Genomic DNA, 69,947 nt, shown 5'->3' on the forward strand with positions numbered 1-69,947 from the left:
TGATGCTTTTAAGGTAAAACCATGACCTTTCCTGGGAAAGTCACATTTCCAACCTCGCCTCAAAAGCCAGTCGCCGACTGGGAATCCTCCGTCGTGCTAAGTCCTTCCTCGGCCCTCTTGAGCTCCTGACCACTTACAAAGCTTTTGTCCGTAGCCTGATGGAGTACTGCTCTCCCCTCTGGGCTGGTGCTCCTGCCTCCCACCTTTCTCGGCTTCACGCTGTCGAAACCAGGGCATTTAAGATCATCGGCATCTCCCGCAATGAAGCTGAGTCTTTGGGCCTCTCACTCAATCACCGCAGGTTGGTCGGTGGTCTTTCTGTCTTCTACCGACTCCTCTCCAGCATTGCCCCCCCCTGCTCTCTCTGCGATTTGTCCCCACCACATTTCCACAGGGCGCTCAAGGTCCGCCAACAACCCCCTTCTGGTAAAACTACCAAAATCACGAATCACTGCTCATCTTCACTCTTTCATTCCTCTTTTTTCCCGCCTTTGAAATAAACTTCCTCACTCTATTCTTTCCCATTCTTCCCTCCAGGCTTTCAAAACAGCTGTTCACCACCACCTCTTATCTTCCCCCATCCAAATCCTCGATCTTTTCTACCCCCGATAATCCACCCAAGCCCACTTCCTTCATTTCTCCTGCTTTCCTTCCTGAAAGTCCCTGAAATGTCCATCTTCTCTTCGCCATGTTCCCCGTTCCATCCCCATCCCTCTCCCTTCCACAGTTCACCTAATGTGTCTGTTCCCCACTGTTTTGTCCCTTCCACTCCCGCCCCTCTTGTCTCATGCCTTCTTGCTGTGAGTTGTGTGTTAGCTCTCATACGAGCCTCGACCAAGGTATACAAAAAAAATAAAAATAAAACGGATTTCAGGGTCCTGGGTTTATGGTTGGTTACCTGTATCACAAGTGTTGGACCAGCCTGTGACTATCAAAGTCAAATCTCGAATGTTGAACGATGAAGGTCTGTGGAGAGGAAAGACACCACTGTCTGCCAATCTGAAAGATGAAAAATGGCAAAGGCAGAAGGTGAAATCAGCAAAGAGATAAAGAGGATTTTCCCTGAGTCAAAAAGATCATTGATGTGGATCTGGAATAGGACTGGACCTCAGAACACCATCTCAGAACACTGTAGCGTTTACAGAAAGAGATGAAAATATCCTGTTGAGAGTCAGGTGTTAAATACGAGAGTAAAAGGAAGTCAGTGACCCAAGAGGACACCTTACCTTCGATGTTATCTGCACAGCGTTTTGAGAGCAAAGCGGGATGCCAGAGTGCACCAAAAGTTTGGGATATACACTTGATAGAGACGGCCCTGATCTCATGTCTGATATCTGAAAACTCATTCAGTTTGTTTTTTTCAGGCCTCATGATGTAATGCAAAAGAAAATGGCAACTCCACAAGAAGAAGGTCAGTGCATCGAATGGTTCATCGAGTTGAGATCCGACATGCAAGTTAAAGTGTAATTTCCTCCCAAGGTATGGAAGGAATCTGCCATCGTGGACTTGTATCAGAGAGCAGTACAAGAGGTTTCAGGAGACTGGAAGTTGTCACAAACATAAAAGTACCGGTTGAACAAGCACAAGTACAGCAGACGTTGAATGAGTTTGTGGATCATTTGAACACAGTCCCAGAAAATCATTTTGACATGCATCCGGAGAACTGGGACTTCCAACCACCACTGCACACGGGATTTTGCTTCAAACACTGAAGCTTCACGGCAACAAGGTGCAGATTCTACAGGAACTGAAACCACATTTTTAAAATAAATTTATTAATTTTATTTTTTCAAACCAAAAAACTGGATGAGGTTTTCTTCAAAAATACATCAAAAATTAATAATCTTCCTCGTTTCCTTTCGATCGATACACCTCCTGCAACCACGTGAGTAGGGTGAATATACTGATTCTGGCTCACTTTTCCCCATGTAAATGAATGGGGGATTTTCAGCAATTCATATTTTTTTACCTAAAAAATAAACCCCCTTTTTATCCCAAGGTATATTTATTTGTCTCCCCTTTTAACCTGGGAACACTTTTTTTTCAAATAACCCATGCAATAAGATAAAGATTTGTTCAAGTAGCAAAGTAGTAATGTGATTTGTTAAAGGTGATTCGAAATAAATATCTGAAACGTCTAAGCCTCGGGACACTCTTTATCAAATAACCAATGCATATTGTTTAGCTCACTCATTGAACCTATAAAGATTTGTTCATTCTCAAATTCCTTCAATAGTTTAATTTTCTTTGCACAATAATCCCCATCTATAATATTGAAAAACAAAACATTTGAATCTTTATATTTTTTAAGATACCCCTTTTGTGCCATTACGAAATGATAAACTTCTCTTAATGCTCTTGTTTGACCACCTCCTGAGCCACAGGTTATTTTTTGTTAAGCCCCGCCCACTTTTCATAAGCCCCGCCCACTTTCAAATGGAATTTTTTAAAGCCCTGCCCATTTTTGAATAAGCCCCGCCCACTTCCACGAGGCATTCCGTAAGCCACGCCCACTTTCCTCTAAGCCCCGCCCACTTTTCAATGAAATTTTTAAATGCCCCGCCCAATTTTCTTTAGGCCCCGCCCACTTTTACTAAGCCCCGCCAACTTTTCACGAGGTATTTTTATAAGCCACGCCCACTTTTCCTATGCCCCGCCTACTTTTGCTAAGCCCCACCTACTCTTACATCATTTCCAGTTCATTTCTGACTCACAAAGAAATCACAAGAAAATTCCAGCATGTTATGGTTTTGAAAAATTTCCCAAAGAAGGCCTGCGTGGGTTTGCCCAGGGAATTTCCAAAGGAAACCACACCCACCAGTCTTTCCCAATAAAAGCCTCAAGCCCAGGCTCCATTTTAAACATTTTTTTGCTGGTGATGGTGTGCTGTGTGCTTGCCTGGAACTCTCCGACTTGTATGGAACTAAACCTTCAAGTTGATGAACTGGATTCAAACCTCTTATCTGTTGAGGTAAGATTTTTATTTTCCTATTTTCAAACTTAAATTGAAGCATACTCATTTAATAATTAAATCACTTGATTAATACATTATTATTTTCTCTCACAGGAAATTGTATCTGAAATACAAAATGAAAATACTGCTTTTGCTTCAACTTGGGGCGAAATTTTTGTCTTGGTTGAAGACCTTATGAGCGACCAAGACCCACAGAACGAGTTCGTCCTTGATGATCCAACCAATGAGTTATACCTTGGAGACCAGCAAAGTCCTGAAAAAGAGTTTTGCAACAATAGTACTCATTGTGAGTTATCAAGACAATACCCCCTGAACAAGTCATACCTTGATGAGCCAGAATACAAGTTTTACCTTGGAGACTCACAATTTTCAGACATTTTGAAAAATGGAGTTTTCCTTGATGATCCACAGTTATACTATGTGAGATCTATCACTGAAACCCATCAAAATTGGAAAAATGGAGATTTCCTTGATGATCCACAGTTATACTATGTGAGATCTATCACTGAAACCCATAAAAATTGGAAAAACGGAGATTTCCTTGATGATCCACAGTTATACTATGTGAGATCTATCACTGAAACCCATCAAAATTGGAAAAATGGAGATTTCCTTGATGATCCACAGTTATACTATGTGAGATCTATCACTGAAACCCATCAAAATTGGAAAAATGGAGATTTACTTGATGATCCACAGTTATACTATGTGAGATCTATCACTGAAACCCATAAAAATTGGAAAAATGGAGATTTACTTGATGATCCACAGTTATACTATGTGAGATCTATCACTGAAACCCACTATATTTCTGGAAATTGTGATTCTTCCTTGGAGTCTTGGATAGATGGTTATATTTTTGGAGACTTGAAATGTGGGTTCTGGCTTGATAACTCACAATGTGATACATATCTTGGAAACTCAACAGGAATGTGGTTATACCTTGGAGACTTGGAAAGTTGGGTTTATTTTGGAGACTTGAAATGCTACCACTCTTTGGGATCTAAACCTATCAAGAAAGTTCTTACTCCCTCTTTCTACGTCATCAAACCTGAAAGCCTTAAAAGACAGAATTGGAAGAAGAGAAAAAAACATAAAAAATATACATTGTTCGTTCTGGGAAGAAAGTGCAGGCTTACTCCCCCTTACTACGTCATCAAACCTGAAAGCCTTAAAAGACAGAATTGGAAGAAGAGAAAAAAAAAAAAAAAACGTAAAAAAAAAAAAATATATATATATATATAAATATATATATATATATATATATATATATATATATATATATATATATATATATATATATATATATATATATATATATACATATATATGTGGAAATCTCATTTTGAAAAAGACATTGTGTTGGGCGAGGATTGAGTTGGGGTTAAGATTTTGAATGTGAGGGTTGGGGTTGAGATTTTGAATGTGAGGGTTGGGACACACACACACACACACACACACACACACACACACACACACACACACACACACACACACACACACACACACACACACACACACACACACACACACACACACACACACACACACACACATACACATACACACACACACACATCAACAAACAAAGTTAAGCCTTGACTATTCAGTTGAGGATTCTGTGTTTGGGGTTTACAGATCTAAGAACGTCCACCCCTTGACACACATTATATACTGTTATACACCTCGGACTTGGCCCTCGGGTGTCCACAATGGTGTATAGTAGGAGAGAGTGAAGCGCCAACCCATTGCTCCCATTGCACACACATTATATACTGTTATACACCTCGGACTTGGCCTTCGAGTGTCCACAATGGTGTATAGTAGGAGGGAGTGAAGCGCCAACCCATTGCTCCCATTGCACACACACACACACACACACACACACACACACACACACACACACACACACACACACACACACACACACACACACACACACACACATCAACAAACAAAGTTAAGCCTTGACTATTCAGTTGAGGATTCTGTGTTTGGGGTTCACAGATCTAAGAACGTCCACCCCTTGACACACATTATATACTGTTATACACCTCGGACTTGGCCCTCGAGTGTCCACAATGGTGTATAGTAGGAGGGAGTGAAGCGCCAACCCATTGCTCCCATTGCACACACACACACACACACACACACACACACACACACACACACACACACACACACACACACACACACACACCAAACAAAAGTTAAGCCTCAACTATTCAGTTGAGGATTCTGTGTTTGGGGTTCACAGATCTAAGAACGTCCCCCTTGACACATATTATATACTGTTATACACCTCGGACTTGGCCCTCGAGTGTCCACAACGGTGTATAGTAGGAGGGAGTGAAGCGCCAACCCATTGCACACACACACACACACACACACACACACACACACACACACACACACACACACACACACACACACACACACACACCAACAAACAAAGTTAAGCCTTGACTATTCAGTTGAGGATTCTGTGTTTGGGCTTCACAGATCTAAGAACGTCCCCCTTGACACACATTATATACTGTGATACACCTCGGACTTGGTCCTCCAGTGTTCACAAAGGTGTATAGTAGGAGGGAGTGAAGGGACAACCAATTGCTCCCATGGGTATTATCTGCTTAGTTTTGTCTTTTGTAATTCCTGTGAATAAAATGAACCTAAAATCTCTTCCCTTTCCAAATCATATATCTTATAAGTCCAAGGAACCGTATCTATTACATCAACAATTTTAAAAAGTTTGTTCGTCCATCGTTTAGTATAACCCTTTTCAAAATGAGATTTCCACCTATATATTCTTACGATATCACCAACTTTGAACTTAGGTTTTCTGACATTAATCTCTTTTTCATATTTTAATTTTGTAAATGTTTCTGATGGTTTCATATTTGTTGACGTGTGAATCGTGTCATTATACTTATCCACAATATCCTGAATAAAAGATGACCATTGTGAACTGAGTTGTGTGAATTTTTTATACAGTCTCTCTTTTAAGGTACGATTAAAACGTTCAACAACAACTGCCTTCCCTTCATTAAAGGGACTGTATAATGTAATACTATTATTTTTTAGATAATTCATAAATGTCTTGTTATAAAACTCTCTACCCTCATCAGTCCACAATTTTTTAGGTTTTCTCTTACTTTTATTAAATATCTGTTGAAAGGCGAACATAAGAGTATTTCCTGTTTTGTTTTTTAAAGGGACAACCCATGCGTATCTACTTCTCAAATCAATAACCGTTAAAGCATACTTGTACCCCTTATCATTATTGAGTTCAATCAAATCAGCGGACCAGATATAATCAACTTCCTTGGAATAAACTTTCCTTCGACGAAACTTTGTGAATATTGGTTTATGTAATTCATCAGCGAATTGCTCTTCAGTCTTAATGACATCATTAGAGCCTATAAGTTTTTTGAATTTCCAAGTCCAAGTTTCAATTTAGCACTGATCATCTTCTTCACAATGAACCGATCAACTTTTTCTCTCAAGGTTGGATTTTGTATCAGAGACAAATTATACAACATTTCTCTATCGGCTTCATGCTTTTCTTCCAACGTTGTGGTATTCCCATAATCAATATCGTGTCTCATGCACACTTCATCAACTCTATTGATGGGTTTACTCCATGATTTAGGATTGTCTGCCTCATCTAATCTTTTATCCAAGTTTGTGCCTGGACCACAGAAAGAATACCCTGGAAGATGTAATTCCCCTGGTATTCCAGTAGTTGTAAATTTACTTCCTGATAAAAACTTTTGTATATCTCCTCCTAGTTTGTGTTTGGAGATAAATTGATTTTTTTTTGAACCACACACCGAACATATACCTTTTTGTATAACCCTGTTATTTTTACTTTTAATATATGAAATATTTTTAGTATTAGTTTTCTTTTTACATTTGAGACAATAACTCATTTATTTATGAGAAAAATTCCTGCAGAGTGCAAAAACCTTTTTAGTTTCCAACATGCACATTTGAATCTTAATTTTTAAAACATAAAGAATCCTTAGAAAAGCCTTCACTCTCTCCTCCATTTATTTAAGAAAAAAAAAATGAAAAAGTTGAAGTAAAATGAATATCTTGTCGATGACAATAGTCTTGTAGAAAATATTTCAAATAGACTTGTCAATTCTTTGTTTTCCTCCTCGGTGGGTTGAGTTATTTTCTGTCATACCCCCAATCTTTTTTTAATCTCATCGGTTTTCATATTTTCATATTTATTTAGTCTCGCTCTTTCCTCCCTCTCCTTCTCTCTCTTCTCCCTCTCCTCCTTCTCTCTCTTCTCTTTTTCCTCCTTCTCTTTCTTCTCTCTCTTCTCCTTTTCCTCCTTCTCTTTCTTCTCCCTCTCCTCCATCTCTCTCTTCTCCTTTTCCTCCTCTTCCCTCTCTTCTTCAACTCCTTCCTCATCCCTTATTACCCTTGAATCGCTTACACCCCATAGAATATCATACATATATTCATCAGGATTTCTTGTTATTCCTGTATCCAAAATAATTTTTTTTACAACAGGAAACCAATAAAATTTCTTTTGAATTTCTAAAAGAGCCTTACCTTTTCTTAACTTTATAATTTTTTCATTATTTAACATTCGAATTAAATCTAAAGTTGTTGGTTTATCAACATCAGCATCATGCCAATCTTTTATTGAAAATACCTCAGTCTTATGTTGTAGAACATATTTATTAAAATACCGAATACCCTTTTCTTGAAGGTATGCTTGGACACAAATGATAATTTTCTTGAAGCCTTCTTGCTGTCATTTATGTATTAGAAATATATGTTAGAATAATATTATGGCACGAAACACCTCCCCATCTTCCCATAGTTAAATCATTTTGTATTTCCTTACTTATTATATATAATCCTGTTTTTTCTGTTTTCATGATATACACAAGGGCAAAACCATTATTATATTTACCCTTATTAAATTCTTTTATTTGTTGTTTACTAATCGTGGCCCCACAAAACTCATTCTCGATACCAAGTGGATAATATACTTCCTTACAAGACTGATTTAATTGTTCCAGGTCTTCGAGGTCAATTTTAAATGACCAATTATACCCTAAATCATTCATATCATACCCCCATTGTTCTATTCTCATACAAACGATACGCCCTTCTTTATAAAAATTTATTTTAATTCGAACTGTGAATTCTGTATGACCTGGAGATAATATCAACACTTCTGTATCTTTGGAATACACGGCCGTTTTATTTAAGGATATATATTGTGATAAATCGCTTAATCTCACCAAGTCATTCGCGTCAGTCGGGCTTGGATAATTTTTTAATTTATAAGCATTTTTCATGTTAATGTTTTTGCTTATATTATATTTATGTCGTTCAGCCTGTGCCTTTGTGTAATAATTTGATAAATCAATATCCAGTTCTTGGGATACACCAAAGATAGAAACATCTTTACCAACATAAGTCATTTATATTAGATTAAAAAAATTTTCATAAAATTTTTTATTTTTGTTGAGTTGAAATAACACATATAGACATAATTGACCACAACACTTGGAATTTAATTCTTGGACTTGAAATGTTTGATAAACACCATTCTGTAAGAATTTTATGACTTCAACAGGTGGTGGAAGACCAAAACTATCAAAATAATATTTGTCTTGACTATTAAAAATACAAACCCAATGAGAACCGTTCCCATTATTATCTTCTAAGTTCATAATAATATTCTTTGTATATTTTGGCACATTTGTTAATTCATCTCTCATACAAATAACCACATTATGAATTTTTAATTTCTTACAATATTGGACAAGTTGTAAATTTGATGTTGTATTCTTTCCAAATTCTTTAAACCACTCATCAATGCTCATTTATTTATTCGAAAGATATAATCCATCACCTCTTTTCGTTAATTTTACACCTGCTTGTGCTATAGAAGAAAGCATATCTCCAACTAACAATCTTGCTTTATCAGGCAGACCTTCAAGTTTTTCAGCAAAATCTACAATTACACCACTTCCACTAATTTGTTTCTCCAACTCTTTGTTATGTCTTTCCAATTCTTTTTGAGCCTGGAGTTGAGCCTTCCTTTCGTTGGCAGTTTTCACCGCTGTTGAAATACCACCCGTCAATGCTCCAACCGCACTTAAACCAGCAAATCAGGGAATTAGAAATGGGAGAAATCCTCCACTCGTCTCTCTCATTGAATATTTTTTCAACATTGGTTTTGTCATTTTAATTTTAAGTGAGCCAGTGTCATTCAAGATTTTAACCTGTTCTCTTGTGAACAAAACATCAATTCTTACTGCTCCTTTTCTCTGAATTGTATTAACGTTTATCGTACAAGGCTTTTGATTTTGAACACAAGATGATAGTTTTTGAAGATTGATTTGATTAACATATACTCCAGTTGGTACTTTGCCACTCATTTATTTAACAAAAAATTATGTGAGACTAATCATCACACCATTATCTGTATTAATCTGTAATTCTGTTTCTTCCAAAAGCAAACAATATGTATCAACTTCTTCACTCTCTCCTCTTTCAATGTATGGGGAAGTATCCACTCGATTAGACTTTATAGTTTCCTTTTGAGCGCTCAGGTCAAACGCATAGATTGTATACAAACTTTTAAATGCTGTCATATCCAAAATAGGTTCTTTATTTCCATTACTTTCACACACCTTTTGGTAAGACTTGTATGCTTCAGCAAAATCATTTTTTTCCCAATTAATTTCCAATCTATCTCGTGGATAAAATGTTCCATCGAGAGAAACGCGAAGTTGTTTCACCTTCGCATTATCACTCAATGCATTATTCTTATCAGTCGCAGTATCACCATCTGGATTTTTAAAAATGATCCACAGATATCGTGGCTTTCCTTCCAGAACACCCAAATTCCACGTGTAAGTGGTTTGGTTGAGTTTAACGTGTTGACATCTTCTTTTTAGGTATGATACACTGAGTGGTTTCTTTGAGTTAAGTCTTCTATTCAACATCTCTTCTGTTTTAAGATTAGGAGTATATTCACTGATATACCAACTCATTTCCTCAATTACAAATTTATTCTGATCACCAAAAGCATTACCAACACCAAAAAGCAATCTATTTTCATTATCATTCCTTTGTAGTTGAAATCTAATTTTAAGACCATACAGAACTTTATCATGATCACAAAATCCAAATATACCTTTCAGAGGAACTGCCACAGTAAAACTATTTTCTGCTTTTGTATCATCATTATACGCTCCTTTCCTTTGAGTATATCCAGGGTCTGTGTTTGTTCCCGTTGACATATCAGGAATAAAACCTTCAACACACCCCTTTCCCATTCTATCACTGAATGTATAGAGTGTAAATTTCATCATTTCAGATACAGCAGAGACATAATCAACCGCTTCAACTTCTTGTGTTCCAATATACAAACGCACACTATCAAACATTTTCCAGAAGAAATTATTTACAAGTGTAGTGTTTGTGTTCTTCCCAGCTTTAGTGAATTTAAATTTACACAACAAGAAACTTTCGGATAGATTCAAATAGGTTTGTTGATTATTTATTTCAAAACTTTTTGTTCCATTCGTATTCCAGTCTGTTCCAGTTATTGCATTTACCTTGAAGTGATCTTCTTTTTTAGTGGAGTTTGAGATAATAATAGTATCATCCAAATCATAGATACTATCAATTGCTTCCATACTTGTATTTATTTAGGAAAAAAAGATGTTAAAACTTTTGAAACCCTGATCCAAGTATTCAAATTATTTTCTGTCGTTCTTGGGGCGACAACTGAGTTTTGCCTTTCTTAATTTCTTTTATTGCTTGTAATTTATGAGATTCCTTCTGGGCATCTTTTATGCTCTTTACAACACCTGCTACATTTCCCACAGCAGAAGCAGTTGAACCAATTAGATCTTTATGTTTAAGAATAGTTGAACCAATTCCCATTAGAGTATCAATTATCCCATCTCCTCTAAATTGATGTCCAACACCCCTTTGTCTCTTAGGTTTATAGTATCCTCGACCAAGATACATACCTTCACCCTTGTAGTATGGGGAAAGGAACATCCCATCCCCTGTAATTATTTTATATTTTCCCAACTCGTGTTTCCTCACAATAACCATCGTATTTATTTATTGGAAAACTTCACGTAGGTGAATTCTGATGGATATAACTTCTCCATTAAAAGAAATCATACGATTATCTTGGTCGGTTATCTTAAAATTTACTCTGTGTATGGTTTTTCCTGACACAGGGAGATAAACCAAATTTTTGGGTTCCATATTGAATTTAAAACCAATTGGGGTTGAGTATGCGCTGAATGAAAATATTGCATTTGTTTTTTTTCCATCATTATAAGCACCATCAATCAAATCACAGTGAATTAAGACCGAATTTATTCCTGAGGATATTTGAATGACATTATCACTGTAAAACGTCCCATTAGTTTCAATCTTTTTTGAGGAGAAACCCAATAACTCTCTAAATGAATTATCAATTGTGAAATCAACCTTGTCGTTATTTTTAACTTTAATCGTTGATTTTGAAGTATGTTTTTGAATGTCTATAACAATATTTTTTGGTTCATCACCCTGTTCTTTCATAAGACGAGCAATTTCGGAAGAAATTAAAAAAAAATGACCGTTTTTACAGCCATTTTTCCCTGCTGTGCAGGGGTTTGGCTTTTTTTTTGTGAGGCAATGTTTTATGGCCGGATGCCCTTCCTGATGCCAACCCTGGTCGCCTCTTACGACACACAGGGATATGGTACACCTATAATAACCGGGGCATACACCGGGACCAGTACACTGGCACTCATTTCGCCGACCTTGGAAGGATGACAGGCTGAGTCAACCCCCTGGTGTTAATTCAGCAGCCAACGGGGCTTGAACTCAGGACACTGGGATCCTAAGCTGCCACCCTAACCACCAAGCCAACACCAGGCTTGAGCAATTTCGGAAGATATTTGAGAAATCTCATATGCTCCGGGTGAGACTGTTATCGTTTTGTATCCACTTCCGGGATTATAACTAAACTTGTCATTTTTTATCAGTTATATTAAATAAGGTATTATAAGTTTCCATGGACAATAAAGATGCCTCATATTCTTTTGTTGGGTCAAGTTGTAGTGGGTATGGGAATGAAGATGTGTGGTCGCTTGTTGTGAAATTAAAACTCAGGATTGTGCTTCTCATCTTATTTAATATGAGATAAAATGTCTTTATATTGAGATTTATTCATTATTTTCATGTTCATCAACTGGCCTAAAATGGCTGATGCTTCATTAAAACAATTGTTATTTACAGCCTTCTTACTACCTAACAACAATAACAGTCGATTAACTAATTGCGATGGGTCATTTGGAAGAAACTAATACCTGAACCAAGGATACTTAAAGCCTGAATAATGTGTTTCTCCTTCTCATTTTTCCTACTTTTACTAGAAATACAAATCCTATAATTTAGAGTGTTCAGCAGATCAATATATACTCTATCATCATTATTTTTCATATCCAATGGTTTATCAATATACTTTGATTCATCCCTCACAGTTGAACCTTGTCTTCCATCTTTTGTGAGAAGAAACATTAATCTCAGAGTTAGTTTAACAGGGGGTTGAGCAGAACCCAAGAACCTTAATTCATCATTAAATATCAATACCCTTTCTTGAACAAGATGAAATATTGCTGGTTGTTCTGTTGGAATGAGTCCTGCTTTGGTTTTTGAATCCGCTGAATATTCATTGTTTTGAAGAGCATTCACAATATAATCAGGGGGTCGATTAATCTCTTCCAGTTGTTGAAATAAACCTTCATCATCATATTCTAATTCTCCTAAATGCTCTAATTCTTCCTCCGTCATTTGATCAAAATCTTTTAACATTTGAAGTTTTTTAGGAGTATATTCTACCGTGGGAACTGTGGAAACATCTTTCATTTTTTCTTGGGAAGTTTTTAAAAGTGGTTTAAAAAATTTCTCTTGTTTTCTTTCAAATGCTTCTTCGCCCGTTAGTTTCTGTCTGCGTTTCTTCTTTATGTCTTCCTGTTGTTTTACAACTTTTGAAACCAACTCTTGATGTTCCTTAAATCTTCTTGCTCTTTCTTTTGCATCCATTTATTTATTGGAAAATATCATTTAATAAATTGTAAAGATCAACAGGGAAATTTTCCTTTTCTTCATCATTAAAGTAGATGTGTTCAAATAAATCCTTTTCTTTAAATATTTCATCAAATTCTTTATTAACATTAATGTGAGTTGTAATTTCTTCTTCACTAATACTTGCATCTCTGCTGTACATACGTTTGCGTTGAGTTTCTTCATCAACATCAAAACCGGATGATAAAATCTTCACTCCACTCAGATGTTTAATAATTTGTCTCTTTCCTTCTGGATTAGTTTCTAATATCCCAAGACCACCAGATTTTAGTTTCCTTAACTCACTCTTACAATGTGAATATTTTGTTGTACCAAGAGAAACCTCCTCAAATATTTGACCTTCATTCCTCAATCGCATATGTTCCTCCACTGAAATATAGTGATAATCTTCACCTTTTACTTCTCCAGGTCTTATTGCTCGAGTTGTTGTTGATACAATGCGTATCTTGTAAAGTAATTCATTTTTGGTGTAAATCTAAAATAATTATTTTCCTTTTTATATTTTTGATTATCATTAATTCGAAGATAATCACAGAATATACATTGTTTATAGGCTTTTGACTCTGTGTTTAATCGCCGTCTTTCACACGCAGGACAATTCTCAAATTTGTCATATGGAGAATCAGGAATGTCTAGCATATTTATAAAGTAAAACTTTACTTAAACTGAAATTCATCTATACTTTTAGTTGTATATTGACTCATATTTAATAATATTACCATCGATATCGATATACTTTTTTTCATTACCAGATTCAACGACAACATTTTTTATATTAAAGGTAATTTTAAAATGATCGTTAACTACTATTGAACGAAATGTCATTTCACCTGATATATTACCATCCTTTATTTCATCAGGATTTACATCTTTCGGGTTGTTGAAAAAAATACAAATTTCTCCTTGCATATTACAGATGGTCTTATCTTTTCTTTCTAAAGCTTCATCCATAAGGGTTTTGTTTTTTGATACTTTTTCTTGTTTCATTGCTTTTTCTAGTTTTGAATATATTACCAGAAGGAGAGGAGAAACTTTTGTTCGAGATACTTTAATTGATGTTCTCCCAGGTATACTAAAAGCCCTTCCACTGAAGGAAATTGAAGAACTCATCATATCCACCATAATTGTTTTTATCCAATAGTTGTTATATTTATCTTTGTTCAATTTTACATCCTTGACATATTTCTCAGTATCTTTCACAAATGAAGAGATTGCTTGAAACTTGTCTTTTGTGTCTTGATACATTGTATTTATTAAGTGAAAAAGTTGGAGGATAAAATGGTTTTAAGTACAGATTCACCTGTAAAATAAACGAAATTTTCATCAAGAAAATTTTAGTTTCAGCAAAGATTTATTATATAAATATGGTGAATACAACATACTGTGATGTTTGTAATCACGAATATAAACATTATAGAAAACACCTCCGAACCAACAAACACACATTTAATCTATTTCATAAAATATCTCCTCTTGAGTTGGAAAGAAAACATTGTGATATCTGTTCAAAGGATGTTTTGAAGAGAAGTTATAATAGACATCTTCAATCACAAAAACACAAGAAAAATGAGTTTAAAGTAAAGGGAGACGATTATATTGAAAACACTGATGGGGCATTTAAAGGGCATATAAAAATAAGGATTTTTCAATTTGGAGAACCCGGTCCATCATCAAAAGCTGAATCAATTGAAATAGTGAAACCTGGTGTTGAAAAAGTTATTAAAATGACATTAAAAGAAATGAAAACTTTAAAGTTTTATATGGGAGTGAAAATGAATATGAAAAGACAAGATGAAGAACAAACTCCTGATATGAGAACAGATCTTCATTTTATAACATCATTTCAAGATTTTTTGAATAGTGGGGTTTATGAAGAACTATCAAAACAAGAGGAGGATGTTGATAATACAGTGGTAGGAAGAGGATTCAACATTAAAAAAATCATCTTTTTAGATATACACATTCTAAAATCAAACCCTCTTAAAGCTTCTTCTTATATTGAATTACCAAAAGAAATAAAACTAAAGAAGGCAGTTGTTAATATTAAGAACAATGATAATAAATGTTTTCTCTGGTCTGTTCTTGCTCACTTTCATCCACCAAAATGTAATTCAGAAAGAGTAAAACAATATATGAAATATGAGAATACCTTGGACGTTAAAGATTTTAAATTCCCAATGACACTAACAGATATTCCTAAATTTGAGAAAAAGAATAATCTTTCTATTAATGTATATGGATTAACGGATACAAACAAAGTTCAAATATTAAAAATTTCAAACAACAATAAAAATGAAGAAACACACATTGATCTTTTATATTTTAGTGTTGGAAATAATTCACATTACACATACATCAATAATTTATCAAGATTAATCTCTTCTCAGGTATTCAGAACAGCAAACAAAATATATCCTTGTAAGCGATGTCTTAATTCATTTCATACAAAAGAACGATTATAACAACATTCAAAATATTGTAGTAATCATAAATCAGCTGTAATTCCAATGCCTAAACCTGGTGAAAAGATTTCTTTTGAAGATAATAATAAATCTATCATGCACCCATTTGTGATATACGCTGATTTTGAGTGTATCCTTAAAAAGATAAATACTGCTTCTCCTAATCCAAAAGAATCATATACAAATAAATATCAAAAACATATTCCTTGTGGTTTCTGTTATTATATCAAATCATCTGTTGGAGAAAAGTATAACAAACTTGAACATTATAGTGGAAAAAAGCTTCACAAGCGTTTGTAAAACGATTATAAAAGGATCATATAAGACTCACTAAATTAGTGAAAGAAACAAATGAACCGATGAAATTAACCAAAGAAGAAAAATTAGAATTTAGAAAGAACAATATCTGTCATATTTGTGAGGGGGAAATTAAGGAGTCTAAAGTTAGGGATCATTGTCATCTTACTGGTAAATATAGAGGTCCCGCTCATTCCTGATGTAATCTTAATTCTAAATTACCTTCTTTTATTCCAGTCTTTCTTCACAACAGCGCCAACTATGATACACATCTATTTATAAATGAACTTTCAAAAACACCAGGGAATATTTCTGCCATAACAAACACAAGTCAAAAGTATATTTCATTTACAAAAATGATATTCACAAAACCTTTAACGCGTATTAGGTTTCTTGATTCTTACAAGTTTATGGGAACACCACGAGCCTACCTCGCATCAAATCTAAGCTCCACGGACTCTTTTCCAAATCTTAATTCATTCTTTCCAAAAGAGGAAATTCTCACTAAAGAGGAAATTCAGATTAAAGAGAGAATTCAAAGTAAAGAGGAAATTCGAATTAATGAGGAAATTAATAAAGAAATTCTAACTGAAGATGAAATTCTGATTAAAGATGAAATTCTGATTAAAGAAGAAATTCTCACGAGAGATGAAATTCAAACAAGGAATGAAATTCAAAGAAAAGAGAAAATTCTTACAAGTAAGGGAATTTATCCTTGTGATTATATGGATTCATTTATGAGATTAAAGAAACACAACTTCCTTCAAAAGAAAGTTTCTATAATAACTTTTATGAAGAAGAGATAAGTGATAAGGAATATAAACACCCACAAGAAATATGGAAAATATTTAAGATAAAGAACCTTGGAGAATATCATGATTTATATCTAAAAACAGATGTTTTATTATTAGCTGATGTGTTTGAAGCTTTTAGATCACTCTGTCATAATAAAAATTGTTATGGATTAGATCCTGCCCACTATTTCACAGCTCCTGGTTTAGCTTGGAGTGTAATGTTGAAAATGACAAAACAAGATATAGATTTAATCAGTGATCTTGATATGCTTTTGATGATTGAGAAGTCCAAGAGAGATGGAATATCACAAGTATGTTCAAAAAGATATGCTAAAGCAAATAATAAATATCTTCCAAATTATGATAGTGAAAAAGATTGTAATTATTTGATGTATTTTGATGCTCATAATTTGTATGGATGGGCAATGTCTCAATCTCTGCCTTATTGTAAATTAGAGTGGGTGGAAGAAAAGGATTATGAAAAGGCTTTGATGAATATTGTTATTTCTTCTCAAGAGGAATTGAATGACGAAGAAGAAGGTTATTATTTTGAAGTTGATTTGAGGTACCCGAGTGATCTTCATAATAAGCATAAAGACCTTCCTTTTGCATGTGAGAAAGAAACCCCAAAGAAAGAATGGTTCAGTGATTATCATAAAAGTTTTAATATTAAAGGCAAATCAACAGAAAAGTTATTAACAACATTCTATGATAAAGAGGGATATGTTTTGCATCAGAGAAGCTTAAAACAGTTTTTGAGAGAAGGATTGAGAGTAGCTAAAATTCATAGAGTTTTAAAATTTAAACAAAGTCCTTGGGTGAAAAAGTATATTCAATTCAATACAGATATGAGAGCAAATACAGAAGTAAAATTTGAAGGGGACTTTTATAAATTAATGAATAATGCTGTATTTGGAAAGACTATGGAAAATGTTAGAAACAGGCAAAACATTAGATTCGCAACATCTTGGAAAGAAGCTTCGAGATTGATAAATAAACCAAGTTTTGAGAGAGAAGAGGTTTTTTCAGAGAACTTTTCTGCAATTCATATGAAAAAGGAAAGTATTGTAATGGATAAACCAATTTATATTGGTACAGCAGTTCTTGATTTATCAAAGATATTGATGTATGATTATTTGTATAATGACTTAAAGAAAGAGTATGGTGAAAATGTTTCATTGTTGTATATGGACACTGATAGTTTTATCCTAGATATAAAAACTGATGATGTTTATAAAGATATGAAGAAAAATATTGGGGTATATGATACAAGTAATTTCAGCAAGAAGAGTGAGTTATTTTCCAAAAAGAATGAAAAGGTTATTGGAAAGTTTAAGGATGAGTTAGGTGGAAAAGTAATGAGTGAGTTTATTGGATTGAGAGCAAAGTCATATGCTTATAAGTATGGTGATCAGATTGATAAGAAGTTAAAGGGAATAAAGAAATATGTAATAAAAAAATCAATAACTTTTAGAAATTATTATAATTGTTTGATGAATAAGAAAGAAGAATATAGGAAAATGAATACAATAAGAAGTTATAAACATAACATATATAGTGAAGAAGTAAATAAAAAGGCATTAGGAGCCTTTGATGATAAGAGATTTATTTTAGATAATGGAATAGATTGTGTTCCATATGGATATTGTATGATAGAGTGTATAAAATAGATTGTGTTTTAACGATGGGAAGATGGGTTAGGATTTTTTAAGGGCTACCGCCCTTTTTTAAGGGCTACCGCCTTACCGCCCTAAAATATCAAATAAGTCTTATTGAAAAAATAACTAAAACAAAGGTAAATAAAACAAATAAGCGAATCAATTTAAAAACTAGTAAGTTAGAGGATGTAAAGAAAAAAATGAATATCCTTGAATGGACTGAAAACTTTGATGGTTATCAATTGAACAATGAAAAAACAATTTACTATAATCTCAAAATGATATGTGGCTCAGGAGGTGGTCAAACAAGAGCATTAAGAGAAGTAATAAAGAATAGAATTAAGAGAAGTAATCATTTCGTAATGGCACAAAAGGGGTATCTTAAAAAATATAAAGATTCAAATGTTTTGTTTTTCAATATTTTAGATGGGGATTATTGTGCAAAGAAAATTAAACTATTGAAGGAATTTGAGAATGAACAAATCTTTATAGGTTCAATGAGTGAGCGTGACAATATGCATTGGTTATTTGAAAAAGAGTGTCCCGAGGCTGAGACGTTTCAGATATTTCTTTCGAATCACCTTTAACAAATCACATTACCACTTTACTACTTGAACAAATCTTTATCTTATTGCATGGGTTATTTGAAAAAAAAGTGTCCTCAGGTTAAAAGGGGAGACAAATAAATATACCTTGGGATAAAAAGGGGGTTTATTTTTTAGGGAAAAAAATATGAATCGCTGAAAATCCCCCATTCATTTACATGGGGAAAAGTGAGCCAGAATCAGTATATTTACCCTACTCACGTGTCTCTCTCCACCCTCTTCCTGGCACTCTTCCTCGAGCCAGCACCTTCACTCTGTGTTTACCATTCCAAATTCACAAGACACCTCCGCCATTTTACTTCAACCTTCCCTTTTCTGAATGTGATGCAATCCTGATTTAAAATAAATAAATTCCACTGCCCACTCACCTCCATCTCATCACTCCACCTCCTCAAATCCTCAACTGCCTTCTGCCCCCTCTCTTGCCCCCCTCTCCTCCAGCACCACAAAGCCTTTTCTCCTCATCCGGCCCCCTCCTCCAGCTATTCCGCAAACCCCCACCCTCTTTCAACAACTCTCCTTTCCTCCCCCCTCCTCCCTTGTCCTTCCTCCCCCTCCCCTCCAACCCCCTGCACCCAAAACCTCTTCCCCTCCCTCTTCATGAACAGTGTGGACCTCAAATATCCAGGGCCTACGCTCAAACCTTACAGATCCTTCCATCCAGGTTGCCACTGACAAACCAGACATAATCTGCCCAACAGAAAATTTCCTCCCTCAAGACGTCTCTGACTCCCAATTATCTCTCCCTGGTTACTCTCTCATCCGGTGTGACAGACATGAGCCTTGTCCTGGTGAAGGAGATGCTCTCTTCATCAAAGACTCTATTCCTCACTCTCCATGCACAGCCCTCACTCCCCCACACCCCGAGGAATACCTCTGGTTACGGCTTCCCCTCCACTCCATCCTCATGTTTATATGTGTACTGTACAGTCCACCAAACAGTGATGACTCCATTTATACCTCACTATCCAAAAATATGGACCAACTTCTATCTTCTCATCCAAACTCTCTTCCTCATATGTGGTGACTTCAATTGTCATCATGCCAGTTGGCAAGGTGTGGGTACCTCTCTCACCTGTCATGGCACTTCAGCAAAAGCTTTCTGCAACTCATTGGGACTGACTCAAATGGTCAATTTCCCGACCCTGATCTCAACCAATGGTACTCTTTCTTTTCTGGATCTGATTTTTGACAAATTTCCCTGAAAATATTCACTGTTCTTCCCCCGCTCCAATCGGTTATTCTGACCATGTGTTTGTCAAAGTGAACATCTCTCTGGCTGCTGTGAGAGAACCACCTCAGCACCGTCGAGTTTAGCATTTCACTCAAGCCGACTGGCAGGGTCTCCAAGCAGTCATCAAAATTCGAGACTGGTCTCCCATCACCACTTTCTCCAACATCAACTCATCCTGGGAATTCTTTCAAAGAAACTTGCTCTCCCTGTGTCCCACAGATTTATCCCCTCTTGTCTTCAGTTGTCCTCCCCTCCCTCCCACCCATGGTTCACTGAAGGTTGTGGTGAGGCAGTTGCCCTGAAACAAATTGCCTTTGCCTCATGGAAAGCAAACCCAACTGAGGGTAATCTCAGTTCCTTCCATAAAGCCCGGAACAAGTGTGCATATACCGTCAGGAGAGCCAGAAAACATCTTTCTAAGCTCGTCTGAACTTTCAAAGTTCTTTATCATATAACTCTATCATACAAAGTTTCTATCATCACTATTCTCAATCACTCTATCATACAAAGCTTCAGTTCAGACTTTCCTCATGGAAAGCAAACCCAACTGAGGGGAATCTCAGTTCCTTCCATAAAGCCCGGAACAAGTGTGCATATACCGTCAGGAGAGCCAGAAAACATCTTTCTAAGCTCGTCTGAACTTTCAAATGTCTCTCCCTCCTCCAAATCCTGGTGGTGTCTCATCAAATCTGTTTCTGGTGAATGTTCCCCCTCCATCCCCTCCCTCACCTCAAATGGCCACACTGCTGGTACCACACGTGAAAAGGCTGAATGCCAAAACTCGGTGTTTGCATCTAAATCTTGTGTCCAAAACCCATCACTTTCTGTACCCACCTTACCCTGTCACACCCAACTGTCCCTGGACTCTGTGTCCTTTTCTCCTGACAAGGTGGAGAGCTTGCTGTCAAACCTCGACTCAGATTCTGCAACCGGTCCAGACGGCATCAGCTCACGTGTCCTAAAAAACATCAGCTCACATGTCCTCTCTCTGTTCTATTCACCCTCTCATTTGTTCAAGGTCATCTGCCATCTGCTTGGAAATCAGAAAACATTACTGCCCTGCATAAAAAGGTGCAAAAACAGATCCCTGCAACAGACCAATCAGCCTTCTCGCAATCATCAGCAAGGTTATAGGATCCATCATTGCTTCAGACATTAAATCCTTCCTCTTCTCCAATGGCCTGATTTCCGATCATCAATTTGGTTTCAGACGAGGTCACTCGAACCTGGATATGCTGCCTCTGCTCTCCCAACAATGGATGGAGGTCCTCAATGCTGGACATGAAATCAGAGCCATATCCCGAGACATATCGTGCTTTTGACATGGTTTGGCACCCTGTCCTGCTCACCAACCTCTCTTCCTATGGTATCCAAGGCCATGATCACTCATGGCTAGCAGACTTCCTCTTATGTCGCAGTCAACGTGTGGCCCCAAATTGAGTTATTTCATCCCCTCTTTCTGTCCAGGCTGGAGTTCCTCAATGCAACGTTCTGGGCCCTGTTCTTTTTTCTGCTTTTCATCAATGATCTCTCTGACTCGCTGGAAAATCCACTTTTTCTCTTTGCCGACAAGGCCACCCTCTGCCGTACCATCTGTCATTCCTCAGACTGGCATGCAGCAGCTTCTTCGCTCACTGCAGATCTAGGAAAAAAATCACAAACTGGTCCAACACGTGGAACATGTCTTTCAATCTGGACAAATCTCATACTCTCACTATATCACTCTGAAAGGACCGTTTAGAAAACTCCCCCATCCACTTTCTCAATAATCCTCTGGAAGAAGTCCCTTCTTTCAAGCTTCTGAGTCTCACAATCTGCCATGATCTTTACTGGGAAAGCCACATTTCCAATCTGGCCTCCAAAGCCAGTTGCCGACTGGGAATCCTCCGTCGTGCAAAGTCCTTCCTCAGACCACATTAGCTCTTGACCACATACAGCCTGATGGAATACTGCCCTCCCCTCTGGGCTGGTTCTCCTGTCTCCCACCTTTCTCGGCTTCACGTTGTGGAAACCAAGGCATTTCGGATCATTGGCATCTCCCGGGATAAGGCTGAGTCTTTCGACCTCTCACTCTCTCACTGTAGGGAGGTCCGGTGGTCTTTGTCTTCTCATGTCTCATCTCAGGTCTCGCCCCCCCCCCTGCTCTCTCTGCGATTTGTCCCCACCATATTTCCGCATTCCGCTCAAGGTCCGCCAACAACCCCATTCTGGTAAATCTACCAAAATCATGAATCACCTTCGCTCACCTTCACTATTTCATTCCTCTTTTTTCCCGCCTTGAGAATAAACTCCCTCACTGTTCAATCCCATTCTTCCCTCCAGGCCTTCAAAACAGCTGTTCACCACCACCTCTTATCGTCCCCCATCCAAATCCTCGATCTTCTCTACCCCCATTATTCCACCCCAAACCCACCTCCTTCAAATTCCCTGCTTTCCTTCTCGTGGGGCAACTGAGCATAACAATTGTGCATTTTGTGAGGAAAGCACCAAATTTGGCACACTTGTAGCCTATCATATTATGAACAGATTTCGATATTGGGTCATCTCAAAATTTTTGATGGCAGAGGAAAATGGCTGCCACAGCCATCAGCGGCTGAATTTGAGATGGCCCAATATCCAAATCTGTTCATAATATGATAGGCTAAAGTGTGCCAAATTTGGTGCTTTCCTCACAAAATGCACAATTGTTATGCTATATTTAGCTGAGTTGCCCTACTATTCCTGAAAGTCCCTGTAATGTCCATCTTGTATACCCCGTGTTCCCCGCCCCATCCCTCTCCCTTCCACAGATCTCCTAATGTCTCTGTTCCCCACTGTTTTGTTCTTCCCACTCCCACCCCTCTTGGCTCATGCCCCCCTTGCTGTGCGTTGTGTGTTGGCTCTCATGCGAGCCTCGACAAGGGATACAAAATAAACACAAAAAAAAGATGGACCCAAACGCAAGGTGTTTGCCGATGAAATAATATGAAATACTGGGATGAAATACTCATCGCACAGATGATGACGAAGGTTACCTGAAAAAGGTCATTCACAGAAGAAGTTTGCTTTCATGTATGGAATGTCATTGCTTCATTTCATAGCACAATACCAACACTCATATTACAATATTCATAACACAATACCAACACTAATATAAAGAGTCAACCAGCACAATATGAGGATCTGGGGCTCTGAAAACCCCTCACATGGTCATTGAACACGTACCCTGTACTCCACAGGTCAATGTGTGGTGTGGCCTTCTCCATGACTGCTTTGTGGGTCCGAATTTATTTGCAGAGAATACAGTGACCTCAACAATATACATTGACGTGTTGGAAGGATTTGCCTTCCCACAGATTGAAGACCTGCAACCCGATATAGTTTTTCAACAGGATGGCACTCACCCTCACTCAGCCTTTGCCGTTCGAGTCGTCCTGAATGAAAAACTTCCAGGTCACTGGATTGGCCGAGATAGACCAAAGACCTGGCCCCAATGATCACCAGACTCAACCCCGTTTCATGGACATAACCTCATTTTGGTGCTGGACACCGGGATGAGAGATGAAGCCATGACGTTCCATCACAATAAACCATGAGGATTGTGGCGTCGTTTTGTGGCATCGTAATGTGGCATCGTTTTGTGGAATCGTAATGTGGTGTCAATCTTCGTCGTTTTTCTCCTTCTTCTTCTTCATTGTTTTTCTTCATCCATCACAATCCCACAACAAAAGTAAAATGTCAAAAGATGTTGTGCTGGTAATCCAAAAGAGGATTCTGATGTTTTATTGTGGCATCATAATGTGGTGTCATTCCTCCCTTGGTTGGTTGTTTTTTTCATCCCTCCATGTTTAGGTCATCTCATCGATCATGACCTAATTATATGGGTGTCGATGTCCTTCGATCCTTCCGTCCGTCCGTTCACAATGAAGTTGAAGCGGGAGATCTGGTCATCAGTGATCCTGATAGAGATCGATGAGACGTACACGATGGTATGACTTTCAAGGTCACCGAAGGTCAAGGTCAAGGTCACGAGGCCTTTGAATTTGCGAAAATGACGATTTTTAAATTCTATCTCCTCCGCCATTTCTCAAGCGATCTTGAATTTGATTGTAGCATATGAATCTATGGGACAATATCTAAATTTTGATCAGGCCGGATTTTCGATATTCACTTTCGTTTTCGTGTCACATGACTTCAAATTTGGCAAAAAATGCGAAAATGACGATTTTCAAAATCTATCTCCTCCTACATTTCTCAAGCAATCTTGAATTTGATTGTGGCATATGAATCTATGGGACAATATCTAAATTTGGATGGGACAGATTTTCGAATTTCGCTTTCGTTTTTGCGTCACGTGACTTCAAAGTTTGCAAAAACTGCCCGACCTTCAGGAGGCGATATATTTTCTTGCAGAGATGACCGTCACTCCTGCATGGGTGTATTTTTTTCTACTGTTTTTAATGTTTTGTTTTTCTTGTTACATTTGGAAGCATCATCCTTTGAAGAATAGTATTTATGCGCATTCGCCTTTGCTCGCAATCCCACAAATTCACTCATAATTGAACAACCCAACTAATCTTTAAATTTTCCAAGAACCTTTCATTTTTTTTGTGGAGAGGAAACGATGACTCGGTTTGTAATTGATTGTGTCATTAATATCGACGTCTTTTGTCATATTCTCATAAACATCTTAAATATTGATTTTCAAAGTGAAGCTGTCTGTATCCAAAGAAAGTAGATCAACTCCATCATCACATTTCTTCATGGGGTTGTTGTAGAAGTTGTCAAACATAAACAGCTTTGACAATTCCTATATAAATGTTCCGATATAAATGGGTTCCTTAGGATTGATGTTCCTCTATAAATGGGTTGATCCATTTCAATGCTCTATTCATATGAACAGCAGAAAAGTTTTCAGTAAACACCTCCACTCTTTGAAAGCTTGGTTTATTAATTAATTTAGATGCCCGTTTCTAAGATGTGGTGAGTTTCATGTTTTTCCGATTTCTTACATTTTCCATCGTCTTTACAAACACAGCCTTATTCATTAATATTGTTGCGGCCACAGGTACCGAGTGTATTATGAGGGGATTAATCCTCGTTTTTCTTCGTAAGAGCCAGACCTGGGACCACCGCTCACAATTAACTTTGTGGGAAAGTGGGTTGCTTAACAACCACGAACGCCAATCAGTCAACCACAAGTTGCAGTGTCCACCGTCTAATTCGTCGTTTAACTGGAGGTCAAATGGCCTCGTGAACAGGAGACGCTCCCTCGGCGATGCACCAATCTTATCTTGATTAGATATTAAGTTGGGTGGCCGAGCATTTACCGCTGGTGCATGCCGACTATTCCAGGTTTATTTGATTGCGAATTACCTCCCAGTCTATCTGGGTTCGGACAATGCTGCATCAATGGAAGGAAAGGACAAGCACAGACAGGTTGAAACGTCAATAAGAAATTTATTCATGAGAAAAAATAAATAAACTGAAGAACTTTTCATTTCTTTGTGGTGAAAACAGGTGAATTCAAATGAATCAAAATTATCTCAAAAAAAGGAATTAAATAGGCATTGACAGAAAAACAGACAAAGAGCAGATACTTATCACGATGCCTCACTTAACGATTAAACATGAGACAAGGGTACCCACCAGATCATTCGGGGGGTGGGGGGTGGAGGGGGGAAGAAATCCGGTGTGGCTTACCAAGGAAGAAGTCGTCTTCCATCCAATAAAATGTCCCAAAATATGTGAGCGTGCCTTGATACGCTGCCAGTGCCCTGCTTCGCCATGCACCCACCCACAAACAGGCTCGAACACCAATCGATGTCAAGTCGTCATCCTCAGGAACCAGGGACGCCAATAATCAGGTTCGAGCAGAACCAGCAGGAACGGTCCAACCGTCACCCACTGTCAGGAGCCATCAGAAGCCGTAACCAACGGACAGCTGCAAGGAGCTGTCAGCAATGGTCAGAAACTGCAAAGAGCTGTCAGCAATGGTCAGGAACTGCAAGGAGCTGTCAGCAATGGTCAGGAACTATCACCAACTGTTAGGCCGACGGTCCTCCCATCCTTTGTATAGGCGACTGGGGTGAGCGGAGGCAAAATCAGACTTAAGCCAAATCGAGCTTGCCTGTTGGCGCATCGTTGCACGTGACCTCCCACTGTCAATCTCGCGATCATCCCTTCCTTCCCAGAGCGAGACACAACCCCCAAGCAACACATGCCCAGTCCACGACACCATGTATGGGGTGCTGGGCGGGGCCAAAGGGCGGCCATTTGCCAGAAGTGCCAAGCAAAAACGTGGGGCACTTACATGACGTCAACGGCAGCAATCGCCTCCCCGTTCCGCCTGACACGAGCAGGATCCAACTTGCGTCCTTGGAGCTGCCAAACTGTATGTCAGACGAAAAACCCATGGTGTGTTCAATCAAATATTCTGCAAGTCCAAAGTGTCCTGATGGAAAGGTGTAGAATGAGTCTCCATTGGGCTAACGGCTGTCTCTTGAGTGCATGAACGTGTCGTAAAGAGAAAAAGGCCATCCCTGAAGAAAGGGAATCTGTTCTATCCCCTTCTCCAACACATCAGAGTAAGAATCCCACCAGACAAGGGGATGAGTCTATTCTGGACATGCATTTATGGAAATAACTGTCTGAGGACCAGAATATTGTGTGCAGTAGTCGGATCCGATTCTGAAATCCAAAACAATATTCATGTCAAGAATAATGCCTTCAATGTTGTGGAGGAGATTAAAACGAGAAACCAAAGAGGAAGAAGGTAAAGATTATGTTGTTGATGATGTTGGTGTTTCTGACTTTGGTTGAAGCTTTGCTAATTTTTTTCCAAAATAAATGGAGACAGTGAGAGAATTTCGAAGGATAGTTAATTAAAAAAAAAACATGCAAATACATATGTTGGAAGCTGAAAAGGTTTTCACACTCTCGGAAGTTTTCACAGAAATAAATACAATGACGGTAATTTATGTTCTCAAGTGTTCAAAGAAAACTGAAACCAAAAATATCTCACATGTGAAAAGTAAAAATGAAAGGGTTATACAAAAGAGGATATGTTTGATGTGTGGCATTAAAAAGTAAATTCATTCGTAAACATGGAGGAGATACACAAAAGTTTTTGTCGGGGAGCAAATTTACAAAAACTTGAATTTCAGGGAAAGTAAACCTTCCAGGATATTCTTTCTGTGGTCTGGGAACAAAGTTAAAAGAAGGAAGGTTTATTCCAAAGGGATTGATGACACATGGTCTGCTGACTTAATTGAACTCAATCATGATGAAGGATACAAATATGCTTTTGCTGTATTAGATTTGAGGAGTAGATACGCATGAGTTGTTCCTTTGAAAAACAAGAGCTAAGACTCTGATGTTCGCCTTCAGTGGTATATTTCCGAAAAGTAGAAAAAAACCAAAGAAGTGATAGACTGATGAGGGAACACAGTTATACAACAAAACATTGATGAATTTTCTTTAAGATGATGGCATTACATTATACAGCACCTTTAATGAAGGAAAGGCAGTTGTGAATGAGCATTTTAATCACACTTTAAAAGAGAGACTGCAGAAAAAAGTCATTGAACTCGGTCAATCTCAATTGGAATCTTTAATTCAGGATATTGGAGATAATTCCAAGAATGAAGTTCATTCTTCCACAAAAAGAAAAACCAAGAGAAACATTCAAATAATTGAATGAACTTTTGAAAATTGTTGATGTTTTGGACACAGTTCCTTGGATGGGTTGAACTCTTGGATGAGTTGAATCAGCATGTCCAAGGTATATTGACCTGGTCTGACTTCAAATTGATGATCTGAGATGAGGCTGTTGGAGAAAAGGAATGATTTTATGTCAACTGTGATGATTGACTCCATGACCTTGCTGACAACATGACCTTGCTGTTTTTTAAGCCAGTGTGACCATTTGACTTGGAGTTGTCGTAGTGGTCAAGGGTATGGGAAATAGTTGAATTTCACTTAAGGAAGGAATATTAGTGTTGGTATGGAGAAATATCATAATTGAGAGTGCCTGATGTTGGCTTAATGGTTAGGGTGGCGGCTTGGGATGTTATGATCCAAAGATCAAATCCCGCTTGGCCATTGAATTAATACCAGGTGGGGTTGACTCAGCCTGTCATCCTTCTGAGATCGGCAAAATGAGTAACAGCTTGCTGGGATGATTGGCACAATCCTGGGTAGGTCGCCACTCCAAGGCAGGATATTCAAATCGCCCAAATAGCCCAGGAGACTGCTTCAGCAACACCAACACTCTGTGTCGAGTCTGGTCCCGATGGATAGTTTGGCACATGGGAAGCATGCATGAAGGTATGTGCAACTGTCTCACCAAATTTCAGGTTCTTTGATTAAATAATAAGGCCACAATAGCGACCGGTATAAAATGAAGATGCCACAGACCTCTAAAAGAAAAATAACAGTGGAGTGAAAGTAGAGTGGAAAATGCTGTAATTCAGAAAACAATGTTGTGGAAATGACTCTTTGGGATTCACACAAGGAAATCAGACAGGTGGAGGCCATTCGGCCCATCATGCTTGCGTGAACACCATACTAATTTATCAACACGAGATCCAAAGAAGAAAATGAAAATTTTTATTTTTTTATTTATTCTTTATTTATTTCTTGTTATTATTTTAATCTATTTATTTAAAGTTTTTGTATTATTTTTTCTTCTTCCCCTCAAGGAAGGGGGCATGGGTTTGGGGAAGGCACACAACATCAACCACACAACAACACTTGACGAGACCCCCACCAACAGCACTCCGCACATGTGCACACAATCACCATCAATGCTCAAACGGCCGAAAAGTCCAGTCAATTTCCCAAAACCCCTCGATCTCCATGACTTCCAGGTACCTATCTTATTCTAATTTAAACTTATCTACTGTTTCCACTGCCACAACCTTTCCAGAGAGGACATTCCATGCATTAACTACTCTGAGTGAAAGACCCCTGCCTTACTACCATCTTAACTCTCCTCTTCTTCACTCTCAGGTGATGGCTCATGGTCCCTTCACTGTCTACTCTGTTGAATAATTCATCTGCACTTATTTTATCTACACCTTTCATTTGGTAATCTCTTCCGAGATGACCTAATAAAGCCGGACCAAATGTCCGTCCGTCAACAATTTTTCTTTCCGATCTTGATGAAACTTAGTATGTGGGAAGAGGTCGATAAGTGTTGCACAACGATATAAATTTTGTCCAGGTTCAAGGTCAGGGACGAGGTCACAAGGTCACGCAAGTTATAAAAATCGCCATTTTCAAAACCTATCTCATCTGCCATTCTACAAGATATTCGGCAACTGTTTATTGATTATGATAGGAAAGAAAATTACCTTGTATCTAACTGGACAGAGTGGACATGGTGTCTCAAACAGAGACACCATGTCCACTCCCTTTCCCTGTTTGTCAGACAGGAACGACCTTTGCTAAACCCATGCTGACGACCTTTAATTAGTTTGTAGATATTTAAATGGTTCCTCATCTGGTCCTTCATTCATGTCTCCAACACCTTCCCTGGTCCTAACCTGTTATTTTCCTCTGATATACTTAAAGAATGCCTTGGTATTATGTTTAATATTCTTAACCATGTCCTTCTCATCCTCTCTTTTGGCTTGCCGAGTTTTTTCTTAACTTGCCTCTGTTTACTCCGACAGTGATATAAATCTAACTCCAGTGTTGTTATTTTTAACCCAACAAATGCATTCTGCTTCTCCTTCATAGCATTCCTTATCTCACTGCTCAACCACCCTGTTCTCTTTCTGTTTCTGGTTTTACACCTCATTGGAATGTTCTTCCTCTGCACTTTACACATTTGGTCCTGAAAGGTTTCCCATTTCTCTGATGCCGATTGTCCTGTTGTTCGAGTCTCCCAATCTACATCACCCAATTCTCTACTCATACCCTCAAAGTTTTACTTCCTGAAATCTAATCGCCTTACTCTACGATCCTGAACTCTCACCCTTTCGAGAATCTTTGCACACACAAAGTTATGGTAAAATGAAGTGAAAGTGGTTGACAGCAGGGGAAATGGATATCGTGGCTCATTACTTGTCATAATTCGCAACAACGAATGCAAATAGTTTTATTCTGCTGTTATATGTGAGAAGCTGGTTCTGCAGGACATCTATTTATGCAGAAATGACTAACACACATGCTTTTATACACTGTAGCACGTAGAAGCCATTCAATAATATTGTTACGAATCTGGAACCCATCGCATACAACACCCAGAGTCCCCGTAGCTCAATTATTTTGTGAGGTATATGTGTATAGTTAGAATCCATCCCCTGTGTCTAATGGGAATTAAGTGTATGTGTGCTCCAAAGTTATTTTATAGATAGGATTTTTACATCACCAACAACCTCGATAACAACACCGACGCCATTGCCCACGTGCGTTCCACCTTGTACATGGGCGAAGATTTTCATCGCCTCAGCTCCGACTCCACCCCTTGTCCGATCACGCACAGAGGGCGACTTTCCCACGACACCTCAGCCAAATGGGTAAAGCGCGAGCGACGTACGCCGCGTTCCCGCCAATCCGGAAGCACGTCGCCCGAAGAAGGAGGAATGCCCCTCAGGGGGGACGGGCCGCGAGGATGCTCGCCACGCCCCCTGGACGAATCACGAACGGCAATCGGATCGCCTGAGACAGCCTGGCCAATCGGGAAGTCGCTTGAGAACCAACTGTCCAATCGGGAGGCGAGCGGGCCGGAGAAAAGAAATCGCTCGGACCTGAAGGAAAAAGAAAGAGGAGAGGACAGAGACCGGGTGATCGTGGCGACGGCGGAAAGGTGGTCGACAAGGGTTCTGCAGGATCACGGCGATTGCGGTCCAAGGTCCTTTGTGGTGGCTCACCGTGGTGGTGGTGACCGAACGATGTGACGGCTGAGCAGCCAGGGACGAGGGCCATGGACTCCGGGTTGTGGGTTCGAGTCCCACCAGTGGGTTCGAAGGCAGTGCAACCGCAGGAAGCGGGAAGGTCCAAGACAGGCTCTTACCTCCAGCTCACCTTCTCTCCGAGCTGGGGGTATCAATAAAGGCCAAGCTGTTAGATTATTTTGATTATTTTTGTTAGATTATTGATCATTTATTTTGGGTGTGTGTGTGTGTGTGTGTGTGTGTGTGTGTGTGTGTGTGTGTGTGTGTGTGTGTGTGTGTGTGTGTGTGTGTGTGTGTGTGTGTCTGTGTGTGGGCCCATCTTCAAGTAGAATTGTGTCATTGCTTTCTTTTGCTCATTGTACATTACATTTCTCATTCGGATAACTCTGCTCTTTGTGTGTTCACTCCCACCCCCCCCCCCATTGCAAATAAATCCCCTCTTGTTGAATGTCCCAGCTCGTCCTTGTCCGTTCTGTCATTGGTTTGCCGCGCTGCGAATGGGAATTTGGAGGCCTCATTGTTGCCGTAATTGTGCAATTGGCCCAGCAGGATTCTGGTACTCTCCGCTCGGGGTACGACTCGGATCCGGCTCGGTAACGGCCCGGATCGCGCAGATCCTGCCGAGGGTGAATTTCCCCAGTAGGTTGGATGACGTGGGTATTTAGGTATATTGAAATTGGCAATTAACCCTATCCCACATGGTCGACCTATTGGCGATCTTCGGTCCGATAAGGGACCCGTGATCTTTCGGATTTATTGGAAAGGTACGACTTAAATTCCAGGTGTTCGGTGGAACCGACTCCACTGGTCGCTCTCGCGGTCGTGCTCGCCACCGAGACCCGACCCCACAACAACATCATGTCATGTGTCGCAGTTCAGTGAATCTGTATTGTTAGAAGCATAAAAGTCTTGCCAGATGGATGTGAGACTTGGACTCTGACCAGGGATCGAAGGTGGAGACTTAATTCCTTTGGTACCAGGACTCTTCGGGGAATGCTTGGATATCGCTCGTCGGACTTTGTGTCCAACAAGCGGTTGCTGAGAGACTCAAATGAGATTTGTGACCTGCAGAGTCTGTGAGCATCAGCTGCGGCTGTATGGACATGTGGCTCATTTTCCTGACGCTGATCCTGCTCACCAGATTCTGTCTGCAAGGGAGCCTTGTGAGTGGAGGAGGCCAATGGGCCAACCCCGTGTCTCGTGGTTTCAGCAGGTCGATCAGCATCTCAAGGAGAGATGGATGGGCCAGGCATCTGCCTGGTGGATGGCCAGACAGAGGCAATTGCAGTTCCGGCGGAAAGTGGACGCAGCAACGTGCTGCTCCAGCGCATGCTCCCATACCTGACTTGACCTGACCTGGCATCCAATGACAGTGCCACATTGAAAGTCACTGATCTCTTCAGTACGGTCCATTCCACTGCCAATGTTTGTCTATGGAGTGTGCATGGCTGTGTGCTTGATTTTATACACCTGTCAGCAATGGGTGTGGCTAAAATAGCCGAATCCACTCATGAGAAGGGGTGTCTGCACACTTTTAGCCATGTAGTGTATGTACTGTATATGCATCTTTGAGCCCCTTTTTCAGTTTAAGCGTTCACTTTTTGAGAGAGAAGGACATGTTTAATTTCCAAGCATTCTTTCTGCATTTTGTGGCCTTTTTAGATCAACTTGGAGTTCAAAGTGTTCGTGATAGTCCTTGTTATTAATATTTTTTACAGTTGGTTATTTTCCATCTATAATGCAAAGATGATTCAAAATGAACAATTATTTGATATTTAAGGCTGGATAGAACTTAATTCCACACATAATGTGGAAAATCAATTTGTGTTTTGTGATGAATATGGATCATTTTGTAAACCTCCAGAAAAGTTCAAAACAAGGTCCTTATCACACTTCCCTCCTTGATGTCTGAAACATCGAGACTTGAGCTTCTTCAATAACTTGTCCAAGCTCTCAGAAAGTCATTTCCACTTCACGGGAATCTTCTACTGGAATTGAGGGTCCGGCTGCGGTGAGAAAAATTCACACAAATTTTTTTTACATCACTATTGCTGTTCCTATCAGGAAACAATGCACTCGAACACACCTGGCACAGTGTAATCTATTACGGAAATGCAAAATTAAAAACCTGAAACAAGCGTGACGTGTCAACAAAAAGAGAAGCAAATGTTGGGCTGTGACTGATAAAATCAGTTTTAAAAGAGAGAACTTCAAGAAATAATAATTTGAGACTCACCTCCCTGTTACATTGTTGCTTGGGGAAAAAAGAAAAAAAGTTTAAAGAGTTCTACAGGAAAAACAACAATTTCTTTTTTTGCCATATAAATCCATTCATTCATTGAAGGAAGGAGTGAGGGGAGAGGGAGGGGAGAGTGGGAGTGCGGGAGAGGTAAGGGAGAGGGGTGAGAGGGAGGGGAAGTGAGAAGGGGACAGGGGGGGAGAGGGAGAGGGGAAAGGGAGGGGGAGGAGGAGGAGGTACTGCAAAGTTAGACCGCTTCTCGAAGGGGTTTATTTTTCATAAATATGTCGGGTAATTGTTCTTTTTTTACATTTAAACGTATGAGTACTTGCATATCACTCATGAACCAAAACAAAGGGTAACATCATCGGTAAAAAGCAAAATACAACACGTGAAGGTTTACCAGAGCACCGACATGGTGGGTGGATGATTTTCCTAATTACGATTGCCGGTGGAGTCAGGCCAACTGTCGAGCCAATGGGGTTTTCACAGGAACGCTACAGACCCATGCACATAGACAGCTTCATCAACATTTCTAATATATCGGATTTCTTGTGCAGCTTCTCGCCAACACAACACAAGGTTTTGAAACTGTTTTTACCATGTAAAGAAGAAAGAAAAGGAGGACAATCTCACAGCTGGTCCTTTTGTCAAACAATTTAAAAAGCTGTCTAAAAACAGAAACTCGACTGGGTTTTGGAATTCAGGAAAGAAAACTTGTCAACGACAATTAATATGAAAAACACTGAACTAACAATTTCGATGTCATGTTAAAAGTGCCGGAAGAGTCGAGGCTGCTATTCATCTGGCTCGCCTGTGTGGAGACAATAAGCAAATAAGTGTGATGACATATTGTGGAAAATCATGGTTTTATTTTGTGATTAACAAGAGCCTTTGAATACTCCTCCAGAGAAACTCGAGTACAAATGTGGGACTCATCAAATTCCCCTGATTACATATTTCAATCCTCCCACCTTGACGTCTTAAACATCGAGGCTTGAGTCTCTTAAAGAAACTGCGCAGGCGTTGCCAAGTTCCTCTGCGCTGCACCTGAATCTCCTGTGAGGGTTTGGGTGTCTCCTGCAGAGGAAACAAAAATCACATGAATTATCTTGAAAAAACGAACACTGTACTCACCAAGAACAATACAATCACATAGCTCCGGAATTCACATATTACCCTCGAGAGGGGATTGTATTTGGGTCCATTTGTTAGTTTGTCTGTCTGTCTGCACAGAATGTGCTCTTATGGGCCACAAACACCACCTGGTGATCGCCATTGTTACATACATGTGATCAATTTTCTCTACAAAGTGTGGTGCCTCGATAAAGTATGACAATTAGAATGTGAACACATCTTTAAAGTACGTTCTATGAGAATGCAAGCCTGTCTTTAAAGGATGTACTCTTAAGATTGTGTGTACGTCCACAAAATATACGTGATCGGAACGTGAATCCATACAATGAACCAGGAAAGGTCTGTTTGGCCGCTGTATTAACATAATCATAAGTCGGTCGTGAATACACCATCTCTGAACCACACAAACACAAATACACCAACACAGAAACACCACACAAAACACGTCTTGGTGAGAGCCTGCAATTTCTGATTGCTCTTTCGAGTTCCATTGTAGAAATGCAAAACAAAAAACATCGAAACTATCACGTGGAAGAGATGAAAATGTTCTGTTGTTTTTGATCAATTCACTTTGAAATCTTCAGCAGAAAAATCGAAAATGCTTCACTGCTTCACATCACAACACAACAATCATTAATTCACCACCATGAAGTACAAGGTGCTGACCTCTTCCTGGACAGGTAATGATACTGATTCTGATTCTGGATTGCCATGCACACCATCACTTCTGAAAATATGTATTGATTCAATGTTCTCATAATTCATTTCCATTCCAGCAACTCCTTCATGGACTCTTTTCTTTTCAGCAACAACCTTTGGAGGGCGGGATTCTGAGAGGAGGTCGAATGAGAACAAAAACAAAATTACAGGAGTGAGAATTCCTTTTCATGTGATATTTTCCCAATCTAAAAATGGCAAAACTCTGTGAAATATTGATGAAACGCTGTGAAACTCGAACTTTTTCTGCAACTTATCATAATAAAGCCATGCACAAAGTTTCAGGTGAATATGTTAAAGGGTATGGGGAGAAAAGGCTGAAAAATCACAGGTGGGACGGACAGATGGAGAGAAAACGTATCGTCCCCTCCGGTGAACGAGCATGGGATTTTTATTTATCACAAATTATCATCGTGATGATTTAACACACTCAGGTGATGTGATCACATTATTATCATTGCTGAATTTCAAAATAAGATTTCACTTCAAACACTCGATGTCTCCATAAAGTGGACATTTACAGCGACACCTCCATGTCACAGAGGAAGAAACAGACTTTGTCTGCAGAAAATCCACCTTTGTGAGTACATGCTTTAAGAGAGTCACAAAAAGGATCAAATGATGATCAAATCATGCGTGCACCAACTTCTGAAAATTACTTCTCGATTGTGACTGAGTTTACCGATTCCTGCTATCACGGAGAAAACACGGCTGTCACCGAAATTCACTCCAAAATGGACAGCGGGGAAAATAGCGCCACCTCTGGTGGAAGTCGGTGTTACACATCTTGTTCATTTGTCTTACGATTTGTTGTCATCAATAAAAATTTCTTACAAAAATGACAAAGTGCTTTTTCCAAGACTGAAGCAGTACATTACCACGCAAGGTGGGCTGAGGACACTCCTGCTCGGAGGGCAGGAGTGCCCGCTTGTATTTCCAATTATGCATCCATCGAAAAACCTTCTGAGAGCGCGACTTACCATTGACGCCGTGACATTGACCGTTGTTTCTCCAAGGTGTTCCTGGAAAATTCTCAAACCATGGGTGGTCCACTATTTCCTGAAGACAAAACGATGTGCAATAACGTTTCGGAATCACAGAATAACACCGCATTACCTCTCAACCCCCCCTCCCCCAAATACCACAGCAAGAACACAACACAAGATCGGCGGCCCAGACCGGACAGCCGAACTCGTTTGTGAATTCAAAATAAAATCTCCAAAACTGCCTCTCATTGTGGTCACCGACCTGCATGGAGATCCTCTTTGCTGCATTTTCACAAATCATGGACAACAAGAGGGAGGTACATGATTTGCTCAGCATTGCTGGAGGATGGTATGGAGTAAACTCTTCGAAGGGTGACTCGATTTTCTGTAATGAGATGGTACAGGTACCAAATGATTCATAAACATCTGGAGGCAACGTTCACACTCACCTTGAGCAACAAAAAAACACGATACAAGAAGCCACATTCCAATTATATCCAAGATGATTTTCAAAGGAAAAATTTAATGTTCTCTTTCTTTAAAATCTTGGCTCAAGAAAAACTTTACTCAGGAGGGAATAAATTTGGGGAAATAAAAAAAAATTCAATTGAGGAAATTAATCAAAAGGAAGGTGAGAAGGGTTGAGGTTCATCCCACAGATTGGCAAGCAGCAGCCTCTTCACCCTCTGAAGATGTGGATAAAATCACAAGCTGGTCCAACACATGGAACAGGTCTTTCAATCCTGGCAAATCTGACACCCTCACTGTGTCTCTCTGAAAGGTCCATCTGGAACACCCACCCCCACCCCATCCACTTTCCCAACAATCCTCTTGAAGAAGCCCTTCCATTCAAGCTTCTGGGTCTCACGATCTGCCATGATCTTTCCTGGGAAAGCAACATTTCCAAACTGGCCTTCAAAGCCAGTCGCCGACTGGGCATCCTCCGTCGTGCAAGGTCTTTCCTTGGCACACCTGAGCTCCTGACCACATTCAAAGCTTTTTTGTCCGCATCCTGATGGAGGACTGCTCTCCCCTCTGGGCTGGTGCTCCTGCCTCTTACCTTTCTCGACTTCACGCTGTGGAAACCAAGGCATTTCGGAGCATTGGTATCTCCCACAATGAGGCTAAGTCAGTGGGTCACTCACACTATCATCACAGGCAGGTAGGTCGGTGGTCTTTCTGTCTTCTTCCGTCTCCGCTCCAGCCTCGCCCCCCGCCCCTGCTATGTCAGAGACATGTCCCCCCCCCCCTGTTATTTACACAGGGTGCTCAAGGTCAGCCAGCACCCCCTTCTGGTAAAACTTCCAAAATTAAGAATCACTGCTCACATTCACTCTTTCATTCCTCTTTTTTCCTGCCTTTGGAACAAACTCCTCCAGTCTCTTCAATCCCACTCTTCCCTCCAGGTCTTCAACACAGCTGTTCAGCACCATCTCATATCATCTCCCCCCCCCCTCCAAAACCATGATCTTTTCTACCCCTGCTCTTCCATCACAAAACCACCTCCTTGAAATTCCCTGCTTTCCTTCCTGAAAGTCCCAATCATGTGGGGACCTGAAAGTTCCTGTTGTGTCCATCTTGTTTGCTCTGTGTGCCCTGTTTTGTCATTACCTCTCTCCCACCCCTCGTCTCCTGCTCCCCTTGCTGTTCGTTCTGTGTATTAGCTCTCACACGAGTCTCGACAGAGTATATTAAAAAAAAAAAAGGAAAAAAAAAAGGTAGGTTATGGAATTACGAATGGAATGAGAAAATCATTTCAGAAAAGTTTTGATGGGAAAAGGGAGGGGGTTGGAAGGGGTATGTTCAGAGCATTTTGGGAAGGAAAGGGAATGAGGTGAAAATTTTTCCTCATTTTTGGAAATAATTAATGCATTGGACAAGGATGTCTTGCAACATAATTTAATTCAGAATATTTCAACTTTAAAAATCCAAAGCAGCAACAATACTGCTGTTTGCAAATGAAGATATTTTTCATGTAAACGATTGTTAAGGTTGTAAGCATGGGGGGAGGAGAGTTGGGAACCCCTCCCCCTCCCACCCCCCCCTCCCCACACAGGAAGGGCAACCACATGCACGTTGGGTTGAAGCAAGTTATGCCAGAGTATCCTGTTTCACAATTAAGTTATGTCGTGGGTTTGTTGTGTTAATTTGGGGGATACAGGTTTATTTCTTTAAAAGTTTGATGTGCCTTTCGGAAAACAAATCAAAGACTTGTATGCATTCATTCAAAAAAATCACGAAAAAAAAAACATCCAGAGCGTAAAGACATAACCAACGACAAACAGACATAACCCAGAGATTCTCGATCACAAGGTGCTGCTGAAGCCGGCCAAAACCATGTCAGAAAATTTGAATTTCGCCAACACTTTATGAAAGGTTGTTTGGCATCTTTCACATACAAATAAATAAATACTGTCAGAACACGACAATCGCGGTCCCGTTATTCACAGAGCCCATGTATTCGCGGATCATACAGTGTGTCCTGCTTCCACATTCGTGCATTCATGTTTTATAGTTTTGTTTTTAATTTTTTTTTTTTGCACTTTAGAACTTGTCTCCTCCATCCACCACCACTGATATGATTTTAGCGTGGGAATTCTTCCACAGAAAACTGCTCTCTCCCTCTCTCTCTCCCTTCCTCCCTCTCTCTCTCATGCACAGATTAATCCCATCTTGTCTTCAATTATCTTGCCATCCTCCCACTCGTGCTTCTCTGAATCCTCAGGTGAGACTGTTGCTTTATTAAAAAACAACTTGCATTTTCCTTCTGGAAGGCAAATCCAACTGAATGCAACCTCAGATCAATCCACAAAACCGACAACAAGTGTGTGTTTACCCTCAGGAGAGAGAAAACAACATGAGTCCGGTCTCAAAAATGAACTTTCAAACTTGTTTCCCTCCTCGAAAACCTGGTGGCACCTTGCCAAGTCTGTCTCTGGTGTATGTTCCTGTTCCATCCCTTCCCTCTCTTCAAAAAGCAGCACAACCGATTCCACTCGTGAGAAGGCTGAATACCTCAAAATCTTTTGTCCCAAACCTCTTCCTCTCTGTTCCCAAAGAAGTTATATCGTGTTAATGGGGATAGGTGTGCTTTGCGAATGCGAGTCAGAACAAATTCGTGCTCTTTCCTTCGTTCACACCCTCATCTCGAACCATTTCCCATAAAAGGCACACAAAGACACATCACAATGTCCCCACATCCTTCCTTTCGCGGAGAAATTGTGGAGAATCCCGCACAATCGGCTCGAGTAAGGAAGGGAATTTTAAGGCTACGTGCCAGCACCCCCCAAAAGGAAGCTATCCATCCATTCTGACAGGTGAGCACTCATCTCCGAGGCCCTCCCATTTCTGGAAAAAATTATCTGGAAAGTTTGTTCCACCAATGAGGCACTGTTGGTGGGTCGAAAGACGGGAATCGATCAATGACCATCTCAGAGGGTCTTGACCACCCCCGCAAGTCTTGCACCAATGAAGAGTTGCGAAGCCGAGGAATAAGGGAGGGGTGGGAAAAGGAATAAAAAAGGAAGGATTGCACAAAGCACAGAGAGAGAATTTTGGATACAGCGTTGAACAGCTTTTCTCTCACCGACCCTCTTCCACACTCGAAAGAAAACTTTTCCCGACACTTTTTAATGTTTCGACTTATCCAACTTTCATTTCCTCACATTCTTCCGACCTTTTTGACCTTCCATTCCCATCTTCCATACTTTCCATGGCTTTCACCCAGCCAGTGACACACACTTCAAACCCGGCGCAGATTCACATCGTCCTGTTGTCGCCACAAGACCACCACATAAGCTCGAAACACTGCACGAGATTCCTGCCAACCATGCGGTCCATCGTGTTTGATCGAGGGAACATCTAACTACCCCCGCATGACCGAGACCCTGATAGATTGGAGGAAATAGTCCAGGAGGCAGTGTGCGGAAGGCGAGCCTGAACCCCTGAGCAGAGGTTGACCACAGCTTCAAACAGAATTGCAGAAGGTGTGTAGAGGTGCGTAAAAGACCCCACACTGCTTCTTTCCAACCATCATTTCTCACCCCTTTCCTCGCATTCTTTCCTTTCCTTGGGTGTCTGGATCCATTTTATGTAAAGGTACAAAGTAATTGTTTAAGGCATCTAAGGGTGGGTATATCGTACAGTGGACAAGAGGTCGTGTACATGTTCCTGTAAATTTCTGAATTTTGCTTGCCTTGCGTTTCCTGAAGTCTCCCACCATTTCCCATTTGAATTCCCAAAACACCATTTCTCCCACCAATTTTCTGCTTGTGTTACAAATTAATGAAAGATGTGATATCGTGTCCTGACTTTTTGACTGCTGGGGTTTGATCTGAAATAGCGCTCCTGGGATTGGACCAAGTGAATAATTGGTCTGATACCCGAGAGCATGTGGAGCGTAACACTCATTCGCTCGGTCAATTAGTAGTCATTACACAGTTGCAGTCGCGGTTCCCCATTTGCTTCATTCATCTCACAAGTACGGTAAACTAACCCTGGGCATAAAGATTCAGCCGGAGGTGTGTTGGAGAAGGTGTCTGTGGTCTTTTGATGGACACACTGGGCTTTCAAAGTTTTCCGACCCATGTCCATAACAACATAAAGGAGGAAGAAAATGGGTCGGTGACATTTGGGAGGTGGGGAGGTGCGGTGTACAGCCAGCGTGGTTGAAGCTTCTGTATCGTCTTTATATTTTGAACCACCATTGGAGAGTGTTGGGAATCATTTACATTTTCAATCAATGTCAATGTGAGAAAAATGTTTCTGGAAAATGAACGGAAGCTATTTTTGCAAACGAAGGAGAGGGGGAAAGGGAGGGGAGGGGGTGCAGATATGTCTAATTGAAGAAAATAAAAATTAGTGAACGGAAGAAAGGGGTTTGGATGGATAAGTGAAAATAAATCAAGGGAGGTGAGGGAGGGGAGATGTTTCAGAGGAGTTTGGAGGAAGAGAGAAGGGGAGAGGTCAGAACCAACAAAAAAATTATTTAATTACAACATTCATGAGGGTAAAGATAAAAATGATGATGAGAGGAAATGTACAAATGCTCACCAGTAATTCTGTGTTTGAAAAGGGATAGTTTTTTTGTGAACAACAAGTGCAGCACAATTCCAGTTGCCCACACATCCACTGGTGGACCTTCATAGTCTCGCCCTCTCAGAATTTCTGGCACCATAAATGACCGTGTACCCACTTTTCCTTTCAGCCGCTCACCAGAGAAAAAACACCGAGCAAGACCGAAGTCAGCCACTTTGAGGACTCCCTTTGTGCTATAAAGTAGATTTTGGAGCTGGAGAGAGGACAAAAAGAGAGATGGCTTTGTTAAAGTGGTTTAATAACAATTCGTAAAAATCAAGGCATAAAGATGAAAACATAACCAACTCCAAACAGACATAACCCAGAGATTCTCTGTCACTGGATGTTGCTGAAGCCGGCCAAAACCATGTCAGATAATTGGAATTTATGCAACACTTTTCAAAAGGTAGTGCGACATCTTTCACATCTACAAGTTAGAGTTAGCAGATGGTACAGCTCGGTTGAGTTCTCCTCTGACATCACAGCACCGAGGTGATGTAACACTTCTGGCAGAGAATTAGGTTGATAGTGTGAACGTGGATCCACTTCAGTCTGTGATCAAAGCTGCCTGGATGTCAGCTCAATTGGACATATTGTTACCTCTGAGCTATGTTGTCAGTTCTTTAATTTAATAAATTTGTGCAGATTATTGTCCAAAGTGCTGTAAACATTCCACTTTCAAAAAAATTTTCACCATTCTGAAACTTGTTTGAGCTCAAGATCGATCCGATGAAGGATAAAAGGAGATATCACCCACAGTTGGATTTACAAGCTGACAGAATGGCCTCGAGGTACGCACATTCGCCTCTTCATTGCCGTTCCTGGGTTTGAATCCTGACCCAGCTTTCAAATGTCATCCCAGTGTTTCACTGATAAAATGAGTCATCAATGTATGTGCCGTCCTTCGGATGGTCATTAAACATAAATCTCATCTGTAGGTCTTCGTTGGTGGACAATAAAGACTCACGGTGTCCTTCACGAAGTGTAGTTGAGCAAACGCTGCACCCTGAACAAATTCCAAATTCCTGCCCCAACCTCTGGAGGGGAGGGATTCAATCAGTGGATCAGCCATGCCCTCAGACATGATGCTACCCTGCAGCCTTGTGCTGTATATGAAAGAAGGTGGATTTACAGGGTATCTCACCTGCAGCTGCATGGTTTAAAATGATCCTCACAAACTTTAATGTGTATACCATGCCACGTCACTGTGGTCTCAGATTTTCATTCAATTTCAGCACACTTAATGTTCAAAACTTCCTCGAGTTTTTCGAATCAACCCAGAAAACATGCTCAATTTCCCGAACTCGTAATACCAGAGAGTGAAATATGTGGCGTCATTGAATCATTTCCAGGACTGTGCCATGTCTCCAGGTTAAAATTGCAAGTTCCAAAGTCGTGGAGAGGAAAGCAGACGTCTCCGCATGTTTTTATCAACAAATATCAAAATACATTCAGAGAATTGGTGAATTTTCATGTGAAACATGATCATTTTCATTTCCAAATAACATTACAACAGGAAGTTTCATTCCTGATCCCCTGAACACTTCAAGTCATAAAATCCATCGAATCCAAACTCGAATTGTGAAATGATCGATCAACGTGTGACGAACACTCAGAGTTGGTCAGACTTGCAGAAGTGGATCTGGGTGGATGAGCAATGCACCATATTTCTCAAGGAATCGCCCACTCTCCCTGAAGGACACCATGGGATCTTTAACATCCACCAACTAATGGCAGCAGATGGGACCCCCAGTTTAACGTGCATCTGAGGGATGGCCTGTACATTGATGAATCACCATGCTTGTGAAACACCGCGATGAGAGTTTAGACCTGGGTCAGAATTCAAACCCAGGCGAGATGACTCAGAGGCGAAGTGTCGGTCGGTCGATGGCACTCTGCCAGCCACAAAGAATATTGGAGTTAATTTTATGAATTCCTGTTGAAACGCAGCACCACCAAATACGAGATTTATATTACGAGTGAAAATGTTCCACTCAATCTGCAAAGATTAATGAAAATAAAACTTCAATGTTCAGGTGATATTGATGAATGGTGAACTTCCAGATGTTGCTGTTGTTAAAAGTAACGTCTGTGTCTTCAACATATGAACTTAAGTTTTGTGAATTTCTCTGTGTGTAGGAATCGGAGATTTGAGAAAAAAAATCTGTGAATTACGTGATGAAAACACAATCATGAAATGAACACGAGAAAAAAAACATATCTCGGTGTCTGGATTCTTACCTTTATGTCAGAATGCACAATGTTCTGATCATGGATGTGTGCAAGTGCAGAAACAGGCTGGAAAAGTTCAAAAGCACATGATGAGATTCCTTTTGAAATTAAAGATCAAACTCATTCACAATTATCTTGTTTCCTGTTCAATACAACATTTCAAACCGGACGTGTGCATCACACTTGTGAACATGATTCACTCACCTGGTACATGATCGGCCACGCGAATTGTTCAGACAGAGGGTCATTTCGAGAGATGAAATCATGGAGCGTTTCTGCAAACAAAACTCATCATGAGACTCTTCACAGAAACAAATAAATACAAGGTATGTACAAGTTAATTTAGAATATACTGTATTCAGTGATTCTTCACCATTGAGTGATATAATAAGGGCAGAAACAACATCCACATCGAACAATATCTCAACAAGTAATGGACGAATTCAGACAAGACTTCGTGGATGAGTTGGGGAGGTGACAAGAACAAGCTGATTCAATTTTGGTTTGGTTCCGGATGTGGATCCGGCCTATCTTTGGGATGCAAATTGTAAACGGTTCAGCCTGGCGTCGGTAAGTCGATGCAGAGTGCTGTTCTAGTTTCTTTATGTCATCCAAAAACTTCTATCGTGAACTTTAGATACAATTGTGAAGAAATAACTCACGAAAACGAGTGAGTTCACAGAACATGATATCCCCTGTAGTGTTCAAGTCTTTTCTTCAATTTTAATAAAATAATGATTTGAAAGATCGTTTAAAAATCCACAAGTTTAGCACTCCTGAAGAAGTCTTACACATCACACTTAAACACTGAAATAAGACGCCATTGAGTCAGTTTAGAAGATGGAGGCTTCATTGATCACCATAGATTGGAGCATCAATCGGCTTCGGACACAGCCGTGTGACGGTCTCTTCTTCACCCCCGATACTCCACCTCTGACATGCCGTGCCCTCATGCTATGTATCATGTTTAAATAGCATGGTTCTTGGAAGTATTATGAAGACAATTTGCCTTCTACAGCGTTCAAATATACAATTCAATTCCAACAAAAGTTCAGAGAGGTTTAAAGGTGGATAAAATTATTAATTCTGGATGACACCACCATTTTACCGAGTGTCGATAACATCATCCTGTCTGACATGTTATATCAGTTAGTTGACCTTTTGTTTGTGTCCTTCATCATGTCCTTAAAAACACTAAGTTTCCTGTTTGGAATGATTTTCAATTTTGTTTGAGTGCCAGGCAGGACGGCAGAGTAAAAAAGATCATCTCACTCCTCTCTCCACATGTGTGATCGGAACAAATTCAGAGCCAACGTGCAACAAAACGACACAGACTTGTCTTCACATTGAGGTTCAGATTCGTGTTCAAAATAAAACGTTCAATTTAAATGATTTGTTCCTCCGTCATAAATGATGATCATAAACTGATGAGCCAGACAGATGGACGGACATGAACCAAATGCTTAACCCCGCTTTTCACATTTTGTGTGCACGGGGAAATTATTACAGATTTTAAATTGATCACGATGTTCAAGTGTGAGATAATGAACACAAACATCACCACATAACAGAAGGAGAATTGAAAAAGCCTTACCGCCATCAACAAACTCCATTGTCATGGCGACGCAGTCACTCAAAACTTGAAAACGAAACATTTTCACTGCACGGGGACGGCGGGATGGAACAAATGAAAACAATGTTGAAACGGGTCATCAGAACACGAGACTTACTTGATCCATGTTACACTTGGTGTCGTTTATTTCATACCAGCAAATGCAACTAGTCACGTTACTTTCCATTAACAAATTGTTGCAGCCTATTCCAAGTCGAGGCATTGTTGTTGTCCATTGTTGAGCAGGACAAAAAATATGGCGGCTTCAGACTCTTGTGAGCTGACAGAGAGCTGACCAAGATGGCACCCCACTATTTTTGTAAGGCTTATTTTGTTTTTTGTTGTTGTGATATTTCGTATTTACCCCATAAATTATCTTCAAAAGGGGTGTTTAAATTAACCCAAACACCCAATTTTCATTCATGTTCTCCCTCCGAGATCCCTTCATGTGCATGAAAAGTTTGGGGCCGCTGGGTTTCATGGTTTTGGAATTATGGAGGAGATGGGTAGACGAACTTACGGACACACACTGACATTTATTATTATAGATTATGGGTCAATGGTTCCTCAAACTGTGTGAACATTTGCTCTGTCATTCATTGGGTTTCCAGTCTCGACGACTCAGCAATACCTGTGCTGTGTTAAGAAACAATGAGAACAAACTGCACGAGTCAGAGCCATCACCAAAATCGATGTAAAAGCTCAAGGAAAGGGTGCAATGCACACACTCACCAATGTTTGGATGATCAACCTGCAGTAACATTCTCCCTTCATCAGAGAGCTGAAAAACAAAAACAAATGGATCAAACTTGTCAATAATAGGCAATCATTTATTCAATAATTTAATTCATCTCAGATAAAGTAAATGAACCAGTTAAAAATTTACAGAAGGAGGTGCTGAGGAGCCTCGGGGAACAGGAATCCCAAATATCGAAACTGATGATCTTTCATGGCAGAGACCCGGAAACATCCACCATTTTGCTGCCGTTTCCGTTACCTCTGTAGATTCTCAGATGATTACGTGTGGGTTTAAACGTCACAAACAGCCTGTATAGTCCCAATGGCCGGTGGGGTTCCATGTAAATGGTCCCACATTCACCACATTCCCATAAACTCACCATTTTCCAATTTTTTCTCTCCATGCACTTCACTGCAACCTGGGGAAGGAACAGCAAACATATGGAACAATTGCTTCACGAAAAAATATTTTCACGAAAAAAATAAGTGACCACGATATTCGTTATTGTTGTGTGTCTGTCTGTCTGTCTGTCTGTCTGTCTGTCTGTCTGTCTGTCTGTCTGTCCCGAGCATAGCTACGTGGGTTTTGATACAATCCTGACAAAATTTTGGTGGGAGGTTTATATCATGATCTCGTTGTGTTTTCCTGAAAATGGGCGCGGTGCGCCCATTTTGGGCGGAGCCACGCCCCAAAAACATGTACTTTTAGGGGGTAGCCGATTTCAATTTGCATCTTCTCCGAGGGGGTTTGTCGAATGCGGCAGGGGTTTCGGTATTTGGTTCGCCCAGTGGCACCTGCATAGCCCCACGGAGCTCGATTTTTCATTTTCGTCCCAAGGTCAAGGTCACAAGGTCAAGGTCACAAGGTCACGAACTTAGAAAATTTCGAATTTTGACATAAAAATCATACGACCGCCCAAACTTTGAGAGCTTGGATGACAATATTTTTAATGCATAATCTTGACGTCATTCCCCACCTAAAGTCTTGAAACTATTTTGCTTTATCTCGAACACCTTGCCCGTGGCGCCCCCTTCAAGTTTGTTTTTACGCTGATTTCATCAAAGTATGGATAATCCGAGGAGTGTGAAATGCCATTTAGCCTATATGACGTTATATTGTTCCTGGAATGTTCCAGAGGAAGTTTTGCACCAAAGGTCATAATCCTTGACCTTTGAAGGTCACAAAGGTCAAGTTTTCAAAGTTGTGGGAATCGAACCGGGTTTTCGACCTTCTTCGACAAACTAACTCCAATAAGCTATAACACGTATCCTCTTTCCTTATTTTAATGTCCACAACATTGTTTTGTGACCTTTAAAGGTTATGCAAAGGTCAAATTTTGAAAGTTGTTGAACGAAACCGGGTTTTTGACGTTTTTGAGCGAATAACCCGTCACTCATGATCAACATCATGTTGATCATTTTTTATAACTTGGTGAAAAATTGTCACATTGTCTCATCCTTGACTTCTGAAACAATCAACATCGTCAAATACCGCTCATGAACCATCGTCGTCGTCAGAATTGTCTCATGTTATAACCTTTCAACAGAGCATGAAAAAGCAGGAAACGAGCACAATGTTGGTCTATATTGACATACAATGATTGTAAATGTCCACCGTATGTTACGATGAATTGGATCAGATGATGTTATCCTGACATTGTTTCATTGGTGTTGTTCAGTTTCAATCAGTGTGTGTTCCAGAAATAAGAAGTTTACCATTGCACACTCAAACATGCTCGAGTTGATGTAATCTTTCTTGCAACCATCGATTCGGACTCTGCTTTCGTGGAATGTTGAGTCGAGTGTCGTGGAATTTTGATGAAACACTTCTCTGTTATGACTGTGGTAACCATTGTGATGTCACGAAGTTTGGATGAAAAATGCACATTTATGCTCTGCCCATGTCTTGCCTCATGCATATTCATGTTTTGCTTCATGCACATTTACGCTCTGCTCATGTGTTGCTCATCTCTGCTGGGAGGAGCGTAGTGGTTGGCTCCTCCCAGTCTGGTGGAACGGTGGTTGTGTGTGTCGAAAGCACGATTTTTACCGTCACACTTGGAGGGTTTTAAAATAAAGTTAAAAGTTTTTTTAAACCTGAGTTAGTGTTGGAAAGTTAGTTCGTGTTTTTAAACCTCTGAGTGTTGGAAAGCTGCCTGGAGCATTCTTTCTTCATATAATCTCGATACGGAGGCCGTTCCAGGATAACCAGAACGGCACCCGGTGGAGCGCATACCTCCGCCTGGCTGAACCGTTTACGTGTTGTATCCCACTGATAGGACGGATCTGGATGTGGGCATGAATCAAAATCGAATCGGCTTCTTCTCGTCACCCAACCAACTCATTCACCAAGTTTTGTCACAATCCATTCACAACGTTTTGAGATATCGTGTTATATATCATTTTTGGCCCCATCTGTCAATGGTGAAGAATCGCTGGAAAAAAAATTTTCAAAAAAAAATTCTCATGTCAGGATGTACAGTGCACCTCCGGAACACTCGGACAAACACCCCGAACACCCTCCCACTCCGTAACACTTGGACATACACCCCGAACACCCTCCCTCTCGGTATCACTTGGACATACACCCCCAACACCCTCCCACTCCGTAACACTTGGACATACACCCCGAACACCCTCCCTCTCGGTATCACTTGGACATACACCCCCAACACCCTCCCACTCCGTAACACTTGGACGTGCACCCCCCTCTCCCCATGCACTATGTAATTTTTGAATGGCCCCTTTCCCCCGCTGTTCTGTCCATTTTGTTATTTTCCATCGGATGAGGATTATCTCCAATGTTCGTGGGGATCGTGTAGGCTTTCAATGTCTTCAATTTACTCTTCCCAAACTGGGAATACAGGACGGAGTGGAACGAATCATCTTCAAACCGAGTGCTGCAAATTCCACTTCAACCAGTCTGGCCGTGCCACGTTCATCTGTTCAGTTTCACCTCGGTGTCCAAATTCTCCTTTCAGTTGAATGTTTTGGTCAAACACGGATCCTCACAACATCTTTGATAGTTTTGCAACAACCAACAACAATACATCGTGCTGCCCTTCTCAGGACTTTTTCACAGTTCAAAGCAGATGAACACCGCACGTAAATGTCGGTCCCGCAGCAAAAGTATAACCCAGATATACGTGGCGGGTCACGTATGACGTCATCACATCATCGTTTTTTGGCGAGCAGGGCCAATCAGAATACAAACACATCAAAAAAAACGTTAAAATATCCGTTTCAACATATTTATTCAAGAAAAAAACGATTAAATGTTAAGTGGAGACGTATTTATTTATTAAACCAAACTTGATTTTCTCATTCTGTGGACGGAACTTGAAGCACTCAAGAAAGCACTCCACTCAAAACCGTCCGTATGGAATGGCAGGCTTGGCAAGCGCTCGCTGGGAACTGAACACACCGTGGTTGTCCAGCTTTGTTCATTCCATTGTGACGTAGATCGACTGATTGAAAGATATCTTGGACAATCAAAACTCAACAAAATTACAACACGTGATCATTTGTAAACCTGTTTCATTGATAAATATCTGAATAATTACAATTCATTGTTTGTTCTGTTCATTTGACCTTAACATGTGAATTTACACCAATAAATGTCGAGACTCTGAGAGACATTGGTTGGTTGACGACTCCTTGTATTTGGACCTCATGTCCTGTCAGTCATTGGAATGAATTACACCGAGGAACGAATGAATTTCACCGAGGAACGAATGAATTACACCGAGGAACGAATGAATTTACACCGATCAACGAATGAATTGCACAGAGCAACGAATAAATTAAACCGAGGAACGAATGAATTACACCGAAGAACGATTGAATTTCACCGAGGAACGAATGAATTACACCGAGCAACGAATGAATTACACCGAGGAACGAATGAATGAATTACACCGAGGAACGAATAAATTACACCGAGGAACGAATGAATTACACCGAGGAACGAATGAATTACACCGAGGAACGAATGAATTACACCGAGGAACAAATGAATGAGTGAAACCGAACAAACCGCTCACATTCTTACCTGAGTCCCAGATTTCAGGTGTGTCCCTTTATACACCGTCCCAAAAGCTCCTGCTCCAAGTTTCTGGATAATTTCCAGGTTCGGAACCTGTAAGAAAACATAGAAACCTCATTCCACTCCGAGAGGACTTTCTAGAAGAGGGAAGGAAACAATAAAATATAAAAATAATATTTCACATTGTGTCCGTGTGGAGGATGAACCTGGGGGTTGTACACAAGGTGAACATGAACACCTGGGGAAGAGAATCAAGAGGAAATGGAACATCTGGTTCACCTTGGGCATCTCGTTGGGATAACCCTCGTCCCGCCTCCAAACGTTCACTCCGTGTTTGTCAGCAGAGTTCTCGTCGTTGTTAACTGGAGAATAACTAATACCCTGAGGTAAAACCTCAATTTTCCTCATAGTGAAAATGGAATTGATGGATTGGAAAACAGAGAGAATGTTTCGAGCGTCTCCTCATCACCAACGTCTTCACTCGAGTGAAACAAACAAATCCAAACAGTGACGTCATTCCCTGGGAGCGAATGGGAACGCCCCCTTCATAGTACGTCATCATGGGCCGTGAAAAATTGAATTACGGTTCTGGGGCGGGGGCGGGGCGAGACGGGGTGTGGGGGCGGGGCGAGTGGAGGATTTTTGAACTGGAAGTCGAGAAATCAAGGGAATGAAATCACCTTCATTCTGTGGGAGCGAAATTCTCGACTCCTCATGGTATTATTACATTACCTGTGAGAGTATTATGTTATTTCCCTCCTCTGTCATGAAATAAACTGCTGTGCGAACAATTTACATTTTGTTAATCGCGGTAATGACGTCATGACGTAAATCAAAAGTCCATCTGGGTGAAATGAGGGAAGAATCGAATCCGCATATCGGAATAAGTGAATAACACCTCAATGTCCCACGGTTTGTGCTTCTGACGACGAAAATACGAAAACCTCCATATTTGTTGTTATTTAAAATAAAAAGGGTATTTCCGTGTTCATGTGGAAGAGTTTCACCCATGAGCAAAGATCTTTGGTGATCTGCAGACGACGGCACTTCCAAGTTCCAACCAATGACAGTGGAATATAATGTGACGTCAGAGGAATTGATTCACCAATCCAAATACAGTACCTACTGTACACTGCACTGTACAGTGTGTATTGATGGTAACTAGTAACAAGTAAGCCATGTCTGTTTTTTACCAACACAGGTCCGGTGCTCAGTAAAGCCATGAGAAGGAGCGGCGGGAAAAAGAAACACAGAAAGGCTCTCGTACTATGTTCCATGTCGGTGTAATTAAGAACAGTATCTCTCGTTCCAGTGACAGGAGACCTCGTGTTCCACAAGTGAGGGAAACAATTTGTGAGGAATCTCGAGGTGGTCCCGCTATTGATGATATAAAAGAACAATTTCTTCGTGGAATTGAAAGTGAAGTTCAGAGAGATGGTGGATCACAATCACAAGGCCATGAACTCTCACAGAACATTGAGAGCCCCTCAAATTCCAATGTGTAAAGTATGACGTCACCAAGTCTGAAAATCCAATGTGTAAACTATGACGTCATCAAGTCTCTAAAATTCCAATGTGCAAACTATGACGTCACCAAGTCTCTAAAATTCCAATGTGCAAACTATGACGTCACTCGGTCTTTGAAATTCCAACCCAGACAGAAGAAACCTGTGAGAGAGAGAGAGAGGAGGCCTTCAGGAATCTCCGAAAGAACTTTTCCTGTGTTTCCCCTCTGTGTTCGTGTATTTTTGTTTGTGAGGTTTCCCAGTGTTTCCCCTCTGTGTTCGTGTGTTTTTGTATGTGAGGTTTTCCCGTGTTTCCCCTCTGTGTTTGTGTGTTTTTGTTTGTGATGTTTCCCCGTGTTTCCCCTCTGTGTTCATGTGTTTTTGTTTGTGAGGTTTCCCCATGTTTCCCCTCTGTGTTCGTGTGTTTTTGTTTGTGAGGTTTCCCAGTGTTTCCCCTCTGTGTTCGTGTGTTTTTGTTTGTGAGGTTTCCCCATATTTCCCCTCTGTGTTCGTGTGTTTTTGTTTGTGAGGTTTCCCCGTGTTTCCCCTCTGTGTTCGTGTGTTTTTGTTTGTGAGGTTTCCCCGTGTTCCCCTCTGTGTTTGTGTGTTTTTGTTTGTGAGGTTTCCCAGTGTTTCCCCTCTGTGTTCGTGTGTTTTTGTATGTGAGGTTTTCCCGTGTTTCCCCTCTGTGTTTGTGTGTTTTTGTTTGTGAGGTTTTCCCGTGTTTCCCCTCTGTGTTCGTGTGTTTTTGTTTGTGAGGTTTCCCAGTGTTTCCCCTCTGTGTTCGTGTGTTTTTGTTTGTGAGGTTTTCCCGTGTTTCCCCTCTGTGTTTGTGTGTTTTTGTTTGTGAGGTTTTCCCGTGTTTCCCCTCTGTGTTCGTGTATTTTTGTTTGTGAGGTTTCCCCATATTTCCCCTCTGTGTTCGTGTGTTTTTGTTTGTTAGGTTTTCCCGTGTTTCCCCTCTGTGTTCGTGTATTTTTGTTTGTGAGGTTTCCCCGTGTTTCCCCTCTGTGTTTGTGTGTTTTTGTTTGTGAGGTTTCCCCATATTTCCCCTCTGTGTTCGTGTGTTTTTGTTTGTGAGGTTTTCCCGTGTTTCCCCTCTGTGTTTGTGTGTTTTTGTTTGTGAGGTTTCCCCATGTTTTCCCCTCTGTGTTCGTGTGTTTTTGTTTGTGAGGTTTCCCCATGTTTCCCCTCTGTGTTCGTGTGTTTTTGTTTGTGAGGTTTTCCCGTGTTTCCCCTCTGTGTTCGTGTATTTTTGTCTGTGAGGTTTTCCCGTGTTTCCCCTCTGTGTTCGTGTGTTTTTGTTTGTGAGGTTTTCCTGTGTTTCCCCTCTGTGTTTGTGTGTTTTTGTTTGTGAGGTTTTCCCGTGTTTCCCCTCTGTGTTCGTGTATTTTTGTTTGTGAGGTTTTCCCGTGTTTCCCCTCTGTGTTTGTGTGTTTTTGTTTGTGATGTTTCCCCGTGAGTAGGGTAAGAATACTGATTCTGGCTCACTTTTCCCCATGTAAATGAATGGGGGATTTTCAGCGATTCATATTTTTTTCCCTAAAAATAAATCCCCTTTTTATCCCAAGGTATATTTATTTGTCTCCCCTTTTAACTTGGAGGTTGAACCTCATTGAATTGAACACCTGGGGGTTGAACAGCTCACTCATTGAACCTATAAAGATTTGTTCATTCTCAAATTCCTTCAATAGTTTAATTTTCTTTGCACAATAATCCCCATCTAAAATATTGACAAACAAAACATTTGAATCTTTATATTTTTGAAGATACCCCTTTTGTGCCATTACGAAATGATAAACTTCTCTTAATGCTCTTGTTTGACCACCTCCTGAGCCACAGGTTATTTTTTGTTAAGCCCCGCCCACTTTTCTTTAAGCCCCGCCCACTTTTGCTAAGCTCCGCCCACTTTTCAAAAGGTATTTTTTCTAAGCCACGCCCACTTTTCCTAAGCCCCGCCCACTTTTGCTAAGCTCCGCCCACTTTTCATAAGGTATTTTTCTAAGCCACGCCCACTTTTCCTAAGCCCCGCCCACTTTTGCTAAGCTCCGCCCACTTTTCATAAGGTATTTTTTCTAAGCCACGCCCACTTTTCCTAAGCCCCGCCCACTTTTGCTAAGCTCTGCCCACTTTTCATAAGGTATTTTTTCTAAGCCACGCCCACTTTTCCTAAGCTCCGCCTACTTTTGCTAAGCCCCGCCCACTCTTACATCATTTCCAGTTCATCTCTGACTCACAAAGAAATCACTAGAAAATTACAGGATGTTATGGTTTTGAAAAATTTCCCAATGAAGGCTTGCCTAGGCTTGCCCAGGGAATTTCCAAAGGAAACCACACCCACCAGTCTTTCTCTATAAAAGCTTCAAACCCAGGCTCCATTTTAAACATTTGTTTTTGCTGGCAATGGTGTTCTGTGTGCTTGTCTCGAACTCTCTGTCTTCTATGGAACTAAACCTTCAAGTTGATGAACTGGATTCAAACCTCTTATCTATTGAGGTAAGATTTTTTATTTTCCTATTTTCAAACTTTGATTGAAGCATACTCATTTAATAATTAAATAACTTAATTAATACATTATTATTTTCTCTCACAGGAAATTGTATCTGAAATACAAAATGAAAATACTGCTTTTGCTACAACTTGTGGAAAAATTGTTGGCTTGGTTGAAGACCTTATGAGCGACCAAGACCTTGAGTGGGATGACTTTGGTGTTCCTTGGAACTCTCTGTCTTGTATGGAACTAAACCTTCAAGTTGATGAACTGGATTCAAACCTCTTATCTATTGAGGTAAGATTTTTTATTTTCCTATTTTCAAACTTTGATTGAAGCATACTCATTTAATAATTAAATAACTTAATTAATACATTATTATTTTCTCTCACAGGAAATTGTGTCTGAAATACGAAATGAAAATACTGCTTTTGCTACAACTTGGGGCGAAATTGTTGGCTTGGTTGAAGACCTTATGAGCGACCAAGACCCACAGAACGAGTTCGTCCTTGATGACCCAACCAAAGAGTTATACCTTGGAGACCAGCAAAATCCTGAAAAAGAGTTTTACAGCAATAGTACTCATTGTGAGTTATCAAGACAATACCCACTGAACAAGTTATACCTTGATGAGCCAGAATACAAGTTTTACCTTGGAGACTCACAAATTTTGAAAAAATCAAGAAATGAGTTCTGCCTTGATGGTTTAAATAACTACCTTGGAGACTCAGGAAAAGGGTTCTGCCAAGATGGTTCTAAATATGGGGCCTACCTTGGAGACTCACAAATTTTGAAAAAATCAGTAAATGAGTTCTGCCTTGATGGTTTAAATAACTACCTTGGAGACTCAGGAAAAGGGTTCTGCCAAGATGGTTCTAAATATGGGGCCTACCTTGGAGACTCACAAATTTTGAAAAAATCAGTAAATGAGTTCTGCCTTGATGGTTTAAATAACTACCTTGGAGACTCAGGAAAAGGGTTCTGCCAAGATGGTTCCAAATATGGGTCCTACCTTGGAGACTCACAAATTTTGAAAAAATCAGTAAATGAGTTATCCTTAAGAGACTTTGTAAGTTGGTTTTACTTTGAATACTTGAAATGTGGGTTCTGGATTGATAACTCACAATGTGATACATATCTTGGAAACTCAACGGGAATGTGGTTATACCTTGAAGACTTGGAAAGTTGGGTTTATGTTGGACACTTGAAACTTTTTTGGGGGCTTTTATTTATTTATTTATTTATTTTTTATTATTATTATTATTATTTATTTATATTTTGGAGACTTTTGGAGTTGCTATCACTCTTTGGGATCTAAACCTATCGATGTAGTTCTTTGTCGGATGGTGCTTGATGGGAGCAAGATCAAGAAAGTTCTGGGAAGAAAGTGCAGGCTTACTCCCCCTTTTTACGTCATCAAACCTGAAAGCCTTAAAAGACAGAATTGGAAGAAGAGAAAAAAAACAAAAAATATACATTGTTCGTTCTGGGAAGAAAGTGCAGGCTTACTCCCCCTTTCTACGTCATCAAACCTGAAAGCCTTAAAAGACAGAATTGGAAGAAGAAAAAAAAAAACGTAAAAATATATATATATATAGGTGGAAATCTCATTTTGAAAAAGACATTGTGTTGGGCGAGGATTGAGTTGGGGTTGAGATTTTGAATGTGAAGGTTGGGGTTGAGATTTTGAATGTGAGGGTTGGGACACACACACAAACACATCAACAAACAAAAGTTAAGCCTTGACTATTCAGTTGAGGATTCTGTGTTTGGGGTTCACAGATGTAAGAACGTCCACCCCTTGACACACATTATATACTGTTATACACCTCGGACTTGGCCCTCGAGTGTCCACAACGGTGTATAGTAGGAGGGAGTGAAGCGCCAACCTATTGCTCCCATTGCACACACACACACACACACACAAACAAAAGTTAAGCCTTGACTATTCAGTTGAGGATTCTGTGTTTGGGGTTCACAGATCTAAGAACGTCCCCCTTGACACACATTATATACTGTAATACACCTCGGACTTGTCCCTCTAGTGTCCACAAAGGTGTATTATCTGCTTAGTTTTGTCTTTTGTAATTCCTGTGAATAAAATGAACCTAAAATCTCTTCCCCTTCCAAATCATATATTTTATAAGTCCAAGGAACTGTATCTATTACATCAACAATTTTAAAAAGTTCTTTCGTCCATCGTTCAGTAAAACCCTTTTCAAAATGAGATTTCCACCTATATATTCTTACGATATCACCAACTTTGAACTTAGGTTTTCTGACATTAATCTCTTTTTCATATTTTAATTTTGTAAATGTTTCTGATGGCTTCATATTCGTTGACGTGTGAATCGTGTCATTATACTTATCCACAATATCCTGAATAAAAGATGACCATTGTTGTGAACCGAGTTGTGTGAATTTTTTATATAGTCTCTCTTTTAAGGTACGATTAAAACGTTCAACAACAACTGCCTTCCCTTCATTAAAGGTACTGTATAATGTAATACTGTTATTTTTTAGAAAATTCATAAATGTCTTGTTATAAAACTCTCTACCCTCATCAGTCCACAATTTTTTAGGTTTTCTCTTACTTTTATTAAATATCTGTTGAAAAGCTAACATAAGAGTATTACCTGTTTTGTTTTTTAAAGGGACAACCCACGCATATCTACTCCTCAAATCAATAACGGTTAAAGCATACTTGTACCCCTTATCATTATTGAGTTCAATCAAATCAGCAGACCAGATATAATCAACTTCCTTGGAATAAACTTTCCTTCTCTGAAACTTTGTGAATATTGGTTTATGTAATTCATCAGCTAATTGCTCTTCAGTCTTAATAGCATCATTAGAGCCTATAAGTTTTTGAATTTCCAAGTCCAAGTTTCAATTTAGCACTAATCATCTTCTTCACGATGAACCTATCAACTTTTTCTCTCAAGGTTGGATTTTGTATCAGAGACAAATTATACAACATTTCTCTATCGGCTTCATGCTTTTCTTCCAACGTTGTGGTATTCCCATAATCAATATCGTGTCTCATGCACACTTCATCAACTCTATTGATTGGTTTACTCCAGGATTTAGGATTGTCTGCCTCATCTAATCTTTTATCCAAGTTTGTGCCTGGACCACAGAAAGAATACCCTGGAAGATGTAATTCCCTGGTATTCCAGTAGTTGTAAATTTACTTCCTGATAAAAACTTTTGTATATCTCCTCCGAGTTTGTGTTTGGAGATAAATTGATTTTTTTTTTGAACCACACACCGAACATATACCTTTTTGTATAACCCTGTTATTTTTACTTTTAATATATGAAATATTTTTAGTATTAGTTTTCTTTTTACATTTGAGACAATAACTCATTTATTTATGAGAAAAATTCCTGCAGAGTGCAAAAACCTTTTTAGTTTCCAACATGCACATTTGAATCTTAATTTTTAAAACATAAAGAATCCTTAGAAATGCCTTCACTCTCTCCTCCATTTATTTAAGAAAAAACTTGAATTAAAATGAATAGCTTGACGATGCTAATAGTTTTGTTGAAAGTATTGCAAATAGACTTGTTAATTCTTTGTATTCCTCCTTGGTGGGTTGAGTTATTTTCTGTAATACCTCTATTCTTTTTTGAATCTCACTGGTTTCCATACTATAATATTTATTTATTCTCTCTCTTTTCTCCCTCTCTCTCTTCTCTTTTTCCTCCTTCTCTTTCTTCTCCCTCTCCTCCTTCTCTCTCTCTTCTCTCTTTCCTCCTTCTCTTTCTTCTCTCTTTCCTCCTTCTCTCTCTTCTCCTTTTCCTCCTTCTCTTTCTTCTCCCTCTCTCTCTTCTCTCTTTCCTCCCTCTCTCTATTCTCTCTTTCCTCCTTCTCTCTCTCCTCCTTCTCCTTTTCCTCCTCTTCGCTCTCTTCTTCAACTCCTTCCTCATCCCTTACTATCCTTGAATCGTTTACACCCCATAGAATATCATACATATATTCATCACGATTTCTTATTATTCCTGTATCCAAATATTTTTTTTTACAAAAGGAAACCAATACAATTTCTTTTGAATTTCTAAAAGAGCCTTACCTTTTCTTAACCTTATATTTTTTTCATTATTTAACATTGTAATTAAATCTAAAGTTGTCGTTTTATCAACATCAGCATAATGCCAATCTTTTATTGAAAATACCTCATTCTTATGTTGTAGAACATATTTATTAAAATACCGAATACCCTTTTCTTGAAGGTATGCTTGGACACAGAAATGATAATTTTCTTGAAGCCTTCTTGCTGTCATTTATGTATTAGAAATATATGTTAGAATAATATTATGGCACGAAACACCTCCCCATCTTCCCATAGTTAAATCATTTTGTATTTCCTTACTTATTATATATAATCCTGTTTTTTCTGTTTTCATGAGATAAACAAGGGCAAAACCATTATTATATTTACCCTTATTAAATTCTTTTATTTGTTGTTTACTAATCGTGGCTCCACAAAACTCATTCTCGATACCAAGTGGATAATATTCTTCCTTACGAGACTGATTTAATTGTTCCAGGTCTTCGAGGTTAATTTTAAATGACCAATTATACCCTAAATCATTCATATCATACCCCCATTGTTCTATTCTCATACAAACGATACGCCCTTCTTTATAAAAAATTTATTTTAATTCGAACTGTGAATTCTGTATGACCTGGAGATAATATCAACACTTCTGTATCTTTAGAATACACAGCCGTTTTATTTAAGTATATATATTGTGATAAATCGCTTAATCTCACCAAGTCATTCGCGTCAGTCGGGCTTGGATAATTTTTTAATTTATAAGCATTTTTCATGTTAATATTTTTGTTTATATTATATTTATGTCGTTCAGCCTGTGCCTTTGTGTAATAATTTGATAAATCAATATCCAGTTCTTGAGATACACCAAAGATAGAACCATCTTTACCAACATAAGTCATTTATATTAGATTAAAAATAATATCATAAAATTTTTTATTTTTGTTGAGTTGAAATAACACATATAGACATAATTGACCACAACACTTGGAATTTAATTCTTGGACTTGAAATGTTTGATAAACACCATTCTGTAAGAATTTTATGACTTCAACAGGTGGTGGAAGACCAAAACTATCAAAATAATATTTGTCTTGACTATTAAAAATACAAACCCAATGAGAACCGTTCCCATCATTATCTTCTAAGTTCATAATAATATTCTTTGTATGTTTCGACACATTTGTTAATTCATCTCTCATACAAATAACCACATTATGAATTTTTAATTTCTTACAATATTTGACAAGTTGTAAATTTGATGTTGTATTCTTTCCAAATTCTTTCAACCACTCATCAATGCTCATTTATTTATTAGAAAGATATAATCCATTACCTCTTTTCGTTAATTTTACACCTGCTTGTGCTATAGAAGAAAGCATATCTCCAACTAACAATCTCGCTTTATCAGGCAGACCTTCAAGTTTTTCAGCAAAATCTACAATTACACCACTTCCACTAATTTGTTTCTCCAACTCTTTGTTATGTCTTTCCAATTCTTTTTGAGCCTGGAGTTGAGCCTTCCTTTCGTTGGCAGTTTTGACCGCTGTTGAAATACCACCCGTCAATACTCCAACCGCACTTAAACCAGCAAATAAAGGAATTAGAAATGGGAGAAATCCTCCACTCGTCTCTCTTATTGAATATTTTTTCAACATTGGTTTTGTCATTTTAATTTTAAGTGAGCCAGTATCATTCAAGATTTTAACCTGTTCTCTTGTGAGCAAAACATCAATTCTTACTGCTCCTTTTCTCTGAATTGTATTAACGTTAATCGTACAAGGCTTTTGATTTTGAACACAAGATGATAGTTTATGAAGATTGATTTGATTAACATATACCCCAGTTGGTACTTTGCCACTCATTTATTTAACAAAAAATTATGTGAGACTAATCATCACACCATTATCTGTATTAATCTGCAATTCTGTTTCTTCCAAAAGCAAACAATATGTATCAACTTCTTCACTCTCTCCTCTTTCAATGTATAGGGAAGTATCCACTTGATTAGACTTTATAGTTTCTTTTTGAGCGCTCAGGTCAAACGTATAGATTGTATACAAACTTTTAAATGCTGTCATATCTAAAATAGGTTCTTTATTTCCATTACTTTCACACACCTTTTGGTAAGACTTGTATGCTTCAGCAAAATCATTTTTTTCCCAATTAATTTCCAATCTATCTCGTGGATAAAATGTTCCATCTAGAGAAACGCGAAGTTGTTTCACCTTAGCATTATCACTCAATGCATTATTCTTATCAGTCGCAGTATCACCATCTGGCTTTTTAAAAATCATCCACAGATATCGTGGCTTTCCTTCCAGAACACCCAAATTCCACGTGTAAGTAGTTTGATTGAGTTTAACGTGTTGACATCTTCTTTTGAGGTATGATACACTGAGTGGTTTCTTTGAGTTAAGTCTTCGATTCAACATCTCTTCTGTTTTAAGATTAGGAGTATATTCACTGATATACCAACTCATCTCCTCAATTACAAATTTATTCTGATCACCAAAAGCATTACCAACACCAAAAAGCAATCTATTTTCATTATCATTCCTTTGTAGTTGAAATCTAATTTTAAGACCATACAGAACTTTATCATAATCACAAAATCCAAATATACCTTTAAGAGGAACTGCCACAGTAAAACTATTTTCTGCTTTTGTATCATCATTATACATTCCTTTCCTTTGAATATATCCAGGGTCTGTGTTTGTTCCCGTTGACATATCAGGAATAAAACCTTCGACAGACCCCTTTCCCATTCTATCACTGAATGTATAGAGTGTAAATTTCATCATTTCAGATACAGCAGAGACATAATCAACCGCTTCAACTTCTTGTGTTCCAATATACAATCGCACACTATCAAACATTTTCCAGAAGAAATCATTTACAAGTGTAGCGTTTGTGTTATTCCCAGCCTTAGTGAATTTAAATTTACACAACAAGAAACTTTCGGAGAGATTCAAATAGGTTTGTTGATTATTTATTTCAAAACTTTTTGTACCATTTGTATTCCAGTCTGTTCCAGTTATTGCATTTACCTTGAAGTAATCTTCTTTATTAGTGAAGTTTGAGATAATAATAGTATCATCCAAATCATAGATACTATCAATTGCTTCCATACTTGTATTTATTTAGGAAAAAGATGTTAAAACTTTTGAAACCCTGATCCAAGTATTTGAATTATTTTCTGTCGTTCTTGGGGGACAACTGAGTTTTACCTTTCTTAATTTCTTTTATTGCTTGTAATTTATGAGATTCTTTCTGAGCATCTTTTATACTCTTTACAGCACCTACTACATTTCCCACAGCAGAAGCAGTTGAACCAATTAGGTCTTTATGTTTAAGAATAGTTGAACCAATACCCATGAGAGTATCAATTATCCCATCTCCTCTAAATTGATGTCCAACACCCCTTTGTCTCTTAGGTTTATAGTATCCTCTACCAAGATACATACCTTCACCCTTGTAGTACGGGGAAAGGAACATCCCATCCCCTGTAATTATTTTATATTTTCCCAACTCGTGCTTCCTCACAATAACCATCGTATTTATTTATTGAAAAACTTCACGTAGGTGAATTCTGATGGATATAACTTCTCCATTAAAAGAAATCACACGATTATCTTGGTCGGTTATCCTAAAATTTACTCTGTGTATGGTTTTTCCTGACACAGGTAGATAAACCAAATTTTTAGGCTCCATATTGAATTTATAACCAATTGGGGTTGAGTATGCGCTGAATGAAAATATTGTATTTGTTTTTAATCCATCATTATAAGCACCATCAATCAAATCACAGTGAATTAACACCGAATTTATTCCTGAGGATATTTGAATGACATTATCACTGTAAAACGTCCCATTAGTTTCAATCTTTTTTGAGGAGAAACCTAATAACTCTCTAAATGAATTATCAATTGTGAAATCAACCTTGTAGTTATTTTTAACTTTAATCGTTGATTTTGAAGTATGTTTTTGAATGTTTATAACAATATTTTTTGGTTCATCACCCTGTTCTTTCATAAGACGAGCAATTTCGGAAGATATTTGAGAAATCTCGTATGCTCGGGTGAGACTGTTATCGTTTTGTATCCACTTCCCGGATTATAACTAAACTTGTCATTTTTCTCGGTTATATTAAATAAGGTATTATAAGTCTCCATGGACAATAAAGATGCCTCATATTCTTTTGTTGTGTCAAGTTGTAGTGGGTATGGGAATGAAGATGTGTGGTCGCTTGTTGTGAAATTAAAACTCAGGATTGTGCTTCTCATCTTATTTAATATGAGATAAAATGTCTTTATATTGAGATTTATTAATTATTTTCATGTTCATCAACTGGTCTAAAATGGCTGATGCTTCATTAAAACAATTGTTATTTCCAGCCTTCTTACTGCCGAACAACAATAACAGTCTATTAACTAATTGCGATGGGTCATTTGGAAGAAAACTAATACCTGAACCAAGGATACTTAAAGCCTGAATAATGTGTTTCTCCTTCTCATTCTTCCTACTTTTACCAGAAAGAATAACCTTATAATTTAGAGTGTTCAGCAAATCAATATATACTCTATCATCATTATTTTCCATATCCAATGGTTTATCAATATACTTTGATTCATCCCTCACAGTTGAACCTTGTCTTCCATCTTTTGTGAGAAGAAACATTAATCTCGGAGTTAGTTTAACAGGGGGTTGAGCAGAACTTAAGAACCTTAATTCATCATTAAATATCAATACCTTTTCTTGAACAAGATGAAATATTGCTGGTTGTTCTGTTGGAATGAGTCCTGCTTTGGTTTTTGAATCCGCTGAATATTCATTGTTTTGAACAGCATTCACAATATAATCAGGGGGTTGATTAATCTCTTCCAGTTGTTGAAATAAACCTTCATCATCATATTCTAATTCTCCTAAATGCTCTAATTCTTCCTCCGTCATTTGACTGAAATCTTTTAACATTTGAAGCTTTCTAGGAGTATATTCTACTGTGGGAACTGTGGAAACATCTTTCATTTTTTCTTGGGAAGTTTTTAAAAGTGGTTTAAAAAATTTCTCTTGTTTTTTCAAATGCTTCTTCGCCCGTTAGTTTCTGTCTGCGTTTCTTCTTTATGTCTTCCTGTTGTTTTACAACTTTTGAAACCAACTCTTGATGTTCCTTAAATCTTCTTGCTCTTTCTTTTGTATCCATTTATTTATTGTAAAATATCATTTAATGAATTGTAAAGATCAACAGGGAAATTTTCCTTTTCTTCATCATTCAAGTAGATGTGTTCAAATAAATCCTTTTCTTTAAATATTTCATCAAATTCTTTATTAACATTAATGCGAGTTGTAATTTCTTCTTCACTAATCCTTGCATCTCTGCTTTTCATACGTTTGCGTTGAGTTTCTTCATCAACATCAAAACCGAATGATAAAATCTTCACTCCGCTCAGATATTTAATAATTTGTCTCGTTCCTTCTGGATTAGTTTCTAATATCCCAACACCACCAGATTTTAGTTTCTTTAACTCACTCTTACAATGTGAATATTTTGTTGTACCAAGAGAAACCTCCTCAAATATTTGTCCTTCATTCCTCAATCGCATATGTTCCTCCACTGAAATATAGTGATAATCTTCACCTTTTACTTCTCCAGGTCTTATTGCTCTAGTTGTTGTTGACACAATGCGTATCACGGGGTGTTTTTTAAGTAAATTTACAATATTCTCATTTGTACTACACAAGAACCTTGATTTATGAAAGTTTTTTCCAGAAGCAGATTTACCCACAAGATTTATAATAATAGTTGTCATTTATATATGTAATTGTTTATAAAACAAAAAATATATCCCTTAATATCTCATCTTGTTTCACAACAATATATTTATATTTTTCAGTCGTGTGCTTCATATAATCCTCAAATTTCTTTTTACTACATAATGTAGAACAATTATCTCTCCAAAAATTATTGATATCTATTGAATTTAACTTGAATAAAATAAAAGTATTAGCATTGTTTCTGATGGAACGACGAGGAAGTTGAAAGTACGATTGACTAAGATAAATACAATTACAAGAAGAATGTCTCCCTCTTGTGTAGTAGCTGTCCATTACCGTTTGGTTTCTCTCATTAACACAATCATCAAAGATAACGAGGTTCTTTTTGATTTATCCAAATCTTGGGGAGACGGTATATCATCCGTATTATCACTAAGAATACAAGTTATAAGATTTGATTTCTTTTTACATCTCTGTGTATCACAAAATAGTTGAATTATATCTTCAATGTTATAATCATTTAGGTTTTTTTGACATTTAAATAAACCTATTATATCTTCTTTTTGAAGACCAGCATTAAAACCTTGTGAGAGTAGTTGATACTCTGGTTGAAAACTCGACTTTGTGAAAATTATTAAATTATCATAATCTAAAAAGTTGGGAGTGAGGAGCATTTTTAAAAGTAAGCAGGTTTTTCCACATCCACTTGAACCAACTATGAGACATCTTAATGAATTTGGGAGATTTTTATGGTTGTTAAATTTTATCTTATTTTCCCAAATAGGTAAAAAATCATTCATTTATATATTTGAAAACAGGTTATTTAATTTATTATTGGCTTTTTTAGAAACTCTATATTTTATCCTAAGTTCAGGTTTAATTTCAAGATAATCCATTATTTTATTTATACAATATCTTGTGTTGATATTTCCCTGAAAATTACATCCATGAATAATATACAACAACAATCCTTTGAACATTTCTCTTATACGTTCAGTTTCTTCCCTTGTAAGGAAAGGTGTGTTATCATCCTCATACTTTACATTCATTTCTCTAATCAATCTTGTAAAGTAATTCATTTTTGGTGTAAATCTAAAAGAATTATTTTCCTTTTTATATTTTTTATTATCATTAATTAGAAGATAATCACAGAATATACATTGTTTATTGGCTTTTGACTCTGTGTTTAATCCCCGTCTTTCACACGCAGGACAATTCTCAAATTTGTCATATGGAGAATCAGGAAAGTCTAGCATATTTATAAAGTAAAACTTTACTTAAACTGAAATTCATCTATACTTTCAGTTGTATATTACCATCGATATCGATATACTTTTTCATTATCAGATTCAACGACAACATTTTTTATATTAAAGGTAATTTTAAAATTATCGTTAACTACTATTGAACGAAATGTCATTTCACCTGATATATTAACATCCTTTATTTCATCAAGATTTACATCTTTAGGGTTGTTGAAAAAAATACAAATTTCTCCTTGCATATTACAGATGGTCTTATCTTTTCTTTCTAAAGCTTCATCCATAAGGTTTTTGTTCTTTGATACTTTTTCTTGTTTCATTGCTTTTTCTAGTTTTGAATATATTACTAGAAGGAGAGGAGAAACTTTTGTTAGAGATACTTTAATTGATGTTCTACCAGGTATACTAAAAGCCCTTCCACTGAAGGAAATTGAAGAACTCATATTATTTACCATAATAGTTTTTATCCAATAGTTGTTATATTTATCTTTGTTCAATTTTACATCCTTGACATATTTCTCAGTATCTTTAACAGATGAAGAGATTGATTGAAACTTGTCTTTTGTGTCTTGAAACATTGTATTTATTAAGTGAAAAAGTTGGAGGATAAAATGTTTTTAAGCACAGATTCACCTATAAATTAAACGAAATTTTCATCAAGAAAATTTTAGTTTAAGCAAAGTTTTATTCTATAAATATGGTGAATACAACGTACTGCGATGTTTGTAATCACGAATATAAACATTATAGAAAACACCTCCGAACCAACAAACACACATTTAATCTATTTCATCAAATATCTCCTCTTGAGTTGGAAAGAAAACATTGTGATATCTGTTCAAAGGATGTTTTGAAGAGTAGTTATAATCAACATCTTCAATCACAAAAACACAAGAAAAATGAGTTTAAAGTAAAGGGAGACTATTATATTAAAAACACTGATGAGGCATTTAAAGGGCATATAAAAATAAGGATTTTTCAATTTGGAGAACCCGGTCCATCATCAATAGCTGAATCAATTGAAATAGTGAAACCCGATGTTGAAAAATTTATTAAAAAGACATTAAAAGAAATGAAAACTTTAAAGTTTTATATGGGAGTGAAAATGAATATGAAAAGACAAGATGAAGAACAAACTCCTTATATGAGAACAGATCTTCATTTTATAACATCATTTCAAGATTTTTTGAATAGTGGGGTTTATGAAGAACTATCAAGACAAGAGGAGGATGTTGATAATACAGTGGTAGGAAGTGGATTCAATATTAAAAAAATCATCTTTTAGATATACACATTCTAAAATCAAACCCTCTTAAAGCTTCTTCTTATATTGAATTACCAAAATAAATAAAACTAAAGAAGGCAGTTGTTAATATTAAGAACAATGATAATAAATGTTTTCTCTGGTCTGTTCTTGCTCACTTACATCCACCAAAATGTAATTCAGAAAGAGTAAAACAATATATGAAATATGAGAATACCTTGGACATTAAAGATTTTAAATTCCCAATGCCATTAACAGATATTCCTAAATTTGAGAAAAAGAATAATCTTTCTATTAATGTATATGGATTAACGGATACAAACAAAGTTCAAATATTAAAAATTTCAAACAACTATAAAAATGAAGAAACACACATTGACCTTTTATATTTTAGTGTTAGAAAGAATTCACATTACACATACATCAATAATTTATCAAGATTAATCTCTTCTCAGGTATTCAGAACAGCAAACAAAATATATCCTTGTAAGCGATGTCTTAATTCATTTCATACAAAAGAACGATTAGAACAACATTCAAAATATTGTAGTAATCATAAATCAGCTGTAATTACAATGCCTAAACCTGGTGAAAAGATTTATTTTGAAGATTATAATAAATCTATCATGCACCCATTTGTGATATACGCTGATTTTGAATGTATCCTTAAAAAGATAAATACTGCTTCTCCTAATCCAAAAGAACCATATACAAATAAATATCAAAAACATATTCCTTGTGGTTTCTGTTATTATATCAAATCATCTGTTGGAGAAAAGTATAACAAACTTGAACATTATCGTGGAAAAAATACTTCACAAGAGTTTGTAAAACGATTAGAAAAGGATTGTATAAGACTCACTAAATTAATGAAAGAAACAAATGAACCGATGAAATTAACCAAAGAAGAAAAATTAGAATTTAGAATGAACAATATCTGCCATATTTGTGAGGGGGAAATTAAGGAGTCTAAAGTTAGAGACCATTGTCATCTTACTGGTAAATATAGAGGTCCCGCTCATTCCTGTTGTAATCTTAATTATAAATTACCTTCTTTTATTCCAGTCTTTCTTCACAACAGCGCCAACTATGATACACATCTATTTATAAATGAACTTTCAAAAACACCAGGGAATATTTCTGCTATAACAAACACAAGTCAAAAGTATATTTCATTTTCAAAAATGATATTCACAAAACCTTTAACTCGTATTAGGTTTTTAGATTCTTACAAGTTTATGGGAACAACACTAGCCTACCTCGCATCAAATCTAAGCTCCACGGACTCTTTTCCAAATCTTAATTCATTCTTTCCAAAAGAGGAAATTCTCACTCAAGAGGAAATTCAGATTAAAGAGAGAATTCAAAGTAAAGAGGAAACTCTAATTAATGAAGAAATTCTAACTGAAGATGAAATTCTAATTATAAAGAAAATTCGAACTAAAGAGGAAATTCAGATTAAAGATGAAATTCTGATTAAAGAAGGAATTCTTACGAGAGAGGAAATTCAAACAAGGAATGAAATTCAAAGTAAAGAGAAAATTCTTACAAGTAAGGGAATTTATCCTTATGATTATATGGATTCATTTATGAGATTTAAAGAAACACAACTTCCTTCAAAAGAAAGTTTCTATAATAACCTTTATGAAGAAGAGATAAGTGATAAGGAATATAAACACGCACAAGAAATATGGAAAATATTTAAGATAAAGAACCTTGGAGAATATCACGATTTATATCTAAAAACAGATGTTTTATTGTTAGCTGATGTGTTTGAAGCTTTTAGATCACTCTGTCATAATAAAAATTGTTATGGATTAGATCCTGCCCACTATTTCACAGCTCCTGGTTTAGCTTGGAGTGCAATGTTGAAAATGACAAAACAAGATATAGATTTAGTCAGTGATGTAGATATGCTTTTGATGATTGAGAAGTCTAAGAGAGGTGGAATATCACAAGTATGTTCAAAAAGATATGCTAAAGCAAATAATAAATATCTTCCAAATTATGATAGTGAAAAAGATAGTAATTATTTGATGTATTTTGATGCTAATAATTTGTATGGATGGGCAATGTCTCAATCTCTGCCTTATGGTAAATTAGAGTGGGTGGAAGAAAAGGATTATGAAAAGGCTTTGATGAATATTGTTATTTCTTCTCAAGAGGAATTGAATGACGAAGAAGAAGGTTATTATTTTGAAGTTGATTTGAGGTACCCGAGTGATCTTCATAATAAGCATAAAGATCTTCCTTTTGCATGTGAGAAAGAAACTCCAAAGAAAGAATGGTTAAGTGATTATCATAAAAGTTTTAATATTAAAGGTAAATCAACAGAAAAGTTATTAACAACATTCTATGATAAAGAGGGATATGTTTTGCATCAGAGAAGCTTAAAACAGTTTTTGAGAGAAGGATTGAGAGTAGCTAAAATTCATAGAGTTTTAAAATTTAAACAAAGTCCTTGGGTGAAAAAGTATATTCAATTCAATACAGATATGAGAGCAAATACAAAAGTAAAATTTGAAGGGGACTTTTATAAATTAATGAATAATGCTGTATTTGGAAAGACTATGGAAAATGTTAGAAACAGGCAAAACATTAGATTCGCAACATCTTGGAAAGAAGCTTCGAGATTGATAAATAAACCCAGTTTTGATAGAGAAGAGGTTTTTTCAGAGAACTTTTCTGCAATTCATATGAAAAAGGAAAGTATTGTAATGGATAAACCAATTTATATTGGAACAGCAGTATGGTGAAAGAAAGAGTATGGTGAAAATGTTTCATTGTTGTATATGGATACTGATAGTTTTATCCTAGATATAAAAACTGATGATGTTTATGAAGATATGAAGAAAAATATTGGAGTATATGATACAAGTAATTTCAGCAAGAAGAGTGAGTTATTTTCCAAAAAGAATGAAAAGGTTATTGGTAAGTTTAAGGATGAGTTGGGTGGAAAAGTAATGAGTGAGTTTATTGGATTGAGAGCAAAGGCATATGCTTATAAGTATGGTGAACAGATTGATAAGAGGTTAAAGGGAATAAAGAAATATGTAATAAAGAAATCAATAACTTTTAGAAATTATTATAATTGTTTGATGAATAAGAAAGAAGAATATAGGAAAATGAATACAATAAGAAGTTATAAACATAACATATATAGTGAAGAAGTAAATAAAAAGGCATTAGGAGCCTTTGATGATAAGACATTTATTTTAGATAATGGAATAGATTGTGTTCCATATGGATATTGTATGATAGAGTGTATAAAATAGATTATGTTTTAACGATGGGAAGATGGGTTACGGTTTTTAAGGGCTACCGTGGTTTGTTCACAATATATAAATGGTTAAACCAAGTATTAATCAAACTAAAGAGTGGAGAAAATCTCAGTCTTGGTATATAAATGGAAAACATAATGAATGTGAAAAATATCAAATAAGTCTTATTGAAAAAATAACTAAAACAAAGGTAAATAAAACAAATAAGCGAATTAATTTAAAAACTAGTAAGTTAGAGGATGTAAAGAAAAAAATGAATATCCTTGAATGGACTGAAAACTTTGATGGTTATCAATTGAACAATGAAAAACAATTTACTATAATCTCAAAATGATATGTGGCTCAGGAGGTGGTCAGATGAGAGCATTAAGAGAAGTTTATCATTTCGTAATGGCACAAATGGGGTATCTTAAAAAATATAAAGATTCAAATGTTTTGTTTGTCAATATTTTAGATGGGGATTATTGTGCAAAGAAAATT

At 38.1% G+C, this 69,947-nt stretch overlaps 2 protein-coding genes and 1 long non-coding RNA gene across 4 annotated transcripts; 1 reads left to right on the forward strand and 2 right to left on the reverse strand.

Annotated features, from left to right (window-relative positions):
* Window positions 1-25,658: 25,658 nt before the first annotated feature.
* On the reverse strand, window positions 25,659-31,444 carry LOC147033243 (uncharacterized). Its single transcript, XR_015055505.1, has 3 exons — window positions 31,024-31,444; window positions 30,570-30,900; window positions 25,659-27,971 (listed from the first exon to the last, which is right to left on the reverse strand). It is a non-coding gene; the product is annotated as an uncharacterized LOC147033243 (long non-coding RNA).
* A 34-nt stretch (window positions 31,445-31,478) lies between these two features.
* On the reverse strand, window positions 31,479-50,323 carry LOC147033244 (putative sperm motility kinase W). 2 transcript variants are annotated; one of them, XM_085871397.1, is made up of 11 exons: window positions 50,109-50,323; window positions 49,836-49,922; window positions 46,165-46,203; window positions 45,779-45,827; window positions 45,029-45,094; window positions 43,639-43,709; window positions 43,444-43,500; window positions 41,179-41,416; window positions 36,389-36,511; window positions 36,121-36,199; window positions 35,198-35,253 (listed from the first exon to the last, which is right to left on the reverse strand). In XM_085871397.1, exons 1-9 carry the CDS (start codon window positions 50,235-50,237, stop codon window positions 36,417-36,419), a joined length of 831 nt encoding a protein of 276 aa, XP_085727523.1. In that variant the 5' UTR covers window positions 50,238-50,323; the 3' UTR covers window positions 35,198-35,253; window positions 36,121-36,199; window positions 36,389-36,416. The 2 variants fall into 2 exon arrangements, with proteins under 2 accessions (XP_085727524.1, XP_085727523.1); XM_085871398.1 differs by lacking the exons at window positions 43,444-43,500; window positions 43,639-43,709; window positions 45,029-45,094; ... (2 more) ...; window positions 49,836-49,922; window positions 50,109-50,323 and adding exons at window positions 31,479-33,053; window positions 33,690-33,783; window positions 34,042-34,366 and having other exon boundaries at window positions 35,090-35,253; window positions 41,179-41,398.
* Window positions 50,324-52,797: 2,474 nt separating this feature from the next.
* Window positions 52,798-55,943, forward strand: LOC147033245 (uncharacterized). Its single transcript, XM_085871399.1, has 2 exons — window positions 52,798-54,122; window positions 54,220-55,943. The coding sequence occupies exons 1-2, from the start codon at window positions 54,009-54,011 to the stop codon at window positions 55,141-55,143; spliced, it is 1,038 nt and encodes a 345-aa protein (XP_085727525.1). The 5' UTR covers window positions 52,798-54,008; the 3' UTR covers window positions 55,144-55,943.
* Window positions 55,944-69,947: the final 14,004 nt, after the last annotated feature.

This window comes from Eptatretus burgeri, chromosome 2 (assembly GCF_056783735.1).
Source record: "Eptatretus burgeri isolate ZD-2024b chromosome 2, Ebu_testis_v1, whole genome shotgun sequence".
Lineage (NCBI taxonomy): Eukaryota > Metazoa > Chordata > Myxini > Myxiniformes > Myxinidae > Eptatretus > Eptatretus burgeri.

Bases quoted from the DNA above. Each gene is read 5' to 3' on its own strand.
- LOC147033244 (XM_085871397.1), bottom strand. From the start codon at position 50,237: ATGAGGAAAATTGAGGTTTTACCTCAGGGTATTAGTTATTCTCCAGTT. The intron at 49,923-50,108 runs GTGAACCAGATG...GTTTTCTTACAG, and splicing joins ATCCCAACGAGATGCCCAAG to GTTCCGAACCTGGAAATTAT. The intron at 41,417-43,443 runs GTAAGAATCCAG...TCCTCTCTCCAG, and splicing joins TTGTGCATTCTGACATAAAG to CTCCAAAATCTACTTTATAG.
- LOC147033245 (XM_085871399.1), top strand. From the start codon at position 54,009: ATGAGCGACCAAGACCTTGAGTGGGATGACTTTGGTGTTCCTTGGAAC. The intron at 54,123-54,219 runs GTAAGATTTTTT...TTTCTCTCACAG, and splicing joins CAAACCTCTTATCTATTGAG to GAAATTGTGTCTGAAATACG.